Source organism: Coenobita brevimanus, chromosome 74, assembly GCF_032717465.1.
Source record: "Coenobita brevimanus isolate Jiangsu-jjx chromosome 74, ASM3271746v2, whole genome shotgun sequence".
Taxonomy (NCBI): domain Eukaryota; kingdom Metazoa; phylum Arthropoda; class Malacostraca; order Decapoda; family Coenobitidae; genus Coenobita; species Coenobita brevimanus.
In genome coordinates this window covers 13,969,554-14,041,642 of record NC_137027.1, presented here as the reverse complement: position 1 = coordinate 14,041,642, position 72,089 = coordinate 13,969,554, and the positions used below count along the sequence as shown (strand labels likewise).

The 72,089-nt window shown below is 42.1% G+C and overlaps 1 protein-coding gene across 1 annotated transcript; it reads right to left on the bottom strand.

Moving 5' to 3' along the window:
• Window positions 1-13,586: 13,586 nt before the first annotated feature.
• LOC145407778 (neural cell adhesion molecule 2-like) lies at window positions 13,587-63,008 on the bottom strand. The gene is made up of 8 exons (XM_080278646.1): window positions 62,918-63,008; window positions 42,086-42,261; window positions 23,414-23,527; window positions 22,176-22,284; window positions 21,347-21,501; window positions 19,609-19,738; window positions 17,314-17,444; window positions 13,587-13,654 (listed from the first exon to the last, which is right to left on the bottom strand). Exons 1-8 carry the CDS (start codon window positions 62,988-62,990, stop codon window positions 13,616-13,618), a joined length of 927 nt encoding a protein of 308 aa, XP_080134772.1. The 5' UTR covers window positions 62,991-63,008; the 3' UTR covers window positions 13,587-13,615.
• Between the last annotated feature and the right edge of the window lie 9,081 nt (window positions 63,009-72,089).

The window sequence follows — 72,089 nt, the reverse complement described above, 5'->3', positions numbered from 1 at the left end:
ATTCCTGTGCCTATTTTTGCCTTCATAAGCTGCACGGTGGACCATGGCACTATATCTTTCAAACTCATCGGCTGATTTCAAAAGACGCGGACAACCCTTGAAATAATCCCTTCATGTTATTATAGATCTCAGTGGCCAGCATCCGATCTAAGAGGCGTTGGCACAGAAAAGGTGAAAATAGTGGCCTTCCAGTCTCTTTCTATAGGGTCTCTAGCAGAAAGTACAGTTCAGGACAGAAAATTCTCCAACTGCATCTTCACAGTTACATCTTCATTACATCTCCCTCACCATTACATTCCCTTCACTACATCTTCACCATTTCATTCCCTTCACTGCATCTCCTTCGCCATTACATTCCCTTCACTACATTTCGTTCATCATTACATTCCCTTCACTACATCGTCACCATTACATTCCGTTCATTACATCTCCTTCACCATTACATTCACTTCACTTCATCTCCTTCACCATTACATTCACTTCACAACATCTCCTTGTCTATTAGTCACTTCACTACATCTCCTTCACCATTATATTCCCTTCTACATCTTCACCATTACATGCCCTTCACTTCATCTCGTTCAGAATTATGTCATGCTCATCCCTTTCATTCTTGACGTTTCATTTCAGAGAGCATCATCATTGGACAGTGAATTATGCCAAGCCTCTCTCTCAGTTTGCCAGGAAAGGAACGTGAGAAGTACAAGAGGCAAACTAAGCCAACAATTTAGGGTTAGAATTTCAAAGCATGTCTTAGGGTTCCGAACTAATGCCGTGATATTCCATGCATCGTTAATTCCTTCATCACGAGAGACAAGAACGAAATAGAAATGGCTGGATCTCATTGGTTTTTTACACAATTTCCAGGGAGCACAAAGAAAAAAAAAAAATCTCTCTCCACTACCTGTCTCACACACACACACTTCATCATGCACAGCATTCACATTTCATATTTCGTGTAGTTAAATCAAGGATGGGACAAGTACTTTTACACACACACACACACACACACACACACACACACACACACACACACACACACACACACACACACACACACACACACACACACACACACACACACACACACACAGTCAGTCAACCAAGCAATATTCCCAGCTTACCTCTCGAGGAGTTATATTACGTTCATATATACAGGTTCAACACAAGGAGTAAAATAATATTGTGTCAGAGATTTGGAGTCCCATTACGTTTTGAGCGAGCCAGGTTAAGGTGAGGAGAGAGGGGGAACATGAGAAGGGGGAGGAGGAGGAGGAGAAGTAGGAGGAAGAGGAGGAGGAGGGAGAGGTATAAAGAAGGATGGAGAGGGAAGAGGAGGAGGAGGGGGATGTGGAAAGGAGAACGGAAATATCAGGGAGATTATGAAGAGAAGAAATGTAAAGGTTAAAACAAGGGTAGGGCAAGGAGGAGGAGAGGGATGAGATGAAGATGATAGAGATTAAAAGGAGGCAAAATATGAGTTTGGAGAGAAAAGCAGGAGGAGGGGAATTTTGCGAAGAAGACGAGGAAGAAGTGACTGATATGAAGAGTGAGATGAAAGACAGAATGAATGAGGAAGAAGAAAGAAGAGACAGTGTGAGAGAGGGGAAAGAAAAGCAAATTTTTGTGATGAAGGAAAATGAAGATAGTATAGAAGAATGAGGAGGGGGATTTTGGAAGAGGCGAGGAATGGATAAAGGCAAGAGAGAGGGAAAGGGGAAGGAGAAGATGTAGAAGGCGGTCTGAAAAATAAATAGGGCGGAAAGGGGAAAAGGTGAGGAAGGGGTAAAGACAAGATAGAGGGATAGGGGAAGAAGAGCAAGTTGTGGAGAGTGGCAGTATAAAAATTTGGCGAAGGAATGAGTGGAATGGGAGACGGATCTTTAGGAGAATTCCCCCAATGAATTTGTGGTCATCTTTTAAGTTTTATTTCCATCCCCTGACGAATTCTCTTCCGCTCAGGACTGGCCCATCGAACTGGAGGTGTAATATATAACCTTAGCATACCCATTTATTCTTTTCTAAGTTAAATAAAATCACCAGAAAAATGCACATGTAAGCTAAAAATACATCACCCGAGATCAAGTTGAGATAGACAGAGAAAAAAGACGGGCAAAATGGATTGATGAAATAGTACCGTGCATCAAGCAAAGAGATTATAAAAAAGGGACCCATTTTTTACTCTCAAGGCCAATCATTTATACGAAAAATAAAGGTATATATAAATTCGAAGCCAAAAACATCACCGAGAGAGCGTTAAGTAGTGAGGTAGGCTGGGAACCATATTAGAGTGTTGCATTAAGTATGAGACCAGTTGGCCGGAGGGAGAGTTTCATTTCGAGGTTATGTTATCCTCATCTCAAAGTCAAATATGCAGTGCAGAGAGTTTTTAGAAAGTGGGAATTAGTTGTGGGTTTGAGAGAGAGAGAGAGAGAGAGAGAGAGAGAATATCTTACCATTATGTATGTTATTTACGGCACCGTCGGAATAAATAATAGACTGCGCATATTTCTAAATCTGTTGCATTTTCCTCATATTTCGCAAACGTGATGAGTTACTATGGTTTGCGCGTGCGCGCGCGAGCGAACACACACACACACACACACACACACACACACACACACACAAACCATGCATACAAAAATACTCATACCTAAATAATATAGAATCCGACGAAAATGCTTTGAAGATATATTTTTAATTACTGTTCGATAGGCACTTTTTGTGTGTGTGTGTGTGTGTGTGTGTGTGTGTGCCTTTGATTCATTTTGCAGTATCTATAAATATTCCGGCTGAATGATTGATGGATCTGTAAGCTTTTTTTATTTTTTATTTTTTTACTTTTCACTGAGTTTTGAAGGTCATAGTATATTTTTCTATAATTTTGGCGGGTTTAATGGATGTGTATATTTTAATAATGTTTGTTCTTGCAGTAATGTCTCTCCTCAAAGTACGTGTTGTATTTTCAGTACTTACTAATGTATTTTTTTCACTCAGTTTCTTTTTTCTTTTTTTTTCTTTATTAGAGCAGAATATCAATGATTTTTGTTTCATTATCAGTTTTTTACTTTTTTTTTTTTAAGAACAATATCTAGCAAACATGTATTTTTTTTTTCTACACTGGGCACTTCAAATTTCTACATATGTTCCTGTCTATGCTATTACACGTGATGCTGTTTATGGTGAAATTTGTTTATGTTGGGTAGTGTGTGTGTGTGTGTGTGTGTGTGTGTGTGTGTGTTAAAGTTGCACCTCCCCAGCCTGTCCCCTGATGTCACGTTATTAGATTATCCCTCGCTCCTGCTACACACACACACACACACACACACACACACACACACACACACACACACACACACACACACACACACACACACACACACACACACACACACATATCAGGTAGTGTTCTAAGCAGCTGTGCAGATAACGTAACTCCTCTTTCTTGGCGATTTATTTTGCATATCGCACCTCAAAATCCTTCCATATGCTAATGAAACAAACGATGTCGTTATTACAGTGATATAAATAACATTCAAAATAATTTCAAGGTGTAATACGCAAATTAAGTCGCAAAGGAGGAGGTGTTACGAGGCCTCCTACGTCGTCAAACCCCTTATTCTCGTAGGGCAAGGAGGCTCCCTATTACCTCTTCCTTAGCGATTTAGATTTCGATACTGCTGGTTGATATCTTTTTTTATGTTATTTTTGGAGAATATGACGATAAGTAAAATAAATCGCTTAGGAAGAGGTGTTTGGGAGCCTCCATACCCTATGAGAACACTGGCCCTGAGTCCAGCCTTGTATTTTCTGTTTTCTTTTTTTTTTTAATGCTTCAGTCTGCTCTCTTTTTCTCTCTCAAAAATGATTATGGCAAATATTCTTAGCTTGACTTGGAAATCTGGAACAAATCACGTATAATCACTACGGATTTTCTTTTTCTCATCCAGCGTTATGTATGCTAACGGTATAATCACAGCCATTGTTTAGAAACCTGATATTAACCTAATTATAGCAGTCATCTTTTATCCTGTTTCGGAATACTATGAGAAATTGCGAAATATCTTTGAATTTTTACCTGTGGGGGAGAAAGGGATGGAACAGTAATTTTTTTTTTTATATATATATAACAAGCGATGTAATAAGATAGGATCAGAGAGAGAGAGAGAGAGAGAGAGAGAGAGAGTTAAAATAAGTACAGCATGTAATTATCTGGAATACACAAGGGCTGATAAATGTTTAATGTCTTAATACTACTGGGTCGTAACTCTAAGTCATGGCCGTTGCGGTAAAAAAGTATTCATAACAACTTGCCCCTCTCATGGCTGGATCGACTCTAGTATTTTATTCTAAGTAACGGCAGGGGACTGTATTCAGCTGGGAGTGAGCATAAGGACCTGAGAGTGTTAATACGAGAGAGAATATCCCTCTGACGGTCGATAAAACTGTAGTATTTTATTCCAGTTAACGCCAATGACTATTAATCTCAGTAAGTCATAGGACCCTGGAAGAGTTGTTGCTGTTCTGATCCCATTCTGAACCGAATGTGAACCCCTCCTGTCGTTGGCCAGAGAGGGAACTGAGGGACGTTTGTAGAACCATGCCACGTTTGTAGAACCATGTCACGTTTGTAGAGCCATGATATTTTTGTATATCCATGACGTTTGTAGAGCCACGACATCTTTGTAGAACCATGTCACGTTTTGTAGGGACGTAACATGCTTTAGAATCATGCCACGTTTTTAAAATCATGTCATGTTTGTAGATGCATACCCGGTTATATCTGTGCTGCCGTGAGAAGGTGTCCCTGGCCAGCACCTGCCCGAGAGTGCTAACATGCTTTATAAATATTTCATCCTATTCTGTGCGTGACTGTAAGGCGTTGTCAGACCAAAGCTGAGGTATCACGCGATAATCATTTTTAAGAGCCATCCTTCGCAATTTGCTTAATTTTAGTGAACAGCGGCACGCTACCTAAATTGGTCTCCTGGTAAAATTTAAGTGTTAGAGATTGTCACTGGGTGGGGGAGTAGATGCAACACCCGTTTATTACAGTGATGTTTTTTTGTTACCGATATTAATTGTGTTGGTACCAGATTGTGTTGATAATATTATTCAGCTTAAGACAGAATTCAGACGAGTGAGGTTAACGCTAGTCTTTACTAACCCCTTCACTACAAGGGATCATATTTAAGAATAATTTCATAAGAAGTGTGTTTGACTATACCCTTTCTTGATAAGGAAAGTTGGGGCTCCAGCTTAATGAGCTCTCAAAACTCAGTTTGTAGCAATTTTCCCTTACTGACTTTTTCAGTGTTTCAGTTGTTAGCATATTCCAACACTCATTTCCCTTTAACTGTCCACACCAAACTATATGTATCTTTCAATATCTAATATTCACCTAAAATTTTCTTTGCACCGAGCCACGAAGTCCTCAGTGAAGGGGAGAACATACCCTCACCTTTTGGTCCCCATGTTAGTGACGACCACTCGACAGGCCATTGATCAATCCTTGACATCCCTTCCATCGTCATCATCATCATCATCATCTCACCTCTTTTTCCCACTTGGAGGTGAGGCGAGGTAGGGTCTGGAATGCATGACAAAGGAAAAACTTCAGAGGGAGGAATAATGAACAGCGTGCTCAGTGGAATAGGCCACACATTCTTTCATTCACCATTCCGACTCTTGAGATCCTTATTCCACGTTACAGAAAACCGTCAATACATTGGCCGTTCATTTTACCTATCAGGTAAAGTCAGTCCGATCACTGTCAGGTTAAACAAAGGATGACAATCTCTAGTCATATACAGCCCTGTACAAGATTCAGCCAACCAGCTTGATCCCTTGTCAGTTTCCAGCCCCCCTGCATACCTCGCTGTCTTGCACTCATTCACCTTTCTGTCAGTTCTGGGATATTCGTGTCCTTCCTCCAACTTCCTATATGCGAAAACCACCTCTCCTCCTCTGAACCTCACCTTCTCGTCCTCACTGACACTCTAATGATGCCACTGACAACAAGCCCTATTCTGTGTATTATTATCTTTACACTCATTTCAAAGCCAGGGCTTTTGTGTGTGCTTGAATATAATCAGGGACAAATGTTCGCCTCATATTTCACGTCTTCTGCTTCTCGCCTTTCTCTGCTAGCTTATATTCCTTGGCTGAGAGAGACTCGGCTTGATTCCCTGCCCTTAGTTTATTCACCTCCTCTACCTCTCGCTTTCCTTTGCTGGCTAACATTCCCAAGCTGATAGAGGCCTGGTATGTTTCATTGCCCTTAGTTATGTTCGTTAATATGGTGCGTCAGGCAGGAAAGTGATCCACATGCTAAGTCTAAAGTATGTGCAGTGGAGTAGTACACAGAGTAAACTTAATCCCAAATGTACCTGCAGTCATTACTTTCATTATACCGCCATGAAACCGTCAAAACCAAATGAAATCATGCAAATTTATCTACCTCTATCTGACTATCTATCTATCTATCTATTTTATTTTTAGTCAGACGCCTCAGTCTGGAAAGGGGGACATCTCTTGAACCACTTACCGGTAGAATACGATCATTTAGTGTAGTTACCTGCCCCACACGCACGCGCTCCAACACCAGGCTTCCAAACGGGTCCTAGAAAGAAGTCCTTAGTCTCACTTAATCCAAGCACGTCCTCTTTTCCTCCCCTGCACATTTCTTACCTTGATATACTCACTTCTCCCTACGTTCCTTCCGCTCCTTCCTTCCCCAGTCTTTCTCTCTCCTTCTATAATCCCTCTTCCCTCTCTTCCTCAAACCCATATGCTGTTTTTCTCCTATCCACGTCTATCCTTGCCTTTCCCCTTCTTTCATATTCTTCCTCCTATTTTTCTACCGCCTCATTCCCCTCCTCCCATCCCATTATTCCTTCCCCCTCCTCCTTCTCCCGTACCTTTTCCCTCCCTATATCTCCTTCCCAACACTTTCTTTCCTCCCCATCCCTCTCCTTCCTTCCCGTTGTCCTTGACCACGACCTTCCTTTACTTTTCTCCCCACCCATCCCCATCCTTCCTCCCCATTCTCATCAGCCCTTTCTCTTTTCCCTCTCCTCACTCCCTCCTTTCCTCTCTCTTTTTCCCATATTCACTCCCCTTTTCTCCCACTCCTCCTCCCTCTCTCCTTCGTCTCCCTCCTCTCTTCTCTTACCTTCTCCTGTGCCTGGGAACACCTGTGCTTGTTTGCCTAAGAGCCCTGTAATACCACCCCCTTGCCCCCTCATGCTCTTCCCCTTGCTGGTATGGGTATGGGTGTGGGTGTGAGTGTGGGTGTGGGTCTGGGAGTGATGCCAGTGTGGGTGTGGGTGTGGGTGTGAAGATGAATGATGAGTTTGGGTTTGTGAGTGAACGTGGATGCGGATATGTGTGTGGGTGTGGGTGTGGGTGTGAAGTTGAATGATGCGTTTGGGTTTATGAGTGAACGTGGGTGCGGATGTGGGTGTGGGTGTAGTTAGAAGAGCAGGAGGGGAGATGCTGAGTAGCTGTGGGTGTATGTGTGGGTGTGGGAAAGGAGGATTGAGTGTAAGTGTGGGAGTGGAAGCTGGGAAAATTTAGACATATCATGGAATGGGTGTATGTGTGAGTTTGGGTGTAGGTGAGGAAGTGGGGAAGCAGGTCAGGAATTAGGGGAGTGTAGGTGAGTGTAGCAGGTATGGGGAGGGATCTTGGCGGGGAATGGGAGGGGGTGAGGTATGGAGGGAGCGAGAGGGAGTAAGCGTGTGTTTGTTTAAGGCTAAAGGGGCCGTGGTGCGTGAAGGTGGTGCAGGTGTGTGTGTGTGTGTGTGTGTGTGTGTGTGTGTGAGAGAGAGAGAGAGAGAGAGTGAGAGAGAGAGAGAGAGATTAACTTCAACCCTCGACATAAAAAAAAAATCTTAGGCCTATATATGAGCTCTTTTCGTTTGCCTAAGTATGGTGCCTTGATTAAACATTCTTTGATTCAAAATAACAACTCCTTCTTCACAAAGTCACATTACAGATAGAGACATAAATATATTTAGCAGAGGAGAATAAAAAAAAAAAAAGCAGACACGACAAGATGGGAATTAAAACACACCATCTTTTGATATACATGCGAGCTTCTCCCCACAAAGAGAGAAATCTTCGCATTACATTTATTGAACAATGTAATCCACCTATGACAATGATACGCTACTGTGTGGGGGCCCTAGAGGAGGACGACTGTACAATAAAAAAGTGAATTAGTTCGTGCTGTATTCGCGATGGTAAAGGAGATCTTGTAGTACCTCTTCCTTAGTTGTTACTGTTTTGCGTATACACACTGACTTTGTATGTTACAGTATTTGTATCTCAGTACCGGAATTCGTTGCGTTTTTTCCTTAGCATGTACGAGTACAATATTTTATGGCCTATGCATATATATATATTGTTTTGTATATCTGGGAAATTTTGTAGCAACTGCCGTGTATGCTTTGGAAACGTCGTAAAAATTCTTTCGAAGCATTTTTTTTTGAACATGTTCAAATTCTTATTGTCTTGCATACTTACTAAACTTTGCAACACTCCTTTCTAGGCAATCTTATTGGATTATTTTTCATCACACACCGTCATAATATCCTGAATTGTTTTACGCCCTTTGTATAATGACAGTGTTTGTATCTTCAGCATACATCAAGAGAAATTGATTCCAGGATGGGTCATGGATCAAGTTGATTATATGAAATTCTTTCAAACAGGCTTTATTGATTTTTTACAAGACCCACGTACATGCCATAAAAAAAATACGATAATACCTTCGCACCAGTCGTGACTGAGAGCCCTAACATATCTTTAGTATGGACGGCTGGTATTAGCGCCGCAGTGGTGACATGTGGAGGTATGTGGACTCAGGGAACAACTAAGGAAGAGATGCTAGGAGCCTGCTAAGCCTCCGAGTATGCTGTTATTGCTGTTGTGGCTCCAGGCCCATCTAAACGTGAACCCGGTGGACTGAAGGATAAAAATTGCCCTCATCACCCAGTCAACCATCCTCCTCTTGGGAGTGGAGGGAGGGAGGTGAGAGACGTTTGTACAGCCAGGCAATGAATCCTCTCGGTTACATCGGTGCCACCACGTGAAGGCGTCCCTAACAAGCACCTCCATCGTGTATACAACCCCACATATACATTGAAATCGCCTATTTTATGTATTTTTAAGTCTCATATGTAAGTGGGTGATGTGAATGTGTAATCCATTATGTACAAAAATACAAGCTAGAACATCTTGATATCAACACACGATCAACATACTTATTTCTTTTTTTATTTATTTTTTCTCCCCGGTCTATTGAGCAACGTTTAAAACATTCAGTAACACAAATACTCAAAACTCAGGGCCGCATTCTAGGTGGCACAAGAGGCTCGTAACATCTCTTCCTTAGTGATTTATTTTGCACATAACTCTTTAACATTCTCCTGTGTCATTAATCTTGCTTTAACATGGACAGAGTGTGCATCAGTAACACACAGGAGGACATTAAAGTCTTACATGCGGAAAAAATCGCACAGGGAGATGTGTTAGGGAGCTTCAAAGCCACTCAGAATAGGGCCCTAACTCCTATGTCTTTTTTCACCCATCCATGACCAGTAATCGAAACTCCAGCCCCTTCAGACAGAGGATGTTTTTTAAGTTTGCTATCTCCAGACGATTTTACTCAGCTCACGAGAGGGTTTTCGAACTAGAGGGCTTAGATTCGGCCATTAATCCCCAGAACACGAGGTCTTTCCTACGCTGAATAAAATCGCGTGTCTTTTTCATTTTTATTTTTAATCTTTCCTTCCATTTTTATTTCTAGCATCTCCTGACGATTTTACTCGACTTAGATATTTTCGAACAGGAGAGGACAGATTTAGCTTTCATTAATCCCATAAACGTTTTTTTTTTAACTGAATAAAATTGTCCTGCCAGTAATTAAACATAACGTCATCTGACTGAAGGGATGAAGGATCGTATATTAGGTGCCATAAAGGACGTCGTGGCATCTTTTTCTCAGCGATTTATTTTACTTATTGCACCTTACCTTTTTTTTTTTCCTGTTATTTTATATTTCTAGTAAAAACATAGATTCCTCCATAACGTAGTAGTAAAAGTTGAAGTAGCAGATGCAACCCTAGGCTCATCTGAATGTCCACCCTGTGTACTGCAGGCTGAAGTTGCCCTCCTCCAGCAGTCTATCATCCTCCTTTCGTGGGATAGGGAGGGAGCTGAAGGACGTTTATATAACCTGGTAGCTTCACTGCCAAGTTACACTAGTATCACCACGTGAAGGCACCCCACTCCAGCTACGTAAAAGAGTATAATAAGATGTAACAAGCAAAATAAATCACTATGGAAAAGACGCTACGGCATCTCTTAAACAAATAGAAATACAGTCCCATATCTTTTATCTCTCACTCATTATTCTCATTCGGCATCGCTAAAGACCTGACTTCGGAGACTGGCAGAAGGAATCCCCATTAGTGAGCTCCTTTGATTATCCCTTAGGAGATGTAGGCTGAAGGTATACAGAATTCTACAATATAAAAAACAATATAAATCCTTCTCCCCATACCACGTATATTCCTCCATCCCTCTCAGCCACCTTGATTTTTATATATTCTTTCAAGAGTCATATTTTCAGTGTCCCCTCAAGAGATACAGGTTGAAGATATATAGAAGTCTATATTATAAAAATCATATAAATCCTCTTTCTCCCTAGCACAGTATATTCCTCCATCCTCCTCAACAAGTTCGATTTTTACATATATTTCAAGAGTTTTTCAGTGTCCCCTCAAGGTATAGAGCGAAAAAGAATTCTGTAATATAAAAATCATATCAATTCACTTTCTCCCTAGCACTGTATAGTCCTCCTTCCTTCACATTCAATTCGCACCTCTTCTCAGTTAACAGTCAGTTTACCTCTCCTCCTCCTCCTCCTCTTCCTCCATCTCCTCCTCCTCTTCCCCCTCCTCCTCCTCCTCCCCACCACCTCTTCCTCCACCTCCTCCGTCTCACAGTCGGTAGGTGATCAAGTGAGCCCCACAACTAAGTCAATTACCGAGGTGCTCCATCTGCTGACCGTCCATAATACCAGACCCAAACACACCACTGTCCCTGGTATAACTTACATTAACACCACCTCCATAAGCCGATTACACTGCCATCCCATCTCGTCTGGAGTATTGCCCACCTGTACGGGATATCAATCTTGTATATAGCTCTCTCATGGTCGGGGGAAGTCTAGTTTTCACATTTTACTCCAGAAGCTTTGAGACGAGAGTGAGTTGTAAGAGCCTGGGTTTGTCCATGTCTGTATCAGCTTCATAATCTGACTCCACTGACATCCAATCTTCCCTATATTATTGCCCACCTGTAAGGGATGTCACTCCTCTGTCAGCCTTCTCATGATCGGGACAGCTCTTGAATTCCTTTCCCTCTAACCATCGATGATATTATTCAGCTGATAGGGAATTATAGAAGCCTGAGTGTGTTAATAATTGTACCCCAAACCCTTTCATGACCGGGGCAACTCTCGTATTGAATTCCAGCTGACACCAGACAATTTTTTTTTTTCAGCTGAGAGTAAGCCGTAGTAGCTTGAAAGTGTGTGTGTGTGTGTGTGTGTGTGTGTGTGTGTGTGTGTGTGTGTGTGTGTGTGTGTGTGTGTGTGTGTGTGTGTGTTGTAGTTCCATTGGGTCATCCATCACTTTATCAATCACTTTATCCTCGTCGTAAAGTTCCATCCCATACCCAAGTAATCACTTAAATAAATTGCAGTGCTCTTAATCTCAGCTTCTTCCAGTAAAACCCATTTCCAGTCGACTACCCTTCACTAGGATTGCCCATTGATCTTCGTCCTAACATTCAAAGTCAAATCTATGCAGCAACTGAATATATCACAGAACTACTTTTTCTCAGCCTCCTCCAGTGATCTCAATTTCCTTTCCATCCGCCATATCATCATTTTTTCATCGCTGTCCTAATGTCCTTATTGATCTTTCTTTACCTTGTTCGTTTACCAGCTGCATCTGGCTCCTTCTTGCTCACTTAACCCTCAAGTCAGTCAGCCGTGGAATCTCTCTCTCTCTCTCTCTCTCTCTCTCTCTCTCTCTCTCTCTCTCTCACCTCAGCCACCAGATAATTTACACACCCTCTCACACTGACTCACTTGGTCCTCTGGCCTTTCCCGTCAACTACCCATTTATTCACTCTGGCATTCATTTTCACACATTTACTCATTTACATCATCCATTCCGTCACAGGATCCTTCAATTACACCCTCACCTCTCCATTCACTTACCGACCATTTCTCTCAATCACCACCTCATTCACTGCCCCAAATCACCAGTCTATCCATTCACTCTCTCACTCACGCTTCAGTTAACAGGAACCTTTCACCATCCGAATACCCACGAAATTATCTTCCCTGCTCAGTGTCCCAGTCACCCTTCCATTCACACCTCCCAAATCACCACTCACCCTCCATTTACAAGGAATCTGATCTTATAAAACATCAAATCCTTACACCATTCGAATCATCCCTAAACTTACTTATAATCACCACCCCATTCACACATCCAAATCACCAGGGTATTTATTTTCTCGTCCACTCATCTTCCACTTACCAGAAGTCTGACTATTGAATAAGCATTAAATCCGAATTACCATCAAAACTCTGCGCCAATCACCACTCCATTCATTACCCCCAAATCACCAGTCGATCCATTCGCAACTCCCAACTTTCAATTTCCAGAAACCTAATAATTGAAAAAGGTAATTAATTTGACTGTCCAGATAACCATTAAATTCACTCTTGTGCTCACTCTCGCCATCACCACTTCATTCACTGCCCTAAATCACCAGCCCATCCATTCTCTCGCTCACTCACCCTCCAGTTAGCAGGCAGTGACCATCTCCCGGGCACCCACCACCTCCCTTCCCATCACACTTGAGACGCCATGAATATTCTAACAGTGGTAGAGGCTGGGTGGGTTTGGACTTCGTGTCGGGAGGAGCTGGAGGAGGAGGAGGGAGACAAGGAGAACCAGGAGAGGAGAGGAGAGGAGAGGAGAGGAAAGGAAACATATAGGAACTGTTAGGAGTAAAAGTTCGTCCACACTCTCCTCCTAGCATTGTGTTCTGCCTTCCATATTTCTCATTCCTCCCCAAACGTCAGAGAGTAGCCATCCTTCAGATACTTGTTGTGTGCTTCATATTGCAATCACATAATACTTCATGCAGCAAGTTACATGACCACCGCCAGCATAGTTGTATCGGCTAACTTTTGATTGTGATTGCACATGTCCCTCTCGTATTTTTGCTATCGGGAGGAGGAGGAGGAAAACCAACAGACGGGGAGAGGGCAGAAGAGAGAAACAAGTCTCTCCATGGTCTCTGTCGGGAGGCGAAGAGGAGAGAGGAGCGAGGAGAAGAGAGAAAGTGTGAGAGGGGTACAGGTTCCTCTCAGTTTCTCTGTCTGGAGACGGAGGAAGGGAATAGAGAGGAGAGGAGAGGAGAGAAGGGAGAGAGAGAGAGAGGAGCATGCCCCCTTCATAGCCTCTCTGTCGGGAGCGCCGCCCCTTTAATGATGGAAGTTGGTGCCGTGTCCTTCCCGCTTTTAAGTCACGGCCGGTCCAAGGTCTCGCCCTATGCCAGCCTGGGGAAGAGAGAGAATAGTGTGGCATTTAGTATAATCAGTTTGGTATGATGATGATGATGATGATGATGATGATGATGATGATGATGATGATGATGATGATGATGATGAAGGAGGAGGAGGAGGAGAAGGATGGTAGTTGTTATTATTATTATTATTATTATTATTATTATTATTATTATTATCATTATTATTATTATTATTATAACGCAACGTTCAGCAAAAAAGCATACGATTGGTAATCAATTTTATTGCCATGTAAGGTTCGCAAGATTAAAAACTCATGCAAACTAATAAAAAAAAAACTTGTCTGAGGTTTGCAAAAAAAAAAAAAAGTAAACAAACAGAAGGGCGAAAAGAATTGCACTGTTATCCTTTGACCAAAATTGCCAGCTGTGAGAATCCAGGCTGAAGGACACAAACTAATGGTAATGAAGGAGAGTTGATGCGGACCATGAACTCCTAATGTGCAGTTAATCTCGCTAGTCAAGAAGAAGTGTAAAAAGATGGAGGAGACAGAGGAATGGCGGAGAAGGAGGAGGAGAGAAAGCAAAAGTAGAAGAAGGAGAAAACTGAAACCAGGTGGAGGGGAATGAGAAAAGGGTCAGTCAACTACTAATGTGCAGTTAATCTCACAATTCAGGAAAAATATGAAGAAGAAGTGGAAGACGAGGGAGGAAAAGGAGAAAAAGATGGAGAAGGATGCTGAAAGGAAGGAAGGAGGAGGAGAAGGAGAAGAATGAAAAAAAAAAAAAAACGAGGTCACTGAGCTAAGGAACAGCTAATCTCGAGACTTAAAAAGATCAAGGCGCATAAGAAGATGGAAACGAAGAAAAAGAAAGAGGAATAGAAGAAAGGCTATGAACTCTTAATGAATTCCGGAGGAGGGAAGGAGGAGGAAGAGGAGAGGAGGAGGAAGAAGGAGGAGGAGAGGAGGAGGAAGAAGGAGAAGTAAAGGAGGAGGAAGAAGGAGCAGGAGAGGAGGAAGAAGGATAAAAATGATGATGATGATGATGATGTTCCGTGGTGACGATGGTTATGGTGACTGATCGTGGTTGTGATTGTGATGATGATGGTAATAATATGAAAGCGATACTGACAGTGATAATGGTGATAGCAATAGGAGTGATGAAAAGATATCAGATTACACGCAGAGGGAATAACAGCATCGGAAATCGGTACGTGAAAGACAATAAAAATCGGGAAATGCTTAGCGCGAACCTCCCTTTTACAATTTTCATGACAAAAGCTTAAGCCATTCACGAAAGTGCTCTTACGAATTTTTCATTAACCTGTTCAGTTATGTAGGACGATTCTATTCAACTTAGGAGAGACTTTTCGAATTAGAAGGGTTAGATACAGCCTTCATTAGCTTCATCAGTAACCGATCTTTCCTAAACTGAGCATTATAATTTGCAGGTAAGAATGAAACGAGAATTACGTCCCCGGGGTGAAAGAGTTAATACTGAGTGCGAGAAGATGCAGGCAAGCCCCAAATTTAAGACGGTCAGCAATTTCAAAGCACCTCAGAATACAGTAAATGGTTGGGCTGCATTCCATTTCATGAAGAGGAATCAGCAAAGAGGTGGAAAGGTCATTTTTCTGTAGTTATTCCATCAAGCGTTTCAGTAATGATGTAAAAAATTTAGGGTTTATCTTTACCCCAATCTCAAGGTCAATAAAAGGAGTCAGCCCTTTTAGTACAACGGGGCATATCCTCCTTTCGTCTTGTTATTTCTAGGCAAGTTCCTCCTGAGTCCGATGACGCATTTTTTATATCATTCTTGCCATACTGAAGGTCGAAACATTGGAAACTCTGACTAGATTAAGGTGTGATTCAACGCCTTCGAGGCCGAACTCCAATAAAGTCGTCTTGTGCCAGAAAGAATGTAAAATAAAAATGTAATAGCATGGAGACAGATGAGGATGTCGCTTTAACTACCTTCGATGGAATGCATATTAAATGAAGTGAAGTGATCATAACAGGACACACAGGATCTAAAAGCAATACTCTTATCATTTGACGTGATCGCCCCGCCAAACCTGACTTCTCTATCCTCCCACTCACCTTAGCGCCGGGCACCTCCACACGCTGACGAGAGGACATTAGGCAAATGAGAATGCTGTGTTTACTTTTTTATAACCGAGGTCCCTCATATTTTCCACGAGTAATTTCCTTCTCGTTGGATGATCGTCTGGCGCAAAGTACAGCTTCGGACATAAGTACTGACTCATCTAATAACGATAACTAACTAAAGAGCGAACAGTAACTTTCGAAATTCGTTGTTGCTATCCTTATAGCCCAACAGGCTTTTCAGAACACATCGTTAGAGTTTTATATTTGATCGACTGAAGCGAGGAGTGATGTAAGTGTCGCATCTGTTGAAACTCGTAAATCTATTCCTTTCTTGATGTCTTAATAGTAATCAGTGTGCTGATGGTTATGTCTGCGAGCTGAGCAAGGAGCCTGAGGGGTTCAGTTGTTTGTGAGCGACTGACATGGCCATTCCAATAGGTACACTGTTGATTTTCTTCTTGATATTACGTCACCCATCCTTTTAAGTGAAATAAACTGGGATGAAAAAATAAGTAAATAAATAAGTACATAAATAAATAAATAAAGATTTCAGTAACTAAAGAAAATTGTGTCTAATCCTGTTACAACGAGAAATGTACCTTACAAAAATTATCCGAGGAGGTGGCAAGAATAAAATTTAAAAACATTTCATCATTCTACATAAGTTACTGGGGATCGTTTTCTGCCCCTACACTACGAGAGACCTCACCTCACCCCCCAAAAAATTACCTAGCAGCACTACTAGTTATAAAAATAGTAATAATAATAAAAACAGGTCACCAGAGACAATGGGTAAATCTATAAAGTAATGTACGTACAGCCAGCTGGAAGCCATTAGTGAAGGCAATTTGCAAGGGGTGAGAGGAAGGCAGTTAGAGGTGGCCCGTCGAGAGAGGCGATATTGGAGGGGTAGGTGGGTAGGTGGGGATAGTGGGTGAGGTTGGTAGGTGGGTAGGTGGGGTAGTGGGTAAGGCTGGTGGGTGGGTAGGTGGGGTATTGGATGAGGCTGGTAGGTGGGTAAGTTGGTTGGACGTTAGGTGGGAGAGTGAAAGGGATGGATGATGGAATGGTAGTCTGTGTCAGTGGGTAGGTGGAGTGGTAAAATTGGAGGTTTAGTGGAGGTGGTTATCAGAGGGTGTGTGAGCAGAGTGGTAGGTGATGGAGTAGCCGTGGGTGTGTGTAGGTAGGTGAGAGAGTGATGAGAGATGGATGACTAGATGAGAATGATGATCGGAGGGATGGGAGAATGATGATTGGAAGAATAATGGGTGGTTGGACGGATGAATGAGTGATAGTAGCAATGGTCGATCTTACTAGTGCAGAAGGAGGTGCTGGAGCGAGAGTGAGAGGCCCTCAGACAAGCGGCAGCATCGTTAGCAGGAGACACGAGGAGATGGATGCTGGGTGGATGGATGCTGAGTAGATGGATGCTGGGTAGATGGATACTGGGTGGGTGGATGCTGGGTAGATGGATGCTGGGTGGATGTATGGCTCAAGGAAAAAAATAGGTGGATGGAGGGATGAATGATGGATAGATGGGTAAATGTATGATGGATTAATGAATAATAAAGGTCCAACTCACCGATGTAGACGGGGGTGCTGGTGCGAGTGTGAGGGGCCCCCAGAGCAGCAGTAGTAGCATCGTCAGCAGCAGAGGCGAGGTACTGCTGACGGAGGGCGCCCCAGAGTGGATGGCTTGGGGGGTCTCGCCGCCTGTGGAGAAAAAGAACGAAACATTATTGCCTTTGCTAAATAGAAACGTCCAAGAAAAGCAAGAATGAGCTGCTCGAACAATTTACGAGCAGTAGGTGCTATATTCTCTAGGTTATTGGAGATCGATTCTATAAGGCACTTTACCACGAGACTTATTCAGGTCTATAACTAAAATCTTCGGGGGGTAAAATTAAACCTTTTCGCATTAACTTGGCCTAAAATTGCCATCCCTCCACCTAGAAGGCTGAGTTTTAACAAAAGATTACAATACGATGCTAGTCACAAGGAAGTGCTGTGGAAAGGATGTACAGACACAGTATTGTTTTCTGACACTGGGCTACATACAGTAAGCTGCAAAAGGAGGAAATCCTGAGCCAACTTAAAAGGAATGAACTTTAGTATCCTAGAAAAGACGTCATTGTACTGAACAGAACTCTTTGCCTGTTAGTTGTCTCAGCTGAACTATTTCTTCTGGAGTTAAATTATATACCAATTTTCTACCGTCGCACTGAAAGAGCTAAAGTAAATTAAAATATCAGCTTCAGTTTCACGTTACTGAGAATTACTCGACACACCGAACATTAGGGGAAAAAATACCATTCATGTTAAATTTCATAGAGTCTTTGGGTAGCTGTGTTTTTATATTTATTTCCGTGTTATTATTAATATTATTATTATTATTATTATTATAATTATTATTAGTGGTATTATTCATTGATTTTTATCTTCACTGATTTTGAAGATATACTAACCAATTACTGTACTGATCAAATTCAAATTAGTTGTTTGATAAAATGTAAAGCAAGTGCGGATATATTTGCTGATAACGCTCATCCATATGAATTTATTAATGTTAGGGAAGACCTCTCGGTTAATGACAGCTAATACAGTAATTTAAATTCGGAAAGGCTCTCCTAATATAATATGTCTCGGAACATAGAAAAAAAATGGAATACGTCATCGCAATGAAATAATTAAATCCGATTGAATTATACAGGTTGGCCCAGCAAAATATCACTGAGTTTTTGATGCAGTTTCGAGACACTGTAAAGAAAACTACTGATCACACATACAGGGAGAGGAAGTATTGCACTGTCTGTCAAAAAAGTGAGCGTGGAGTGTGCAGAATATCACTAAACGGATCATTATCTTTGTTTTCATCTCCTCAACTCAATTTCTGACATTCATCCTACATTTTTCGATAAGCGAGGGCACGGAGATCTCGTAACTCCGATAACCTTCGATATAAATTTATTCTGTATTGCAGAACCTAATGAGGATGACACCTGACACACGACACACACCTGACACTCACATACACTTGAAATACACTTGAAACACACACGACATACTCTTGACACACACCTGACACACTTGACACACACCTGACATACACTTGACACACACCTGACACTTAACACACCTGACACTTGACACACACCTGACATAAACTTGACACAACTGACACACTTGACACAAATCCGAAACACTTGGCACACCTGACACATTTGACACACACCTGACATTTCCCTGCCAGAGATTATTAATATTTAGTATGCATTAGAGAAGAGATACAGGGATATGGCCTCCCGTGACAAACACCACAAAAAATGATTCTGGATAAGATGATAATGAAGGAAATGACATTATTCGTTGATAGTGCTACCTCTGCTGCTTATTATGGTAGTTGATAACGATGCCTGATTATGATACTAATAACAAAAATTGATGATAAGGATCGTTAATGTTGTTGATGATGATAATTATGACACGAAAGAAATGGCTTCGTCCAATTAAGCAGTGAATTGAAATGCTACAGCTAATTATGACTGGGTGATTGATGATTATACTAATTCGGTAGTAAAAGATGAGTAGGATAATGAGGACTGATGCTGCAGAATAAAATGCACTTAATAGCATTGCCAGAAGTTAACGAAAATGATTTTTAATTATGCTTTCATTGATGAATATGCTAGTGATAATTGATGATGATGATGATGATGATGATGATGATGATAATGATGATGATGATAATGATGACGATGATGATGATAATGATGATGTGATGATATATGATGGTGTAGACGATGGCGATAAATCCAAAGAAAGAAACCAAGGAGCGTAGAATATCACAATGAGAAATGCAAAATAAGAAGAAGCTTACCCTTGAGGACGTGTATGTTGATGTTGGATGTCTTAGCGTTGGAGGGTGCACAGGTGTAATTTCCCGAGTCCTGCGGGCCCACATCTCGCAGGAATAGAACACTCAGGCCACCGTTGTTCTCCACCTGTACCTATGGGAGGGAGTTGACATACCTGGTTTTAAGTTTTAGAAATTTTTACATCAGTTACCTAGCTTTTTGTACCTTTAACATCTTTTCTCTTATTTTTATACACCTGTTGGCGTTTGTTTTCTGTCTGTACTTCACACACACACACACACACACACACACACACACACACACACACACACACACACACACACACACACACACACACACACACACACACACACACACACACACACACACACACAAACAATCATTACAAAAATCGAACTTTCACATGCACCGTTCACCTTACATCTATCTCTTCCTCATTCGTACATAACCAGCATGGAGAGGAGTTAATATTTCTCAGTTTCACTCTTCCCCAGTAGGATGCGATCAGGTCCCACAATAAACCTGACAAAGACTCCCACCCTAAGCACCACATCAACACCGCATCACACTTCTAGGAAAAAAAGAATGCCCACAACAACTTTTCATTTTCTGCCGAGCGATTAATCTGTGATGCTGGGAACTGCGAAGCGCGTTACCAAAGTTCTGTCAATAGTTATGTTTTGCTGATCCTCTCAGTGTGCAGCTTGTGCCAGAACATTGTGTACTTAGTGCCCAGACAACCGTGATGGCCTCTTTCATACATTTCTTACACGAGGTCCCTCCAAAGCTGAACTAATTCGTCTATATGTCCAATAATAGTGTAGTCTGGTGACTGGAAAAGCAAAACACAAGAGACGCCTCCAAAATAGAGAGATAAACGACTACTTATCCTAACAACTTCAATAAATGGGTCTCTCTTTTAGGATGTATGAAATCAACTGGAGGTAGGTGGAATAATTATCAAAGACGTCTGTGTAGGAAAGGGATAAATAGAGACTTCCTGACCCCTTTTTACAGGTGATAGATAATGAATGAAATTATCTGAACGTCGCAAAAATACATCAGAATAGACGTCACTGTATCGTACAGAAGCTGAAACAAGAAGACAAACGCAAACAAACACACAAAACACAACCCCCCCCCCTCCACACACACGAGCGCACATGAGCGTCCAGGATAACAAGAGCCTAGCTTAAATTCTAAGCACCACAACTAGGTAAACACACACACACACACACACACACACACACACACACACACACACACACACACACACACACACGGACGCACTGAACCCTTCCTTAACAAAAAAAAAAAATACCCATTTGTTAGCAGCTAGCCAACACACACGCACACCAACTTTTAAATCTGTGGGCGACTGGGGTTAAGCCTCTTACGTCCCAGTTAATACGCATTGCCTGGACATTTCCTATTTTTCTTTTTTTGTTGCTCTCTCTCTCTCTCTCTCTCTCTCTCTCTCTCTCTCTTCAGTTAAATAAGCAAGAAAAACAATGCTTCCTCGCTATAAAGGTTCTACAAGGACCACCCAGCCACCCAACCACACATTCTTCTTGCCCCCCTGATGGAGTGTAATTATCTGGCACTCGTGGTACCAGAAAGCTTTGTTAGGTGGCTGCGTATTATTTCTAACATCACCTCTACACCCAACCTCTCAGCCAAACTAGCATCCTTAACCACTCAACCACAACTAAGCACAGACCCACAGGAACCATGACTTACCCCCCTGGTGGAGTGGTAGTTAATCATTTGGTCGTCGTGGTACCAAAAGACGTAGTTAGGTGGCTGTGTGTTGTCCCTCAGTACACACACCAGCCGCAGCGACGACCCCACCGTCATGTACTTCTCAGGACCCCCTAGGATCTCAGACGTCGCCTCTGTTGGGTGGCGGTAGGCTTGGTTAGGGTAGGGCAGGGGTCAGGTAAGGGTAGGCATTAAGTCAGGGTAGGTTAGGTTAGATTTAGAGAGAGAGTTTGGGTTAGGTGATGGTTAGCTTCGTTAGGTATGGTTTAAAGAGAGATGGGGTGGGTGATAGTAGACTTAGCTAGGTTACGTCAGGTCTAGGGACAGAGAGAGAGAGAGACTGGCGTGGGTGTTAATCATGTTAGGATGATGCGGGAGAGAACGAGAAGGAAAAATAACGGAAATTACATAAAGTTATCTAAGTTATCTGAAGCTGGGTTAGGTTAGTCAAGAGAGGATGGGATGAGTGAGAGATCTAGTTAAGTTACATTAAGGTGCGTTGGAACATAAGGTGCTTTAGAACACAGGAAAAATAGGTAGCCAATTATCTGCATTTCTCCACCAAATAGCTGATTCATTAACGTCAATCCATCTCTGATTCATTAATACGTCTCACACTGACACACTTCACACTCAACAATTCACACACTCATCACACTACCACACCTCATGCTGCCACAATGCACGCGCGCGCGTACACACACACACACACACACACACACACACACACACACACACACACACACACACACACACACACACACACACACACACCAAGCTAAACCAAGAAAGACACGTAAGAACTCACCTAGGACTCTGAGCGTTGCAAAGAGACTGACTGGCGGGTGTGACGGCACTTGACACTCGTAGACACCATCATCTCTGACCTGCACGTACCTGATATGCAATTGCCAGTCCTGTGGGAGGGGGGGAGAAAAAGGGCCATATGATGTTAGAACCACCACGACACCATACCCACAAAAGGATACACCCTTCTCCCCTGGCATGCTATGGGGATAAAAATAAGATAGTACGAGTAAGTGTAAGATTCTGGAGATGTGAGAGATATGTCCATGTGAGATCTTATTAAAGTAAGGTCGGAGAACAGTAAGGGGAAAGGGGAAAAGATGAGAAAAAAAGAAAGTGAAAATGGAAGAAAGCTAGGGATCGTATGTGAAACTGCATAAAATACAAGGAACTGGGGGATGAGAATCATTATCATTACCAACATGAACAACATCATTTCAGCCATAATTTCCTCCTAGAAGTTAAGGTGCGGCGAAGATAGATCCAGAAAGGAAGAAAGAAAAAGAGTAGGAGTGGGAGATCTAGCAAGCCTTATATCTACACATCGAAAAATACAGTCTATGTTGACCCCGTATTCAGAACACGGAAGAATGGAATTATTTATGTAATTTACAGTATGTATTTTAAGGTATAACATTACGGTATATATTACAGCGCGGAGCTTAAATGGCGTGTTATGTGCCAGTCTGTATGCTAATTCATTTGTTTCCCTGCCCACCAATTATGCTAACCTAAAATGCAAAAAACACCAACAATGGGATAATTCCAATCAGCCTGTGCACAAAAATCATGATTATTATGGCTGGCTACGTCGGTAATCATGTGTACTGAGCAGTCACATATTTTTTTTTTCCTACCTGGTCTTGATTTTACCACATCGAAGGTAATGCTTCCTATGTTTGTTTATGCGTAAGGTTATATTTTTCATTTTTTTCCTTTGTAGTTAATATTAGCTCCAGACACATTTACTGATAATGACTCGGGTACTTTACTTACTTACCGTACCTATATACTTCCTTACTTATTTACTTACAACTTACTTTGTGCTACCCATTGCTGTACCTTCTTACTTAGATACATTTTGCTGGTACTCACGGCGTTACGTATTTCTTTACTTCCTTACTTAGATCTTACTGATAATCATCGTGTTACCTCCTTACATCTTACATCCTTACATTTTTACTCACTCCTTACCTACTTACATATTTAATTACTTATAAATTCCCAACTGATACTCACTCCAGTACTTACATTCTCCTGCTTGACATAACGGACCTGAAACCTCTCATCACTACTGTACGCTTGTGATCCGACGGTCAGCAGGTGGTAGTCACGCCGTCTGATCCACGATACCTGAAGGAAGAGAGAAAGAGAGGTTGGATCAGTTAGTAACAGAGGTTGGATCAATCAGTATTAAAGGTAGAATTCGTTAGTAGCGGAGGTAGAGCATTCATTTACAAAGGCAGGACTGGTTGGGAAAACTTAAGAGTGATAAAAAGGGGATTAAGCAGTAGCAAAGGTAGGATTAGTCAGTAACATAAGGTTAGTTAGTAATAATGATGGAATTAGTCAATAGCAAAGGTTGGATCAGTCAACAGCGAAGGTAGTGATCAGTTAACAACAGCTGTAGGATTAAACAATAGTAGGAACTGGAGAAATATTAGAAACAGTAGTAAAAGAATTCGTGCTGTCTGATCCGCAGTATCTGATGGCAAATAAGTAGGGAGGATCAATTAATTTTAAAGACAAAGAAGAAACCGCAGGGACAGGAGGAACAGGGGGATTAGGAACAGTAAAAACAGTAGAAAAAGTAGTCACGCCGTCTATTTCACGATACCTCAAAGCAGAATTGTAGGGAAGATCAGTAAGAAATATTCCATCAGAGTGAACCTTGCAGAGCGACATTTCTAAGTTGCATAAAATCTCTTGCCACTAGCAAGAATAAAATAAAACCTGGCCTTTGGCTGAGAAGATAAAAAATTTCTTGTACGTTATCTTGTAAATATGGACGCAGTTTGCATTATTATTACACAGGACACCACATGCATTCTGTACTTTGAACACAAATGTTAATAACAGATATCAGAAAGCATCCTAAGCTCCTTTATTCTTGCCCTTCCCTCATTTTTCTTCTCCTCTATATGCTCCACAACCTCCTATATACCTCCTTCTTCTTCCTCCCCCCCTCTCTTCCTCCGCGTCCTCCTCCCTTTCCATCCCGTCTCCTTTTCCATTTCCAACTACCCTCCCTGTCCTCACTTTCTTTTCCTCCTCTTCCTTCCTATCTCCCTATTTCTCCTCCTTCCTCAAACTCCCTCCTCCCCGTCTTCCTAGTTTCCCTCCTCCTCCTTCCTCCTCCTCTCCGAGTCCATTAAGTAACACAAAAACTCAATTACAAGTTACATGAGCGTAGTTGTCTGTCTGTCGCTAAGTTGAAGGAGACCAGATGAATAATGAATAAGGTGTAATCCATTTGACTGGCCTAGTATTTATCTACGTTGAATAAATTCGTTAGCAGTTAATGAGAATTGTTAATATGATCCAATTTCTACCCTTTCACATACCCCCCCTCCTCTCCCCTCACCTACCCCCACACTCTTCACCTACCCCCACCCTCGCCTACACCCTCATCCCTCGCCTACCCCTCCTCACCCTTCACCCATATCCCCCCTGCTCCCTGTTCCATAATTTATAGGCATGACACCAGACGGGGAATCTGGAGATGTGTGAGATCGCCATTAAGTTAGATAAACTGTCTAGCGGGGAGAGCAATAATGTTTAACTCCTTTAATGTACTGTGAATGCAATTTTTGCCACACTCGTATGCAGATTTTCTTTTCCAACTTTATATTAACTTTTCCTGCTTGGGTTAGATATGTTCTTCAGTGAATTCTTCGGCACTGAGGGACTCTACTAGCCTGAATAAAACGTTCAAGCAGCAACAAGAAAAACATCCTTGGGCTAAATGAGTTAAGAACCTTATGCTTATAGACTTAAAGGGTGTCTTCAGAGTGAGTAGTTGCTGTCGTATAAATCACTTCCCTGCCTTTTCCCTGAGACTGGGTAGGTCTAAACTTAATATAATCTACGGGTGATAGCATGTATTCTAATGATTTGTGAAGCGATTTCGTACTGAAGGGGATACTAGAGGCTTTTTTTCCATCGAGATTGTAAGATGTTTCACCACAGAGAGGTTAGTACCCTGGTATTTGCAAATATAACATTCGGACGCTAGTCAAATTAAAATATATGAGTCTCCAGCTGTAACTTAAGGATTTGTTTCCGCTGTTAGATATACCGTGCTTCCTGCCTCTTTTTCATCAAGTTTGGAAATTTTATACCAGTTTACCTCGACGTGTCCATCTTGGTTTCCTATTTTCCCCCTAGAATCCTCTAAGTAACTCCGACACCCGACATGGAATTTCATGATTTCCTACGCGATACTTAACCACCAACGAGCTCTCTATCTCAGCCCAAGCCGTCGCAGTGCCTCATGAGACGCCCTTGCAAGCAACGTCGTAAACCAGCCCTGATATGTGTCGTAACCTCCTGGTGTATGAAAGGCAGGAGGTAGGGTACGACGCCTCCCTCGTGTCCTTTAGCATATGGAGCAACACCCACACGCGAATGAAGATAAAGCTGAGATGATCTATAAATCCGGTATGCTGAACGAGGATTTTGCATCAGAGTATAGTAAGGGGTGTGGTGGACAGAGGCTCAGCTATGGACACGGACAGTAAGAAGGAAGAAAGTGCTTTTTCCTTTAATATTCCGGCACATAAGCTTGAAAATAAAGCTGAGATGCTCGATAGGGTTTTGCATGAACGTACTGCAGGGGCGTGATGGAAGGGAGGATAAACTATGCAGGGAATGGTGCTATGGTATTTATTTCCCTTAATATAAACTAGAGCAACACCCACACATGCCTGAAGATAAAGCTGACATGTCCATTAGGGTTTAACGTAAAAGTATGGCTGGGGTGTGGATAGATAGAGACGAGCTAAACGGACAGGGCAAATTACAGTACTGTATATGTGCAATTAGCAGGTCAGAATGTGCTGCCCCCTCATGCCCTTTTGCATATAGAACAACACACACACACACACACACACACACACACACACACACACACACACACACACACACACACACACACACACACACACACACACACACACACACACACACACACACACACACACACACACACACACACACACAACGGCGAGAGAAAGTTAGTAAGGTTTACGTAAAAGTATAATAGGGGTACGATTGTAATGAACGACATGATATATATAAACAGGATGGGGTACACGTTCCCTGATGTCCTCTCCTTAGCTTGCAGATCAACACACATATAACAGCATGCCTGGAGACGAGGCGTGGGCGTCCCTTGGGATCATTAATATATGTATACAAGTGAAAGGGAGTGAAGACAGGAGTTCAGTAAGATGCTGCACGAAATGATGGAAATAAAATGAACGGACAGGAAGCAATAATGAATGTTCAGTTGATGACATAAACGCTGATGTGCCTTATAACGACAGACAACGAAAGTGTGAGCAGAATATGTTGAAATTTAGTGATCTTCTTCGGAACCCAACAATCTTTTTTTAATACAGTGTAAGAGTTTCATAATTGTTCGGGTAGTAATTGAAGCGATATTCTTGTCAACAACTATACATGAATTAATAATGAACGGATCCAACAATAAATGCTTGGAAATAGAATCGGTATTGACTTTCCTTCCTTGTAATGTTTTCTTTTATGCAAACAAGAAAGAACTCAAAACATAGCAGCAGCCAACAAAACGAGTCCCTTGCAATAAATGTTAATCAGTGAAAAATTCAAGATCCGTTCATTTCGAGGCGGCTGGACACGATATTTAGCTGGAGGTCATAGGCAGTGAGAATATCAGGCTGAGAAAAGAAGACTGTCAACAATGAATATATCAGAAAATTCACATCTATATATAAGAAAATTTTGCATACAAGTTCAGTAAGGCTTTCCATTTACCTTGTTACTGCTCAGTATGTTCCAGAGAGAGAGAGAGAGAGAGAGAGAGAGAGGAATGAGCACTTTTCAAACGTTCAGTACGGTCGAATCCGAAATTATGGACGCATGACCTACTGTACTCGATTCTAAACTTGTGGGCGATATGTCGCACACGACGCACTTTCCTGATAGGTCTACCGTGCGACAGCTTTGGACGAAGATAGACAGGTACGGCAACCTAACGATAATACAGGACGGTACACATTTGTCAAGAGCACTAAGATAAGGTGATACAGTAGAGTTTGGTGAGGTTTTAATATTACAGAGTTCGTAGTGGCTGTCAGGATCAAGAGATGGAGTTGAAAAGAACAGGAACTGTTTTTCTCAGTCTGTTTATCTTTCTGTCCATCTCCAGTCTTTCAAAACGCAGCGTGTCCAGGTATGTGGAAATGATCGGATCTAAAGTATTGCTTTTCGTTCAGATTTAACTCGAAGGAAACACTGCGCACGTTTCTTAGCTTCAGTTATTTTTGTTGTTCATGAAGAAGTACGAATGACTGAATAAGAACTATACAATTAGAGGGAGATCCTTGAAGGCACTGGGAATTAAATCTACAGCCAATATCCCAGACCTCAAGTGGGTGCTTCTTGCGCTAAAGAATGTACTGGTAATAATCCCCTGATCATCCCTGGCCCAGTACCTCAGCAGAAACTAATCCCATTTTACTGATACGAGGGAGGAAGAGAAGGTGGAAAAAGGTGAAAGAGCGAAGGATACAGAAAAGAGGAAAGAAGACAGATAAACTAACAGTGATAAACGTATGGGAAAAAGTATGATGCCGTTGGCTGCGAAGTTTGGACGTAAAGAATATATATATATATATATATATATATATATATATATATATATATATATATATATATATATATATATATATATATATATATAATCTATCTATCTATCTATCTATCTATCTATATATATATAGTGTATATGCAGAGAGAGAGAGAGAGAGAGAGAGAAAGGACTAGAAGAGAGGGAGGAAGCGGCAATATCAAAGGACTTAATGAAGCTGAGGAGAGGATGAGGAAGAAGAGACATGAGAGGAAGGAGAAGTGAGGAGAGAGGGAGGGAAGGGAGAGGGAGAGGGAAAAAGAAGCAAGTGGAGGAGAGGCTAGAGGAGGGGAGTGAAGAGGGGGAGGTATGCACACCAAAGAGGACGAGGTAAGGGGAACTAATGGACGTGTAAAGGGAAGCAGAGGACACAAAGGGGAAGGAAGACAATGGAAGAGAGACAGAATGGAGACAGGGTAGCGAGGGAGGAGGGAAAGAGGGTAACCAGAGGGAAAACAGAGTAAGGGGAGACAAAGAGAGGGAAATCATGGGAGATACAGAGAGAAGTCAGAAACTGAGAGGGAAAACACGGAAGGGAGACAGGAGGGGTAGATCGATATAAAGGAGACATAGAAAAATGGAATGGATGAGAGACAAAGTAGACTCAGGAAACAGAGGGGAGAGGGAGAAAGGAGAGACAGGGAGGTAAAAAGAGTGGAAACAGAGAAAGGAAGCAGAGGAGGGACAAATGAAGACAAAGAGGAAGGAGAGAGAGAGAGAGAGAATGAGGACACAGAAAAAGGATACAATTGAGTTACAAAGCAGAATGAATATGCAGAAAAGATGCAGTGAAAGAGGAGACAGGATAAAGAAAACATAGGATAGGAAGTAAATAATGATGGAAACAAAGAAAGGAAGTAGGATAAAGCGGAAGGAAACAAAACAATATAATGAGACGGACGAGATACTGAAAAACGGGAGACAGAGACATGGGAGAAGTAGAATGAAGAGATAGAAGATGCAGAGAAATGGGAGACAGAGGGAGAGGAGAAAGACAGTGGAGAGTCAAACAGAACATCAAGCAGGGTGAGAGGACCTAAAGGAGAATATAGATGGACCACTGAGGCTGGCTAAAATATATTATGCCTCTCTCTCAGCCAGACTTCACTCATGAGCACGCAATTAGAGCCAAACAAAGCAATCTGGGGACATCAAAGAAGTACCCTCGACTCAGGAACAAATAAAAAACAATAACAAAAATCAAAGAGGAGAGAGAAAATAATGGAGGAGTCAAGAAGCACAAAAAATGAAAATAAAAAAGTGGGAGACAAAAGCTTCAAAGCCAAACCGCGAGGAAAAATACGACTGAATATTTAAGTTTCCACTGATGAATACCTTCTCTTGGTAGGGAAAAAAAATAATCTTGTCATTAAGCTTAGTGCAAAGGATTCCCAAACTAAGTAATACACACACACACACACACACACACACACACACACACACACACACAAACAGAATACCATATCCCACCAACAAGACTAACATAAATAAAATCGTTTAGGCTGGCTAGAACAGAATACTAGAATTGTGCAGACCACGAGAGCGAGAGAGAGAGAGAGAGAGAGAGAGAGAGAGAGAGAGAGAGAGAGAGAACACAAAAAAGAGCGCACCGCCTTTTATATTCAGATAAAAAAAATAAAGGCGGCATTTTTTATACCCCAGGAATTCCTATGATAATAAAAACGAAGTAAAATGAATCTAAACACGAAAAATAAAACGATAGAAAACTTCACATCTTACCAACCAAGAGGATATAAAAAGGAAGGCAAAATAAAAACCATAAAATCTATCAGACACGACCAAAGAAGACTATTATTCCGATATTTTACTTTTCACATTACAGTTTATCATTCTGGTGTATTTTATTTTTGCCTCTAGTATCGTCAATGCATCACTTACATACAACAGGATACTGAATGAAGTTGTAGAATAAATCGCTTAGGAAAAGGCGTTACGCAGCTCCCTATGTCACCTACAACACGTCTTTGTCTCACGAGTCTACAGGAAAGCCCATAAGTTCGATCAGAGGGTAGAGAGTGAAAAAAAAAAAAAAAAGATTAAGTATCTCTCTCTCTCTCTCTCTCTCTCTCTCTCTCTCTCTTCGTTACTCATATCGATTTAATGACGTGTGTGTGTGTGTGTGTGTGTGTGTGTGTGTGTGTGTGTGTGTGTGTGTGTGTGTGTGTGTGTGTAACCAAAGAGGAAAGCACCCAAACATTTCCCCATAATTCGCACTGCTAACAAACATAAGGATACTGAGGAATACTGCCCAGAATAAATCGCTAAGAGTGAGGTGTAATGAAATCCCCAATGTCCCAGTCTCACGAATCTGGGAAAGTACCAAAAGTCCGATCAAAGGACAGGGAGAGGAGTGAATGAGAGTGTGTCTGTGAGCCCGTGTTTCTTTCCGCCCGATAGCACATACCGAGGCGGATGCAGTAGGGTCTTGAAAACTGCCGGCGGGATGGGGGTAGAGCAGGATAGGATTGGAGAAGTTGCTGGAAATGCTGAAGCTGTTAAGATATTTGTGTTGCTAAATCCAGAGCCACAAATCCACTAAACAAGCTGTCAAAAGTGGCTGATTCTTTTCAACAAGGGGACACGTTCGGGGGTAGGGTAGGATAGGATTGGGAGAGTTGTTGGAAATACTGAAGTTGTTAAAAATTTGTGTTGCTAAATCCAGAGCCACAAATACCGCTATAGTTGCTCTCAAAAGAGTTTGATCCTTTTTGACACGTGGACGAGTGGAGTGTGAGGGATGCACTGGACAGAGCTTGAATTCTTTATTTTCTCAACGTTCTGCGTAGCCCGAAGCGTGAGAGGAAGTAGAGTTTAAGCTCCATCCTGTTTACCTCATCCATCTTGCTCTCAAAAACCGCTAGAATGGCGCTAAGTACAAATATATCCAGAAAATCACTAGAACAGGGCCAATAATCACTGGAAATACGGGTAAAACTTACAAAATTATCGACTATAGCTAGATTTCTTGGCGCTGATCGCTGAGAATTATCGTTAAATGGAGGTTAGAATCTCTAGATCTAGTAGAAAAAACGCAATACTCGCCACACTACAAAATATTAATATCCCTCTTAAGCATGAGTAACTTTATTCGCATCCAGATCTGTGTCAGCTTCGTCGATAAACAGAAAAAAAGCCACCGGGACTGTATACTCATTTTTCTCTAACACTGTCTAAAACTGCCATTTCTTCTTTCATAATGTTGTAACAAGAGATTAACAGTATAATATGGTGCGAGTCACGAAGAAGTGTTATGACAGAGCTGTAAATTGTCCTTTTCTCCCACTGAGCAACGTGAAATAAACTGCAAAAGGACGAAAATCCAGACCAAGTTAGGGCGAAAGAATATAACAAATTTTAGGTTTCCTGAGATATAAGTGCGGCGCTGTCGTTTTAATTTTGTCATTGCCACCTTCCAAAAATTTTTATTTACCGCAGTCCAAGGCAGGAAAAGCGAGACCTTGAAAACTCCGTCGATGAGGAGGGGGAAGAGGAGGGAAGGGGGAAGAGGAAGGGGAAGGGAGGGTAGGAGGGTGGAGTTCATATCGGCGTCTGGGAAACTTGTGGGAAATATTCGAGTCGTCTGAAATGTCCCTCATGAGTTTGGGTAAATCTCTTGTCATTCAGGGCCATGTTATAAAACCTGAGTGAGCAAACCTGTAAGGGAGGAGTCATGAGAACCTGGGAGTGTTAATACGGCCATCAATAACCCTCTCATGGTCGAGGCAACTCTAGTATTTAATTCCAACTAACGTCAGACGACTTTATTGAACCGAGGGTGAATCATAGGTTAAGGAAGCTTTCCTGACACCTTTTCGTAGGCAATTTAATTTGCTTATTACACCTTGCTATCCTCTTCTGTGATGTTAAAATCATTCTAATATCACGATACACATCGTAAATAACATACAAAATAGTACTAACCAGCAGCATCCGAAAAATAAATCGCTATGGAAGAGGTGCTAGGGAGCCTCCTTATGGGATGAGAAGACGTCCTCCCATTTTGCCACCTTTCGATAGTTATATGCAGCGTAGATCTGTACTTCCTTCACTCAAAACTGGATGGAGAATTTCGTCCTCTTGGTGTCAATTTCCCTTAGGACAGTTGCAGGAAAAGATGATAATATAACTTTGCGAAGCGTCCATAGCACGTTTCGTGACAGCACCGTATCTTAGTGCTAAACTTTACAGCTCAGCATTCAAGATGGAAAGAAACCAATTTTATGCCTAGTTAAAGTCAACGGAAACAGCAAGACCTTGAAAGTTTCTCTGACGGGATGTACGAGGAGGAGGAGGAGGAGGAGGAGGAAGAGGGAGGAGGAGGTTCATATTGGCGTCTGCTGGAAGTTGTCGGAAATACTGAGTTGATAGAAAATGCCCCTCTTGAACTGGGGTTAACTTTTCATTCAAGGTTGTATTTTGAGTGACCCCTGAGATCTCGTAACACCCCTTCATTAGCGATAGCGATTTGGTCTGTACATCACACCTCAGTATCCTCTTGTACGCTGTTGAGAAAGCTGTATTCATATTACAAAGGCTTAAATAAAACACAGGAGTAGTTTAAGGCGTAGACTAAAACATAAATCGTCAAGAAGAACGTGCATTGGTTTGCTTCCTAGTGTACGGCCTTGAGAGCTGATGGCGGGAAACAAGGAGAAGCAGGAGGAGGAGGAGGAGGAGGAAGAGGAGGAGGAAGTAGAAGAAAAAAAGAAAGGAGGAAGAGGAGGAGGAAGTAGAAGAAAAAAAGAAAGGAGGAAGAGGAGGAGGAAGTAGAAGAAAAAAAGAAAGGAGGAAGAGGAAAAAGGAAAGAAGAGACAGAAGTTGAAGAGGACGACAGGAACAGTCAAAGGGCCACATCATTAACCCCTCTAACTCGATGATCAATTTTTCTTAGCTTATCGTGACCAGACGTAATGCGGTGTTTTGACATTCTCTCTCTCTCTCTCTCTCTCTCTCTCTCTCTCTCTCTCTCTCTCTCTCTCCTCATTTCATTCCTCTATCATCCCCTTCTCTAATCATCCTTTCTCCTCTGTTCCCTTGTACGCTTTGATTTTCTCACCCTCCTCATTCTGTTATCGCGTTCTCTGTCTCTGTCTCTGTCTTTGTCTCTCTCTCTCTCTCTCTCTCTCTCTCTCTCTCTCTCTCTCTCTCTCTTTCTCTTTCTGCATCTATTTATCTATCTCTGATTTTCTCTCCCTCCTTATATACTGTTTTCCTCACTTCTTGTCTCGCCTCTGTCTTTCTCCCTCCTATGTTGACACTCTTCCCCTTGGCTCTTCATCATGCGAGTTTCATTTCAGCTCCTGCTTTGCTAGGTTCTCTCTCTCTCTCTCTCTCTCTCTCTCTCTCTCTCTCTCTCCCTCTCTTATTGCTTGCCTCCCTCTGCATTTGCGTAATTTTCTCCTTCCCTCTTCTCCTTTCTCGCTTTAAGGTCTCCCATTCAGTGTTCCCCTTTCCCCTGTACTCGCTCTCTTTCCAGCCTTGTCACTCTCTCTCTCTCTCTCTCTCTCTCTCTCTCTCATTGCGTGTGTGTGTGTGTGTGTGTGTGTGTGTGTGTGTGTGTGTGTGTGTAAGGAGACAAGAGACGGAAGCGGTAACAAGTGGAAGATGAGAAAATCAGAGCGTATAAGGATGTAAGGGAGATACAGTGATGAAAGGAGAAGTAGACGAAGACAGAATGAAAAGATGGAGAGAGAATCTAAGACATTTCAGAAAGAGAGAGAGAGAGAGAGAGAGAGAGAGAGAAATGTGTGGGAAAACAATGGCTGGCTGGGAATGAAAAGGGAAAACTTGTAATGAAATGTCACTCACATTGCCATACTTCTGAACGTACACGAGAAGGCGACCAATTTTAGCACACACACACACACACTTCTCTGGAATTTTTGAACTATTTCCTAATTTGCCTTACGGTGTTTCAAACTACACAATTAATTCCGTAGTGTGTGTTTACTTTTAAATTCGAACACAAAAATACGCTTTTTAAACATCCAGACTCTCTCTCTCTCTCTCTCTCTCTCTCTCTCTCTCTTTCTGTCCACGCACGAGATTGTATATTACCCATCAAAACTTTAGTTTTTTATTCCCTATCTCCTAATCTGATCCTTCCCTTATTTTTACACTTAATTTTCTTTTATTATCTTCGTCATACGTTCCCCTCCCCGTCAATTTGATCCCTGTTTATCTTCTTTATTTTTGCCTTCGTATTCTGTTTCCTATCTGCGTTTCGGCCTTACCTTTTGTCTCTTTTCCTTATTTTTTTTTTCTCTATCTCTGTGTTCTGCTTCCTCTCCTCTTTTCTGCAATATTTTCTCTCATCCCATTTTCTTTTGTGTTCTCCTCCTTTATGTCCCAGTGTTCTCTTTCCTTCATATTTTTTTATTCATTCTCTTTGTTTTCCTTTTCATGTCCTTATTCCCCATCTTCCTACAATGTCATCCTGGCCGTCTTGTCTATTTCCTTCCTACCTATTTTCCTTCTTTCTTCAATTTTCCTGCTTATCCAAAAAGTCTCTTATTCTTACCCTGCCTTACTGTCCTTTCACCTCTCGTTTCCTTCCTTTCCCTACTGCCTTTCTCTTCTCCCTGTCTTTCCTCTGACCCGAGAATTCTTTCATTCTTACCCTGCATTCTTATCCTCCTCCCACCTCTTTCCCTCCCCCTCCCTTTTCACCTCTCATACTCTTTTCTCTCGCCTCTCCTCACTCTTCCGTCCCCCCTCCATTCTCTCCTCCCTCTCTTTCCTCCTCATCCAGGATTCCTCCACATATCCCCTCCATCCTGCCCTCCCACGACAGGTCTATCACAGGTACAAAAAGGGCAGGTGAAGGAGTCTATTTCTCCCCTGATGAAACGCCTTCAGATAGAGATGGAGCCATTATTTTGTGTGAGCGTAGGACAAATGGCACTTACATTTTGGTTTTAATTATTATTATTATTATTATTATTATTATCATTATCATTATTATTATTATTATTATTATTATTATTACCCTGAAGCAGAAATAGGAAAACACAAACTCAGGAGAAACTGTGGCCATCATCATCATCATCATCATCATCATCATCATCATCATCACTAATACAAACGATGAGGCTGCTATCCAGAAAAACGATTACGGAAAATACAAAATCCAACAGCGTTGTTATGCAGTGAAATGGACCATACATCGGTTCGCTCATCGTCCCGCCCTAATGCAGCCAATCACGGCACAAAATATGACCGGCCATTTTTCTTTCCATTGTCGCGTTGCATCACATACACTGGAACTGGAATATTTTGGAAGACTGATGCTCTGTGGGGAAATAATGATGGATTAGTTTTGCTTATGTATTTGCTTAGTTGTAATTTCCTTCTGCCTTTATTTTTTGCAGTTAACCATTTATTTTCAATTTCGGTCTATGGTCAAGGGTTTTGGTTAGGTCAGTTTGGGTAAGGTTTGAGGCTGCTCTTTTGTTAATGGTACTAGATCCTGCCAAACCCATTTTGAATAATAGATAACAGATAATGATGATGATGATGATGATGATGATGATGATGATGATGATGATGATCCATTACCATACATGCGTATCAGAAAGAGAACGAGGCGTGAGAAACTCTGTACCTGGCTATTGTTGGCTAATCACTGTTAATTTTGACCTTAATCAGTGCGTGGGATTTACGAGGCGGAGTCACGCAGCGCCTGAGTATTGAAGTCACATCGAGAAATCAACTAGAAAATAACCTTACTTGTATATTCAAACAATTTGGCATGTAGCGACGATCTTTAATATATGCTATCAATCTATCTATGCCTATCTAACTATATCTTTAGATAGATACTGCTAAAAAATGGTATTACACCAAAAGTCAGATCTGGTGTAAAAAGTAATATGGGTGCCAGCAACTCAGGTCCTCCAATATCTTACTCTGGTTTTAAGAGGTAAGAGAATGTAAGCTTGGAACGTGCCCGCAGCCTGAGCCGATATATTTGTTTTGTTGATGCTGATATTCTCGGTCAGGATCAGTGATAGGCCGGGACCCTTCTCTGTCTGTTTTTGGCATCGTGATACTCGGCAATAGCGACCTCTGTTTGTCTGGACGCTTCTCTCTCTCTCTCTCTCTCTCTCTCTCTCTCACACACACACACACACACACACACACACACACACACACATTCACTACGATAACGTTCCATACCCTCGTACCTGTATTTAATTTCTTCCCTAACGAAAATATTCTGTCCAGCTTAAAGGTCACCTCTCTCAATCAAATGTTTCCTAATACATTCGTCTGAACCCCACAGTGTCATGACGTCTTTCAGCATTTATTCTTGTTACCTGCCACTAGTTATTTACCTTCCAGCTTACGGGGATGACCTCTGAAATTATTATAAACAGTCTCCATTAGCCTCTGAAGGTATATGACGGCTGTTTATAAATTTATGCTAGCTTCCCCCCAACGTTATTATTCGGCACAGGACTAAACTTTCAATAGAACAGTTATAAACACTATCAGCCATTCCAGTTTATTTCCTTTTTTTTCGAGGAGGAAGGAACCAAAGGCTACAGCCCGCACTACAGTACTGTTCTATCCACGAAAAATACAAAACATCAGAGAGCCAAATTCAAGACCCGTTCATTTTGAGAAGCCAGGACGTTGCATTTATGATAGGACTTATTCATTCTTGCTTTCATCCGACGAGAGCTCATCAGTATTGAAAGGGCCAGTGCAAAACTCTCTATTAGCCCTCATTTCCCACCACCCAGCGATTTTTATTCCCCCTATATATTTGCGTGTGGCCTCTGGTAGTGAATCGGTTAATTAATTGCCTCTAACAAAACACAGGCTATTTTTTCCCTTACATTTTACCGCTATAGTAAATCTTCATTGGTCACGGTGGTAGAATGTGTTTATTAGGGCAACATTTTGTGGTTTCGTGGATTTAGTGTTTAATGTTTCCCGATCTGTGATTATTTCCCTGCCTGATATACTACTTAACTGACTATATCTCTGTGTACATGACTATTTCCTTGCCTCGATCTGCATTTACACACACACACACACACACACACACACACACACACACACACACACACACACACACACCAACTGCAAGTAGTATACGCTTAATAGCAAGCGTGTACAGTATTTGTAGTGTAAACCTTCATACACACTAACAATTCGAGTCTCTCTTTGAATTTCTCCCACGCTCTCTTGGACGGACGCGCACCGCAGGCCAAGAACCATTGTTTAAACCCTTTATCGTCAATGTTGTATTTTTAAGATTACTTTTGCTACCATGAGACAATTTTACTAATCTTCAGAGAGACTTTGCTCACTGGGAAGGTCACACTGAGGCTTCATTCATCTTTTACTAGAAGGCGTGTCCTCTAGGTTAAATAAATTGAATAAGTATAAAGAATAAAACTAAAGATTGTCACCGGATTCAAGGAGTTAACAGAGCAGGTCCTCACATACACATTTCATTCAAGTTATCGTCGGAAAATTTTGCTCGGTTAAGCTAATCTCCTGTCCACTAAAAGGTTAACTGGTTATTTCCCTGCGTACCTGCCCATTTCCCGGCGTATCTGCTTGCCTATCTATCTTACTGCCTACCCGTCCATTTCCTTGCTTACCCGCCCATTTCCACGCGTACCTGCATATTTCCCGGTCTATCTGCTCACCTGTCAATCTGTCTGTCTACTTATACGCCTGATTACCTGCCCGTTTTCCTACTTACCTGCTCACTTCTGTGCCTACGAGCCCATTTTCCTGCCAGTGTGTCTGACTCACTCTCTGCCTACCCACCCATTTTCCTGCCAATGTGCCCGCCTCACTGTCTGCCTGCCTTCCCATTTCCAAGCTCACCTGCCCATTTCCCTGCCTATCTGTCTCCCTGTCCTAATACTTGAATTCCTGCCTGCCTCACTACCTGCCTGCTTGCCTGTCTGCCTGCCTCTCTCTGATTAGATTTTGCCCGTGGAACAAAGTTATGTGTACCGGTGCGTCGCTCGGCCAGATGCCCGTCATTATTTTCAACTCTCACGAGGGAACGAATGCTGGGGTAGTTACACACACACACACACACACACACACACACACACACACACACACAACACACACACACGAAACAGATGTACCATATACTCGTATATATACACATGCTCCCTCCCCCCCACACACAAGCATACAAATAAACTCAAATACACACGCATATAAAATACACCCATTCACACATAAACGCATTCACACACGCACATGCATATGTACACATATGCACACGCATGCACCTACACAGAAAAGATACATACAGATGCACAGAGAGAAAGAGAACAAATACACCCACGCATACCAGAATGAGGAAAAGATAATTACTGTACATAGTTACACAGCCTACACACACACGAGAGAGAGAGAGAGAGAGAGAGAGAGAGAGAGAGAGAGAGAGAGAGAGAAAGAGAAAGAGAGAGAGAGAGAGAGAGAGAGATGTCAGCGCTGGCATGATAGTAATATTTGTAGGTACATACCAACTTTCACTTTTCCTCCCTATACGAAAAAAATCCTATGCACTTCCAGCCTCAGTAAATCTAGATCTACGTATAAAAAACAAAATCTGGAACTTGCCTTTAGAAGTAAGTTTATTTATATTTTCAGACAAAAATACTATTATCTAATCCATCCTGCCTTAACCCTCTGATATCTGTGACGTTGTGTTTCGTTAATGTTGCCTTCAGACAATTTCATTTCGCCTAGAATTTATTTATTTATTTATTTTTTATTTTTTTAGCAGGAGTCGGAAGTAGCCTTTACAATCCTTAAATTAAATGGTCTGGAGGTATCAAGAATTTACTGAAATAAAAGGACAAACTTGATTCATGGGTTTTGAAACAACTATCACATCTAATAATTTTCTGTAAATCTGTGTACTCAATCTCAGCTAAATAAAATCACAGAACATTAGCTGAAAGATAATACTAATCTCGACTTTGAGAGGATTGCTATTAACAGCATTTACACTTTCATGCTGTTAAACTCGCTCGTAATTAAATAAAACTGTTAATGTTACGTGAAAATAAAGTAGTAAAGAGAATGCGATAATAATAAGGTTAAAACTGTTATAATCACCTTCAGTACCATCATTACTATCACTGTTATCTTCACTCTCTTAAATCATCACATGTCCATTTACCACAGCCACCTTCATCATTCTAATTACACTCATCAAAACCACTATCACAAATTTCACTACTGTAATAAACCCTTTTCACCAGCCTCATTAAAAGTGCTATGAACCACTTCCTCATTACCTTCGCTATCTTAATTAAAATCATTATTACCACTCCACTCACAACAACCACTGCCTCGAGTGCCATTACTCTCATTTAACTGTTTAGCATCATAATCTCCTGCATCATTAGCACTCTGTTTCCTTTTACTCTCACATAAAAAAAAAATCGTCGGGGGTTACATGGAAGAAAATACTTGAGTTGTTCCGGCCGTGAAAGGGTTGATGGTGACAGTATTAACACTCTCGGACTCCTAAGACTCACTCTCAGCTGAATAAGATCGTTTGAGGTTAGTTCCAATAACTTACTAGAGTTCTGCCGTCCGTGAAAGGCTTATTACTTCCATCATCATTGTCCTTCCTATCTTAATTAAAATCATCACCACCTCTCTCACCACAAGCATCACCACCATCATCATTACAGACTTTCATCCTTCATTTCCTCCTCCCGCTAAATCAGTGTCATCACCACTCTACTCTCTTTATTATTTTTATTAGTTTTTATATCTCCATTATCACAAAGCCCATAAATTTGTCTCTGTTATGCTCATTTTAAACATTATTACCGTCTACGTCATCATTCTTACTATCTTAAAATAATCACCACGCCATCTGTCACCACCACCACCACCACAATTACAAGCATTAGCACTGATTTTTTTTTTCAGCAACATTATTATCATCAAAACTCATTATCCTTACGATCTTAATTAAAAATGATTACCACTCCACCCACCATCACTGCCACCACGACCAACAACATCGCAGACATCACCATGACTCATACTTTATTAATTACTATTTGCATTATCGTTATTAAAACTAATAACACTCTCAATCTTAATTTATCACCAATCCACCCACGACCACCACAAACACCACTACCACCACCATCACCAATACCACCACCACCAATACCACCACCACAACCACCACACTACCGTCACCACAACAACCACAACATTACAAACATCATCATCATCATTACTCTTATTAAGGCCTATATCATTAACTGTTTTACCAACCTCCGTTTTCCTCACAATAGTAATGAAAGCCATCACCAATCCACTCACCACCACTACCACAACCACCACAATCACCACTACCACAACGAGAGTTTTCCCCTTCCTCGTTACTTCCCATCATCAGGGAAGGTGGTGGTGTGACGATAAGAGCAGTGAAGGTTGGAGGGGGTGGGGAATGAGGGAGATGGTGGGGGGACTGAGCAGGGGTCGGAGTGGGGAGAGAGGGGATTTAAGGGTCGGTGGAGGAAGGAGGGAGGGAACAGGGCAGTTTTCCTTCACAACAATGTAGTTATGCCTGGGTTATAGCAAATAATTTAGTCCCTCCCGTATGCTTGCGTGGGTGTCCCGAGGACAGGACTAAAACGAGATTAAAAACTCACAGGATAAGCGTCAGGTATATACAGTATACTGTGTATATATATATATATATATATATATATATACACACAAACACACACACTATAATTTGAAATTTATCTTATTCTGTGTCCCTGCGTTCCATTTCACCTCTTGCGCTTCTCACTCTGCTGAAATAATTTTTCTAAGCTAACGAGAACTGAAATGTTTTTCTGCCTAAAAATTATTTTCTCTGGATGTCTCAGGGAGGAAGTGACGGACATGCCCCTAGTGCCAGGTATACACAGTGGAGTATCAGGCGAACTTCTCTCTAGATTACACCTGCCTACTGCAGAACTGCTCATTTCTATCAATGCACTCCACCTTCCCTAGGGTTGTCCTCAAAATGACTTTAAAGGTTTCGTAACACCTTTTTCTTCGCGATGTATTCAGCCCATTACACGTCAGTATTATTTCACATGTTGCTGATACAAACTACGTCGATAAAGAGATACGAAAAACAAAATAAGAGACTTTTAAGGTGCAGTATACAAAATTAATCGCTAAGGAAGAAGTGCTTTGAAGCCTGTGCCACTTAAAATGCCACCCCTTATCATATTTCGCTTTCCTGTCCTTCCACTTGATTCCATGTGTGAGACAGCGAAGGAGAAAAAGAGGTAGCGAAAGAGAGAACAAACAAAGAAAATAAAACAAACAGACGACTGGTGGCTCATTCTGTTCCCCCGTTGCACATTTTTGCGGCGATGTTAAAGTGGAGAGACCTGGAGAACAAGAGAGGACAAAATACACAAACACAGGTGTACATTGTTCTCTCGTGTTTGTGCAATTTATGAGCGGGCTTAATATGCGTACCACAAGGGTTGAAAACACTGCCCCACATACACTTACAGTACACACACACACACACACACACACACACACACACACACACACACAAGTCGTCCTCATAGTGTTGACCCTATCATTCTACGAGTTTGTGTGTGATGCACTGGAGTACCAAATAAAATTTTGTGTTGTCAAAAAAAGAAAAAAAATCATTGTAGTTTAAGCGATGTAGGCGATGCAGGATCTAAAGAAGGACGCCTTCTCGTGATGGCATCGATATAACAGATCCGGCTCCGCTGTTTGCTATATACAGATGTCCCTCAGCTTCCCTTCAGTCCCCCGAAAGGAAGTTAGTGCACAGCATGAGAAGCGCAATTTCACCCTCCAATCCAAAGGGTTCACGTTTCATATAAGCCTACAGTAGGATCGCAGCAACAATTAGGCGATTCAGTGAAATATCGAATATATTCCTCTGCAGATGGAAGGGATAAAACATATAACACTTCACCGTAGCTTAGTTCTCTTACCGTGTTTTCGACGACATTGTGTGCGATGCAGTGGAGTACCGCCGTGGCGCCGACCTGCGAGCGTATTTCCGTGTTGTTCTGCTGTGTGAATACGGTGTCCGGGGCGGGGTACACCGTCAGGTCCTCTGCCGGCCCTACCAGCGTCGTGGTGAGCGGGGGCAGGAAGCTGGGGAACACTGTAGGGGAAGAAGAGAGGACGTGAGATTCGGGTGAAGAAACTACGGTAAAGGAGATGGAGGAAGGAAAATATACACAGTACAAGCAATAGGTGAAGGAAAATAAAAGAAAGTAAGAAAAAGCGAGAGGATAGAACAGAAAGAAATATAAAAAAGAAGAATGAGCAAGAAACGCACGGGAAAAGTAATAAATGTGGGATTGAAGATAAAAGAAAATGCAAGAAAGGTGATAAAGGAGGTGAAGAGACGTAATGAGGAGTGTCAGGACCTTAATGAGATGACGAGGAGATGAGGGGGTAAAAGTGAACTACTGTATTGATTATAGGAAGGTGAGAGAGAGAGAGAGAGAGAGAGAGTCATTGTTGTTGCTGTTGTTGTTGACAGTATCATCTCTACAGTTACTTCTTAGTCTTTCACGGTCGAGTAATTATGGCATTTTATTCACAGCAGCGCAGTGCGATTTATTTGACTAGTCATGGGAGTCCAAAAGTACCCCTATTCTTGTACTAAATATTCACACGAAGACACTGGTATCTCCAACACAAGACAAACACACTAACATTTCTACACATAAAGAGAATAACCTTGATATCAGCCCCATAACCTGACCCAGTGAATCTATATATACATACGGAGAGTCAGATATGTAAAAAAAAAAAAAAAAAAAAAAAAAAAAAGCAGATGAGGGTCGAGTACCTTAAGTTAAAGCTCCGTGTACCATGTCTTGTCACAGTCAGCGACAAAAGTTTGCTCAGTATTTCACCCCTTTTACTTATCACTTACCGTACCTCCCCTTACTAATGTTCTTAATCTGCGACAGACATAGTATACAGCAAACCTCTGTCCGCTGATGATTCTCTTTGATAGAATGCGTCAGGGAGAAAAGAGACGGAAAAAACATTGTGCGTAAAGAAGTGGATCAGCAAGCAGGCGAACATTTGTCCCTGACTGTAGGTGTACCCAAGGTGAACCAGTGTGCGTCCTCTTCAGAAGGCTGCGACACAAACACTGCTGAACTTCCTAGAAAGTTTTTATGCTAAAGCGATTACTTAACATCATTTAATAAACATTCAGGGTACAGCAGCGCGCAAGAAAGTTTAAAATTCTATCTTACTGTATTTAAAGATGGCAGTTGCTACATTTTTCCCAATGAAACTCCCAGAGAAGTTGGCCGCAGAATTTGTTAAGTATTCAGTCCCGCGTCCTGGAACGTCAAACTGCCCGTTAAAAAGGACTTATGACCGTTCTTCCAGACAGCATTTTTTTCAGTCACAATGCAGTTAGATACACATAAACACACCGTAACTACGAAGTTCTATATAGCCCTAACTACGAGAGGCCTCAGAATACTAAACTGCAAATTTTAGTTATGCATGAATATACTGTATACTAACCACGAAGCTCAGTACACCTTTCACCACGAAGGACCTCTACAATACAGTTAGCAACACACCCTAGCTACAAAATTTCAACAAACCTCCACAGTGGGTTGCACTAAAATCACCCTGACTGCAGTAATTATTTACCCTAAGTACGAGAGGCCTCGAAAAACGCATAAACACTCCATAACTACAAAATTATAAGCATCTTTCACTACAACGGCCTTTAAAAAGTTAGTAGTACACGAACACACTTTAGGTACAAAGCTTCGTTTACATTTCATTATACTGAGCCTTTAAAGTAGCTATTTTAGTAACACAATAACACACCCGAACTACAAAGCTCTATCTAAACACAGTTAAACAAAGTTGTCCCAATCCTGTGAAAGTTGGCAACAAAATAAAATGTAAAAAAAAAAAAAGGGGGAGGAGGAGGGACGGCTATACGTAACTATGACTCAATCTTATATTCAGTTATTGGCGAAGTTGATGCACTCCTAGCAAGCCACGGAATCCACTAGACTCCATTACGTCGAAGATATGATTACGCCCACACGGTAAAACTCAATGGCTTCTATTTCTGGTATTTGGTTGGATGTCGACCTCCAGAAACGTCGTATGTCTCTAGTTCTTCCCGTAATTAGTGCGCGGCTAAGATTGCTGAGGAACGAAGAAAGGATAGCGAAGAGTTCCCCCTTGTCTCTTATTCTTCCTCCATTAAGCAGTCTTATTATGAAAGATAATTACAAGAGGGACAAGGTAAGGGAAACGCAGTATCAATGTTTCTTGTCCTTCTTACAAAAACAAGACATGCTTAAGAGGGGATAATTGCAGGAATGACGTGAACAGGAGACAAGAAGATCTTCCCATATCTTTCCAGTTTCCTGCACTAACAAATTTTGTATATTAAAGAAAGGTGCTGAAACGACAATGAAAGGGTGACACAGAATCTACCGATGCCCCTTACTCTACTTTGAAAAGCAAATTGGGTACTCATTTTACTCTAACTTGGCCTAAAAATGCAAAGTTTCCACAGGTTCCTTAGTCTGCCTGAAAAAGAAAATTCAAAAGTCTTTCTTGTTCGTTGTTGACCTAAAGAGACCACCTCTCCATCTTAAATGTTGAATTTAACAAAAGATTAACACGAGAAAATTATACCAGTCACGAGGAGTTATGGAAAGAATATAGAGTCGTCGTAATGCCTTTCTGCCATTGAGCTGCGTAAAAATAGCTGCAAAAGGACGCAAATCTGGACCAAGTTAAGAGGAAAAAAGTATAGTCACGAAATGGGAAAATGATCGAAAGTTACGATGCTAGTCTCAGTCCCGGTACGTTCCAATGCAAAAAACGGACCTCCACTGAATTCCGCACGAGCCAAAATACTTCTGTCCCTCTGAGCTCTACGGTAAGGCATTAAAGTTACGGATTTCGCTTCGAGGGTGGAAATAAAAGACAAAAAATAAAAGTGGGAGCGTTCGAGAGAGAGGACAGTGGGTCGGAATAACAGACCAGTTGTAGATATGTGTTTGTGGGTCCTGACATGTTGAGGTGGACGCAGAAAGGAAAGGTTGGAAGATTGTGAGGGAGAGGAAATGGGATGCTGAGAGAGAGAGAGAGAGAGAGAGAGAGAGAGAGAGAGAGAGAGAGAGAGAGAGAGAGAGAGAGAGAGAGAGAGAGAGTCCACAAAGACAAAAGTGATTTGGTAAAGTCATAATATTGATACATATACTGTCAAATTACGGAACTTTTAGAAGATGATTTCAGATAGACAGACAAAGAGACAGACAGACAGGCAGATAGATAGACAGTCAGAACCACGAAGACCTGATTACGATACCTTTTTGGTGTTTCAAACTTTATATTGTTAGGAAGACTTACTCTCTAATTACAGAAGTTTAAGAACAGCAGACCAAAGCAGACTTCTCTCTCCCCATCCTCTTCTCTAGCTCCCTAGGGTACTATCGTTACAGGAAATTAGGGTGAAAGAACATGGACAAGGAAAGAAAGTAGTATATTAAAATGAAAAGTTACTAAAATTATTAATACTGGTGGAGTTAATGTAGACCAGATCAAACCCTTCCTACTTCTAAAATTCTCTCCTAATCTGAACAGACAAAAACTTAGACCACACACAAAAAAAAAACATAATATAAAAAATTTAATTGGATCTAAATGAATAATATTAATTGGCTTCTGTTTACCAGTCCAGTCACTCTATATGTTTTCTTGGCCATTTCCTCGGGTAAGAAGGCTCCTTATTTATTTTTTAAATTAGTTTGTTAATATTCTTTTGTGCGACATTTGCGCAGAGTATGGCAATGGTGAATGGATTTATATAACGCAGAATAGTACAGCAACGTGTAATGAGCAAAATAAATCGCTTAGGAAAAGGTGTTAGGGACCAAAGAGAATACCGGCCCTTCCCCCACTTTAATATTCGCTCCCTGCTCGCCTCACCACAGGCTATTAATCACACACACTTAATAACAACTTAAGCAATTTATTCCCGTGACCTAATTACTCGCTCTTAAAATATAATGAGGGGAAGGAAGAGGTGAAGGGAGGATGCATTCGCGGTAGAAGAGTGGCCAGAACAGGTCCAAAGTCGTTAAAGCTGTCCTCAGATGTTGGAAAGACGAGTATCATCATTATCATCATCATCATCATCATCATCATCACCATGCTCCTCTTCCTCCTCCTCTCTTCTTCATCGTTATCGTTTTTGTCTTCATGGTCCTAGCCATCATCATCATCATCATCATCATCATCATCATCATCACCTTTCCTGGTCCCTAAAAGACTGCTGAGAAAAGGATATAAATGCCTCACGTTCCAGTTCAGCGAAATCACAAAGTATAGTTCTTTCACCTTAACCTGGCTCAAATTTTCGTCCTTATGTTATTTCACTTAGCTCATTGGCAGAATAAGACAATACTAGGACTCTGCATCTTTTCCATTGCATTTCCTCTTGAACAGCATGACATTCTAGCGTAAATCAGCTGCTACAACTCAGCATTCAAGATGGAGATGGGGAAATTTTAGGCCAAGTTAAAATAAAAGGAGTATAAATAGGTATCGACTCGTAGCAGTTCCTTTTAAGATAATGGAGGAGGGAGGACGAAGGGTCTCAGAATGCCGGTCCCCTGTAATGAGGTTTTAAGTGGCTGGAAGTGGCATGAAGTGGCATCTGCCTCCACCTCGGCTTTAAGAGGTATGGAAGGAAGAAAGGAAGGGCTTGGTGGGGAGGAAAGGTGGTGAGAGAGAGAGAGAGAGAGAGAGAGAGAGAGAGAGAGAGAGAGAGGAGGGGAAAGGGGAGGAATAAGGGAGGTAATAAAGATGACAGAGAAGGGGAGGATTATGGAAGAAGAGGAAGCTAGTGATGGGAGGATGGATGGACGGAGAGAGAGAGAGAGAGAGAGAGAGAGGAGAGGAGGAGAGGAGGAGAGGAGGAGGAGCAAGGGTAGTAGTGATGGTGATGAAATTTGATAATAGGAATGAGAAAGAAAAGAAGAAAGGGGGAGGGGAGAAAGGAGACGGAAAGAGAAAGACAGACGGGAAGAGAAGGGGCGCTGGCGTGAGAGATGGGGGTGGTGGTGATGATGAAGAAAAGAAAGCAAAAGAACATAAAGAAAAGAGAATGTCTGCAGTAGGTCTGTTAGTTAATACTTGGCAACACCTACCAAGGAATAATAAGAAGAATACTGGAACTAGAAATCGCCCAGAGAGCGCATAACTCCGCCAGTGCCACAAAGAATCCGGATCCGGATCCCCCCTCAAAAAAATTTAATCAATTCTTTCTTGATCCATGGCTCACCTTTCCACAAAATTCCATTGAAATTCATTGAGAACTTTTGGAGATACTGTGCAGGGTACTGCGGATGCGAATCTGGATTGCCCCCCCCCCCGCAAAAAAAAAAAAATCTTTTTGGCCCATGGCCCACCCTTCCACAAAATTTCATCAAAATCCGTTCATAACTATCTGAGTAAAGTTGCTGACAGACAGACAAACCAACACACAAACAAACCAACGCCGGCTGAAACATAACCTCCATGGCGCAGGTAATAATACAAGAATCATGTGAAAATTTATCTCCCCAATCCACCAAGACCTTTAGCCAAAACTGTCCGGAAAAAAAAAAATGAATTACATTAGGAAGAAAGGGAGACACCGAAAGATAAAGATGAGAGATAGAGAGAATTAGCTGGAAGGGACAGGAGGAGGGATAGAATTGAAGTGGAGATCTGTAAAAGCAGGAGAAGTTAAAAGTTGGACGAGTTCGAATGATGAAGATAGCTGGGAAAAAGAAAAAAAGAGGGATGAAGACTGGGGTTGGAAGAGGTATGATGAAAGTGAGAGAAGAGAGGGAGAGACAGGAGAGTGGAGATGGGGTGAGGGGACCAGGAGATGAAGTGAAGACAAGGGTGACGTAAGTGATGCTGAAAGTTGAGAGATAAGTAAGCGAGCTGAAGAAGAGAGAAAAAGGAGGAGGAGTAGATGAGAAAGTAAGGAAAGAGGAGACAGCGAGAGTATGAGGAGATGGGACTGGAGGAACGGGTGATGAAGCAAAAAGGATAGATTCGGTAAAGATGAAAGTTAGGATATAAGACAGAAAGAGAGGATGATAACGAAGGTGGGAAACTGGAGTGAATATGAAGATAATGGAAAAAGAAGGAAGAGACAACAAGACAAACAAGTGGAGGTGGGGAGAGAGGGGTGGAAGATAAAGCGAAGAGGGACAAAAGGTACAAAGGAAGGAAGACTGGGACAAAAAGAAATCAGAGTAGGGAGGATGAGGGAAGGTGAGTGCAAGCGGAAAAGAGATGGATGAAACACAGAAAGCAGGGGAGGGAAGTAGGTGATGCCGTATAAGAGATGAAGACAGATGATAGTAGATGAGGTGGAGAATATATAGAAGTAAGAGCGATTGATAAGAAGAGGAGGGAGGAGGGGAGAAGGTAGGGGAGAGAATAATGTGAGAAGCAAGAGAGAGGAAGATAGATGAGATGATAATGGATTAGTTAAGGGGAGGGGAAGAAGCAGGAATAAGTGAGGGAAGATAAGGAAGGAGGGATGGAGGAGAAGCATGAGATTGAGATGCAAAGGGAAACGTAGGTGAAGGTGATGGATGAGAAGGGAGGAAAGAAGGGAAGGTAAGAGGTGAAAGATAAGGAAAGAAAGGAGGAGAGGGCGGAACAGATACGATCAGAACGGGAAAGAATACACGGACAATAATGGTGTAGATGGGGGAGATGTGTGTTAAGGGAAGAGATTTAAGGGATGGGAGGAAATGGAACGCATAAATAGCAGGCGTGGGAAAGATTAGCAGGTGGCAGTGACTGTCTATAGGGAAGGTAGAAAGAAAAGGTGAGACAGAAATGCTTATGGGACAAAGGAAGGTAAAGCTGGAGAGGATGAAGATGGAAATGAACGTGAAGATGGGAAGAAAATTTGAAATATAGGAGCTATCTGGGGGAAAAGAAGGTGTGGAAGATGTAGATGGGAATAGATGTGAAGGTGTGAAAAGGTAAGATAGAAGATGTGATTATGGGACACAGGAAGGTGAAGGTAGATGAGATGGAGATGTGCCTTTTCCGGCCAAACTATAATCACTTCTTCCTATGACGGTTCTCAGTCATTATTTCAACTTTGGTATAATTCCAGTCACCGGGTTTTCCATAATCTTGCAGAAGGAGAGAAAGACATACAAACCGAGTCAAAAGCATACCACCCCAGCGCTCGGCGTGCTGGTGTAATAGGCACCCATTAGTAAGAAGGAATAAACTAAATAATAAATAAATAAATAAATAAATAATACAATGCGGGGTATATGGACGCCCAGAAAAATTGAGGGGTTAAGGAGATGTAAGATTGGGAACGAAGATGAGGGAAACTGGAGAGAGGAAAGGAGGAAGGTGAAGGGGACGACTATTAGAGGAGTAGGAGAGGCTAAGGAGATGAGCCATCAATTTGGAAGAATATAGTGAAAAAATGAAAACATAAGAAGAAATAATAATCACACAGGCATAACTTATGGCAGAAGATGAGGAATGAAAATCGAAGAGAAATCAAATCCTAAAAGAATGACGACTAAAAATTGGAAAACAAAGATGATGGAAATAAAAAAAATTTTGGAGGTAAGAGGGACTGAAGGAGGTGTAAAATTATGTACGAAGTGGAGAGAAATTGGTGGAAGGAATGGAGGAAGGTGAAGGGGACGACCATCAGAGGAGAAAGAGAGAGAGAGGCTAAGGAGGCATCAGCCCACTCTCCTCACTGCTCAGACCTCGCGACCTAATTACTTAACCCAACTTTCCCAGGCTCCTTCTCCTCCGACCACTACTACTACTCTCTCCTCTTTCGTCTTACCTCTCTCTCTCTCTCTCTCTCTCTCATCTTCTCCTTCTCCTCCTCCTTTTCCATCTTCCCACTTTCCTCTCCTTTGCCTTCTCTTCCCTCTCCCATCTCCTCTCACCTCCTGTTCCTCCCTTTTCCACCTCTCTCCTCCTCCCGTTCCTCTTTTTTTCATCTCTTTCCACTTCCCTTCCCTCTTCTTCTTGCCGTCCTCCTCCTCTTCCTGCATCTGGAGCTTCACAGAGCCTCGGGGGATGGCGGAGGGGGGAGGGGGATGGGGTAGGGAGGGGGGAGGGGGAGAGGGAAGGGAGTGGCCGAGTCTTTTGTTGGCAGTTCTGGTTTTCCGTCAAGCTGGAAGAGTTTTTATGATTTTCGTCAACTGCCCGAGATTATTTTTTTCCTCGCGAGTTTTTGAGTGTGTGTGTGTGTGTGTGTGTGTGTGTGTGTGTGTGTGTGTGTGTGTGTGTGTGTGTGTGTGTGTTTGTGTGTGTGTACCTCCCTATCCCCCAAAAGTAGGATGGTGGACTGCAGGAGTATAGCACCTTCAGCCTGCAGTTCACCGGGTTCATGTTCATATGAGCCGGGGGGAAAAACGACAACAATGTGTGACTTTACAGACTGAAAATTCTAATCCCGACGTTGGCTTACCATCTTCTTATTTTATTCATGGATTAATTTCCTTAGATCAGACTACAAGCCTTCCATGTCCCACACACACACAATGGGTCAAACAAGGAGGCTGAACTTGAAGGTGTGTGTGTGTGTGTGTGTGTGTGTGTGTGTGTGTGTGTGAGAGAGAGAGAGAGAGAGAGAGAGAGAGAGAGAGAGAGAGGGTGGAATCGTATCAAGTAAAGTACCTCAGGGCTCAATACTGGGCCAATAATCTATACAAGTGGCTCAGATGCAGCAAACGAGACGGAAATTGGTAATGCAGACACAACCGAAAATAAAATAACTGCGAGAATGATGGATAAAGTTTCAAAATCATTTATACAAAATCTGGAAGATTAGGATTTCTCTGCAACTGGAATTTACCTTTGCAACATATTAATTTGAAGAATCCTTATAAACTCCAGGTATGCGAAAGGTAATTAAAATGTAAAGGTGATGCATGTTCAGGTAAATAAGTTTTGCTGTTATTTTAGGCTGCGTAAACAATAATCTCGTTCACATAACAAAAATATTCGCCATTTCGTAAAAAGTTTTTCCTATGTGGTTTGGAGAATGAGGAAGAACTATTTATTGTGTTAACTTTATCTCTTACTTCTGCAGAGCATCATTTTCTAATATTACCAAGGATAAACCACCCTGATAAGACCGCAAAGTTGGTATAGACTGTGTAGCAATTTAACTTTCTCTCTCTCTCTCTCTCTCTCTCTCTCTCTCTCTCTCTCTCTCTCTACCACTTCACCCACTCCACTATCCCCCCCACCATTCTCTCCAACACTACCATACTTATTGCGCCGTAAGTTGAGCGGGTCAAGGCGGAGGCTAATTGAAAGTTGAGTTTATAGAGGGTATTCATTGCCGGCTACACTCGGACGTGGGTGCCGCTCTTAACAGTCTTTTATTGCAGCCTGTTTAATGGCAATTCCTGTTTCTGTTATCGCGCCTGGCTCGCATTACGATCAAGGGCTCCGTTCTCCATCGCTTACAGGAGATTTCGTTAACACCCGTCTCCTCCTCTTCTCCTCTTCCTTCGTCATTTATTTTGCTTATTACCTGTTAGTACTACCTATTACTATTATTCTTTAATGGCGATACTTCTTCGTGATATCGCCCCCGACTCGCAATACGATAATAGGCTCCGTTCTCCACTGATTACTGGTTTTGTAAGCGCCCTCATCACTTCCTCTTTGGTGGTTTGTTTTGCGTATTATCTATTAGTTGCCGTCTATCACTATTGCTATCTATTACTATTACTATTATCCTCTTGTATGATGCTAGTGTAAATTATATTGGCATTTGAACGATATTAACAGAGAATATATTACTGTATTTCATTTGTTCCATATTAATATTCACAGGCATGTTATTAATGCAGATATAATCGGTTTAAAGTTTTTGGATGACATGGAAGAGAATATTGTATTTAACCCAAAACACACACACACACACACACACACACACACACACACACACACACACACACACACACACACACACACACTATCCTTTTGTATGCTGATGTAGATTATGTCGGTACTAACTTCTTAACCCTGAGAGCGCACTTTGTACTTTAGAGGAATCTCTTTGAATAATGAACTCAGAAACACCTTCCATTAACCCCTTCAGCCTGACGACGTACCTCGAATTTAATTTTATCTACCACCAGAGACCCCTCGGAGTGAAGGAATTAAGTAGATATAAATAACACTTCAAACTGTAACATGCAAAATACAACGCTATGAAAAAACTGCTATCCAACCTGCCATACTATCGAGAATACGAGATTAACAAGTCGTAGGCCCTTGTCAGTGCTATATATATAACCCCTTAATTCTGCTAATATATCCCAATGACCACTGTTATCATTAGACACCTGATATACCTCGCGCTTTTCACTGCAGGCGGTGTAATAATAATCGCGGGCCTCGTCATCCTCTCATTACCCTGGCTGGTGCAAGCCGGACGTAATTTTGGGATTGTCATTAATGATACGTTTACCGAGAGGGAGAAAGGAATCAGACCACATTTACTTTAGTCGTTCATTAACCACTTTGCTCCTTCATCCTGGTGACTTTTTATTTTACGGAGAGGGAGAAGGGACTCAGACCACATTTACTTTAGTCGTTCGTTAACCACTTCACTTCTTTATCTTGGTGATTTGTTTTTACACTACGGAGAGGTAGAAAGGAATCATACCACATTTACTTTATTAGTTCGTTAACCAATTTACTCCTTTATCTTGATGACTTGTTTTTACTTTACGGAGAGGGAGAAGGGAATCAGAACTCATTTACTGTATTCAGATTTGTTCATGAACCACTTTACTTCCTGTATTTTTGGCAACTTTTTTTTTTTTTACTTCCTTCTTGATTTGACGATTTTATCCTACTTTTAGGCAGACTTTTCGACTGGGAAGGATTAGATATAGAAATCAGTAATCTTTTCATTATTAGTGTGTTCTACGTTAGCAAAATCGTTTGGTAGGAACAAAAATATGATAAATATTAGGTCTTGGGGGGTGATGGAACTGGAATCATCATCAGTCATTATTATTATTATTTTTATCATCCAGGCCTCTTTTCCAACTTAAAGATCGGGTGAGGTAGGGTTTACAGCGCAAGGAAAAACCTGACGGAAGGTGAACTAGCAAAAACCTGCTCATTTAAACGAGCCACACACTCGTTAACCTACCATTCAAGCCCTTGGTATTCTGACTTCAAATCACAGGCGAAGACATCCACTCTTATGCAGTTCATATTAACCATCAGATAGAGTCAATTCCAGTACAGAACAAAAAATAGAACGCTGAAATCACACCATTCATTTCTAACAAATATCGAATCCAAAAGAGAACTTGGAGCATGAAAAAAGCATTATGTCATCAGATTTATTATTTTCAGATATCAAAGAGAAACGCCAAGGTGAGAGGGGTCAGAATCAGACACTGGAATAAATGCCTTTGATGCAGTGTAAAAACTAGAGAGCATGAGTGAATGGATGAGAGGAACTAGGGCGTGAAGTGAGAGTGAGCGAGGGAGAGAAAGAGGAAGAGAAGGGTAAGTTTTGGAGATGTGAGAACAGGGGAGGTCAGGAAGGAGGTGGGAGGAAGGTGATGATGGAGAGGAAGAAAAAAAGGACATGAAGGGAGGGAGTGGATGGATAGAAGAAGGAGAATGAGGAGGGAGGGCAAATGATGAGAGGGAGGTGAGAATGGAGAAGGCCAAGGAGGAAATGAGAGGAGAGAATAGAAAAAAAGAGGTGGAGGAGGATGAAGAGAGTGAAATGACAGGAGGGGGAAGGGAAAGGATTTGGGAGTGGGAGGGGGTTGAGTAAGGGAGAGGGGTGAGAATGGGAGAGACTAAAGAAGAAGTGAAAGGAAGGGAAGGCGGAAGGGGAAAATAAAAGAGAAAGAGGAAGTTAAGGAGATGTCATGGAAGAAAAAGAGAGTGGGAGGAAGCGAGAGTGGAAGTGAGAGACGCTGGGTTTGGAGGGGCAGAAGAGATTAGAAGAGGGTGAAGGAGGGGAGGAGGAGGTGCAGGAGGAGGGGAATTTCAAGGGGAGGTAAGGAAAAACGCAGCAGAGGAAGTGGGAGGAGGAGGAGGAGAAGAAGAAGGGGAGGAAAAGGGATGGCGACAAGGAAGGAGTTCAAGGAGGAAAGAAAAAAGAGGGAGTGAGTGTGAGAGAACGAGGGTGTAGGTGAAGAGAGTTGGGGTCAGGGATATGGAAAGTGGACGAAGGGAGAGTAGGGGTGCAGGGAGAAGGAAGGAAAAGAGGGAGGAGGGAGAGGGGAAAGGGATATAAGAGTCTATAAAGTGGAGGGGGATTGTAGAGGAGGTTAAGGAATAAAAAAAAAAAAAAAGTTGGGTGGAGAGAAGGGGAAAGGGAAACGTAGGGGGGATTGGAGTGGGAGGAGAAAAACGAATGAAGATGAGAAGGAAGAGACGGTGAGGAGAGTAAAGTAAGAAGGAAGAGAGGAAGAAAGGAAGGATGGGAGGGTGGGAGGAAAGAAAACGACACGATGGCTAGGTCGATTTGGAACTGGCCTCACGTTTGGAGGTTGGTTTGTAATGGGTTTGAGCTCCATAGATTGAGTATTAACAACCCATCTCCTGTCCTTCAAAATCAGACAGCCTAAGCTTCGTATACCACTACTTTTTATAGTTGGTTTGGTCTCATGTGACAGAGCTGAGCCACTCGTAAAACTTGCATACCAAGTCATGTTATAGAGGAATGAGTCTCCTTGGTTACAAGTCGAATCAACACTAATCTGACTACACCTTGTAATCAACTGGGCTGGCAGGTGTTAAGGATCATCGTCAGGGTAAAATAAATACACGATACTACTATTTCCTGTTTCACCGTCTATGCCATGTCTGTTCAAGTCTGCCCCAAACCCACAGTGACTTACCATTCAAGAGAGAGGGAGAGAGAGAGAGAGAGAGAGAGAGAGGGGGGGGGAGCAAGAACAAGAGCAGGAGAAAAAAGTTGGTGAGGGTGAAGGATTACTGAGGAGGGGGAACAAGGGAAGCACGACATACCGAGAGTGAGTGAGAGAGAGAGAGAGAGAGAGAGAGAGAGACGGGAATTTTTGAAAGAGGGGGTAAGATAGAGACCAAACGGATTTTATTTTCACAGGAGAGGGAAGGATCATAACCTAGAACAGACGGGAGGTTGTGAGGTGAAGAAAGTGTTATTATTGCTCTGTGGTCTCATCCTCATCCGAAATGTTAACCCGGTCGACTGCAGACTTAGTTTTTCTTTCTGAGTCCACCATCCTCATTTTGGAGGTAGAGGGATGGAATTGAGGGGCGCTTTTGTGTAACAGGGTAGTGAAGCCACCACGTTATATCGGTGCCACCACGTGAAGGCGTCCCTCTCCACACCAGAGACAAAAGAAGTAAATAGAGTCGAGATGGGAGGAAGTAAAAGATGTAGAAGGAAGTCAAGATGTAAAGCGGAAGTAGGAGACGCAGAAGGAAGTCAAAATGTGAAACAAGGGATAAAAGGCGAAGACCAAAAGTGTGAAAGGAGAAGATACTGAAAATGAGTAAATGGAGAAAGACAAAGATGTTAAGAGAGGAAGACAAAGATGAAAAGGACGTGAGAAAGGATGAAATCACTGATGCAAGAGAGAGAGAAAAGAGAGAAATAAAGCAGTTAAATGAATGGAAGAGGGTAAACGAAGTAGGGGAGGAGAGGACGGAGGAAGACAGGTGTTAGAAGAGGAAATATATAATGTAAAAGAGCGATGAAAATGGAGATAGTAAAGGATGTCAGAGGAATTAGTCAAAGATGCAAAATGTAGAAGTTGGAGATTTAATAACAAGAAGTGGAAGATGCACAAGGTAGAAATCAAAGCTACTGTACAACAGAAGGGAAAGGGGACGGGGGTGAAGAATTGCGTGAGAGGCGAAGGAGTGACTGAGGAATAGGTGAGGGGAAAGGCGAGAGAGGGTAGAGAGGTGATGAAAGAGAGATAGGAAGTAGAGAGGAGAGAGGGGAGAGGACCGATGGGATCTGGTGAAGAGAGTAGAGGGAAAAAAAAAAAAAAAAGGGAGTCAGAAAAGAGAGAGAGAGAGAGAGGAGGAGAGGGGATGGATAAAAGCACAGAGAAGGAGAGGCAGAGGATGAACGAGATACAGAAAGATTTATGTTTGGGACAGAAACTAAGGAATGAGCCTTGGGGTGAAGCAATGGATTAAAGGAGGAAAGGATTACTGAGGGAGTAAAGGAACAGGGAAGTAGTAAGAAGGAAGGAGTCAGGGAAAAAGAGTAGAGGATGAAGAGTGTGAAGGAGGCTGGGACAACGAGAGGAGAATTGGGAGTGAAAGAGAGAGGAATGTGGAAAGAGGGCAAAAGAGGAAAATGAAGAGCGGAGATGACTTAGGAGAGATCAGATAAAGTGAATAAAGGGAGGAGGAAAAGGGGTGAGAGAAGGGGAGGGGAGGGATGATAGGAGAAGGAAAAATAACACGTGTCAACATGGGCTGCACCTCAACACTTCCACAAAATCTTTTTAAATTCGATAAAAAGTGCTCGAGATATATCATGGCTAAAACTACGGTATTTTCACAGTAGTTCCGGTGGTGGAATATCTCAAGCTTTTATCAGACACATTTATCAGACGGGTTGAAGGGCAGCCCATGACGAAAAGTGCTATATTTTCTTCCAGAACAACAGGTTCATGGATAAAGTAGTAGAACAAAGCCAATTTCAACTTTGCCCTATAACCCTGACCTTTGACCCCTTGTTCTTGAAAACGACAGGTTACCTCTTTAAAGATCCTCAAACACTCACACAAAATTTGGCTAAAATAGGATAAAAGCTGTTCGAGATATCTCCGGTAGGAAGTATTCTCATGTAGTGCGACTGTGAGAATAGTTCCGGAGAAGGGAAAGGGATGAGGGCAGGGAGGGGAGAAGGAAGAGGGGAGGGAGGGGATAAAGAGGATTAGAGTCCTGGGAGAGGGGGGAAAGAGGCTGGGGAAGGGGAGGGATGAATCATAGATATTTGAGGGGAGCAACCAGGATGTGTGTGTGTGTGTGTGTGTGTGTGTGTGTGTGTGAGATAGAGAGAGAGAGAGAGAGAGAGAGAGAGAGAGAGAGAGAGAGAGAGAGAGAGAGAGAGAGGCTAAAGTTTGAGAGAGGGGAAAAAAGTGCTTTGTAAGTTTGTGAAAGAGAATGGGGGAGTTGGTATTGTGTGGGAAGAAGGAAGAGGTTCAGGGAGAAAAAGGGAAGTTGGAGTGGAAGAGGAAGAAGTTCAGTGAAGGGGAGAGAGAGAGAGAGAGAGAGAGAGAGAGAGAGAGGTTAAACTCTTGTGGTTACGTTTTCTCTGTTGTATTTCACCTAACGCCAAACTATTATTATAATTATTTTTTAGATTCAGAAGCCTGGGTGTGTTAAAAGCGACACCTGTCACCCATTTCATTGGGGGACCACTCTAGTGTTCTATTCTACTCAAAGCAAAGCGATTTTATTCAGCTGAGAGTAAGGTTAAAAGAACCTGAGAAAATTACATCCGAGTACACAGAAAGTACAAATAAATGAGGGCCTATTTGCCTGTAAGATATCTAAAAAAATTATAAAGAGGTCTATGCAACCTGTGAGGGAAAACAACAGAACTACGCAAGGGTGTGGTTGAAAATAAAAAGAGTTGCAGAGGAAGAGAAAGGCAGCAAAAGAGAGGAGGGAAATGTCAGAGTAAGGAAGGAGGAAATTTAACTGGGATTGTGTAAGGGTTTGGTTGGAAATAAATGAGTTGCAAACGAAGAGGAAAGAATGCAGTAAATAGAGGAGGTTGACAATAAAAGAGGGGCCATGAGCAGGAATGAAAACTGAACTGGATGCACCGCTGGCTGTGAAGAAAGATTAGTGAGAAAAAAGTTGAGGAGTGAGAAGAGATCAGAAAATTAAAAGCAGAAGAAGCTAAAGGGGATATTATGCTGAAGAGGGTCCTAGTTTGGTGGAACCTTATATATTTTAACAGTAAGACAAAGTTTCCGTATACAAACATTCTAAATTAAGGTGAAGTAGTTAATGGGAGGATTGTGAAAGTACAGTGTGTGTGTGTGTGTGTGTGTGTGTGTGTGTGTGTGTGTGTGTGTGTGTGTGTGTGTGTGTGTGTGTGTGTGTGTGTGTGCGTGTGTGTGCGCGCGCGCGCGCCTAGGCGTGCATGTAAAAGGAAGGGACGGAGGGAAAATGTTTGGCGCATACGAGTGATGGTGGAGGGAGCTGAAAGGAAATAGTGTGTTTTAATGGGTTGCTGAGAACAGGAGGGAGGAAGTGAGCAAATTGGGTGAAAGAGGAAAAAGGAAGGTAAAAACGATGCAGTTGGGGAAGCATAGTAATTAAAGGTTATTTCTTGGGTGTAGAAGAATGGCCATGGTGAGAGATAGGGTTTGGCTGATGATGGTGATGATGATGATGATGTGTGATGCGGAGGTGCAGAAGATGTAATATGTAGAAAAGCTTATGGGAAGGGAAGAGGATATGGCAAAAGTGAGGTGAGAGGGGATGCCAGGGTCGGGAAAGGGGGTGAAAGATGTGGAGAATGGAAAATGGGAGATTAAATGTGGAGTACAGAGTGAAAGAAGGCGTTAGGGATCGAGAGAGGGGCAAATGAATGAAACATGAGTGAGGGAGGGGAAATGTTAGGAATGGGCGTGAGAGGAGTGAGAGAGGGGAAAAAAGAGGAGGGTGAGGACAAAAGTAAGGAGAGGATACGAAATGAGAGAAGTGAGAAAGGGGAAAAGAAAGGGGGTGAGTGAGGGAGGGAGGGGTATGACAAGGGTTGGGATAGAGAGAGAGAGAGAGAGAGAGAGAGGAATGAGAAAGGTTGATTACAAGGGCAGAAGAAGCAATTCGAGGGAAAGGAACTTGAGCAGGGGAAAGAGGAGTTGGGGAATGAAAGTTAAGGAATGAAGGGAGAAAGGAGAGGCGGCGAGAGAGGAGAGGCAAGAAGAGGAACTGGAGAGGAAGGTGGTGTTGTCAGATAGGATTTCCGAGGGTGAGATTGAGTGAGGTGGTGAAAGATAAAGTGGAATGTATAAATCAGGGAGGAGGAGGAGGAGGAGGAGGAGGAGGAGGAAGAGGAGGAGGTGGAGTGGGAGGAGGAAAAGGAGGAGATGGAAGAAAAGGAGGAGGAGGAAGAGAGGAAAGGGAGAAGGCAGGGTGAGGAGGAGAAATGGAAGATAGGCAAGGGAAGACATAAATGTAAAAGACTGGGAGTTGAACTTAAAATGAAGGCAGAGTGATGTAACTGTAAAAGATGGGACACAGGGGAGGGCAAGGGACTGTGGGAGGTGTGGTGTAACTCGAGGTGCAGGGAAGGGTGGGAACAATAGGCGAGTATACAAGACGGTGTAAAGGGACTGAAACTGAGGTCAAAAGGAAGTAAGATACGAAGAAGTAAACGTAAAAAAATGGGACAACGAAAAGAAGGCGTGGTGTAGCGAGGGACACAAAGAGACGTGAATGTAAAGAACGGGACAACAGATGGAGGTGAAGTGAAGGGAAGGAAGACAGGCAGGTGGGCCCGGCAAAACGTGAATATAAATGATAGGACAGCAGGAGGGAAGGCAAGGGACAGGAGGAGAGATGCAGTGCGGGAGAGGAAGAGAGAGAGGGAGGGAGGGAAGAGAAAGCAAATGTAAATGGTGGATCGACAGAAACAAGAATCAGAAGGGGAGACGGGATGCAGCTTAGGGGAAATGGAAGGGTGGGAGACAGGGAGATGTAAATGTAAAGGATGAGGCAAAAGTTGGGAAAGCAATGACGAAGAGAGGCGATGGAGTACAGGGGAAGGACAACAGCAGGGAGGGAGGCAGAGAGATACAACAGTTTGGGAAAAAGATGCAATGAAGAGGATAGATGGGTAGATGGGGTCTAGGGGATGGTGAGAGGCACGGAAGGCAGAGAAGCAGGCAGGGCGAGAGGCAGAAAAGCAGGCAGGGAGAGCGGCAGGGAGACGTAAAAGGTGGGACGACAGACGGGAAGGCAAGGGGACCGTGGGAGGAAAATTTACGTGGGCAGCGAGGGGTCCAAGAGGTGGAGATGTGTAGAGGCTGGAATTGGGACGGGACGAACCATTACGCTGTATTCGTTGTTCACTCCTTCACTATGTCACTATTTTTTTTGTTAAGCTACTTCTGAACGCTTTTATTCAACTTAAGATGAAACTCTGAAAGGAGGAATTAAAAACTACCTCTATCAATATGTTCAGTACAGTGATGATATATATATTTTTTTAATTCTTGCCTTCGTCAGCCACATTTTTAATACTTAGGAAGACTTTTCTGCGTTGAAGCGCTTAGTTTTATTTCTATTTGATTTTTTTTTTTCCTGTTTTAAGCATCAGACAATGCGCTCTTGATTTAATTAGCCTTCTTGTTATGAGACCATTGTATGAGAGCTTGTTATGAGAGCTTTTTGTACATAACCCAGAATTATATTACAATGCTTGGTTTTACCTCTAATTCATACCGAACCTCAGTAAATACCACAAACCTAAACTCATATTAAATGCAAGTATTAGAGATGCATACATACTTCCAAAAGGCATTACGCGGAACAGTGCATGCTCAGCGTAATCATGATGGGATTAAATTCTCTTCCGCCTTTATTGATGTTGCAAAATTATACGGACAATTAATTATTAAAACCTTGAAACATAGTGTGTATAGTAGTGCTTATCAGAATTTTAAAAAAGCATTAAAAGTATAGAGGTCAAAGGAAAAGCATGCAACTATAGAGTATGAAAATGCGAACGTGTGAAGTGCAAAGTTCGAATGCAAAAGTGTGTATATTTTATTGGTGTCACTTGAACACGACACAGCCCCGACAGAATATTGCAGGTGTCACTCGGGTCCAGAGATCAAGCTGGCAGTGTCGGATATTGCAGGGCTGGTGGTTCCTGGGTGCCGGAGGAAGAGAAGGAAGAAGGAGAAAAAGGAGAAGGCGAGGAGGAGTATGAAGAATAAGGGGATGCAAAAGGAGAAGGATAGGGAGAAGGAAGTGAGGAAGAGTATGAAGGAGAGGCAAAAGAAGATGAAGAATAGGAGGCAGAACGAGGGGAACAAAAGGAGGGACATAAAGAAATGGAAGAGGACGTAAAGAAATACAGGAGGGACATGAACGTGAAGAGATAAAAGAAAAAGGAGGAGGCTAGAGATGAAGGGAAAAAAAGGTGAAAAAAGGAGTGACGCGGAGTATGGTGGATGATGAGGGACAAAATGGAGACAGTTCCAAGATGAATAATGAAAAGAAGGAAGAGGACATACCGACGAAGAAGAGGAAGAAAACACATGGATTTGAAGAAGACGGAGAAAGAATACTTAAAGAAGACGAGGAGGAAGACAGAATGGATAAACGTAAGAAGGAACAAACAAGAGGACAAATTAGACGAACGTGATGCGGAAGAAGAAAGGGGATGAGGAAAACAGGAGAAGAGAGAAAACATGAGAGTGGAAAAACAGAACCATCAGGAAGAAGAAGGAGGAAGAGGATGATCAGGAGGACGAAATGGACGTGAATACGAACAAGACGGAAAATCGAAAGACACTGAAGGAAGAGAAGGCCCAGGAAGAAGAATGAGAAAGAGGAAGATGAGGAGGAACAACTGACGTGAATAAGAATAAGAGCAAGGCAAAGGCACTGAGTTTTCTCTTTTAAATAAGTATGTGGAGTTCCCCTGTTTTTCCTGCTTAAGATTCTGCCAAGGGACCCAGAGCGAAGGCAGTCTGGGGAACTTTGTAGGACGTCTCTTTTCTCTTTTTCTTATTCGTTCACTCGCTCGCGTGCACACATATACGCGCACGCACAAAGACTCACATACATAAACACACAGACACACATGCATGCGCCAGAGTACACACAGACACAGATGCACACACATATAAAAGCATGCAGATAGATAGATAGAGAGATAAATTAGATATAACTACAGATAAATGTGTATATTCATATACACATAGACAGAGAGGGAGATACAGACAGACAGACAGACAGGTAATGGATAAACATACATAATAATAATATATGTAACGTTCAAAACAAATAGCTAAGGAGAAGATACTAGAAGGCCTCCCTAGCCTGCCAATAAACCACCATCATGGTTCTGTCTACTCTTCTTGGTTGCGTGTGGTGGTGGTGGTGGATCAGGTGTTTGGTGGTGTTGGAGGATCAGATGTATGGTGGTGGTGGTGGTGGTGGGTCAGGTGTGTGGTGGTGATAGAGGATCAGGTGTATGGTGGTGGTGGTGGTGGTGAAGGATCAGGTGTATGGTGGTGGTGGTGGTGGTGGTGATGGATCAGGTGTGTGGTGGTGGAGGATCCTGTGTGTGGTAGCGAATCAGTTGTATGGCGGTGGTGATGGATCAGATGTGTGGTCTGGTACCCTTGTTACAGCATTTTAACTGATCGTAATACAACCCTGGACAAGCCCCTGAATACAAGAGTGAACAAAACACTAAACAAATGACTGACGTGTAGCTTGATTCCGACCATTAACTTATACAGTGGAGGGATTAGAAGAATAGCGTTGCCATTTCACCGAGGGCGTTAGAATAGCACTTACACGGGTCCTCCAAAAAATGCGTTTCAGGAAGTTAATACCTTTACGTACATACTGAAAATTGTGTTGTTGTCCCAGCAGATAAACGATACTTTTACTGCACTACTTGACCTTAAGCACAACGTTTCACAGAGTGTTGGGGTTTGTACTTAATGGTAAAGGGTGAATAGTAAAAAGTCTGAACTCACCTGGTAAGGCGGCTCCCCTGGCTTGACGACACAGCAGCAGCAGGGGCAGCAGAAGCAGCAGGTGTAGCAGCATAGTGATGGGCACACCTCTAGGCTACCTCAGACGCAGGGGGTAAGATGGGGCAAGGGAGGTCACGTGGTCAGGTCATCCTCCCTGGGGGTCATCGTGGGGACATCATCCTGGAAAAAGAAGATTAGTGTTGATCATGAGTGCAAGATTTATAAACACAGGAGAGATGTGAAAGGAGAAAACTGCTGATTATGAATGCCAAATTTATATGCAAAAAAAAAAAAAGTTAAAATTGGTGCTGAAATTTGGTGCTGAAAATTGCTGCGAAATTTATATACACAAGAGATGTGAAAAGATTACTGCTGAGTATAAAATTTATGTAGCCTACACAGAGAGATTGTGTCTGCGCCTGTAAAAAGACGAGTTATGTTTGGTGATTATTTGTGGAAAATTTATAGACACAAGAAAGGTTGTGTTGGTGCCTGGAGAGAGAGAGAGAGAGAGAGAGAGAGAGAGAGAGAGAGAGAGAGAGAGAGAGAGAGAGAGAGAGAGAGCTATGTACGGTGGAAGAGAGAGACGAAGGAACAGGAGGAGGGGGAAGGAAGAAGGAGAGAAGAAACTGATTGTTGCCTCGGCCGTCCTGTTTTACAGTGGTTACAACGCCCCAGTGGGAGCAACAGTCTTGTACAGGTTTGCTCCCCAAGGTGTGACTGGAGGTTATACGACATGAAATACCACCAAGGAAGGTAGGCTGGTACTTTACTCTTAAATATACTGAGTTACTGTACCCTAACCAAAGCCCCATACACCTCGAAGGGGGTAATATGAGACCGAGCGTTGTTGGTCATCAGATTAGTAATTGTTGTGTAAGCTGCACTCCCAGGCTCATAATCGTGAACCAAATGAACTGCGAGCCGAAGCTGTACTTTTTCTGCGGTCCACCATCCTTCTTTCGAGGAATAGGAAGGGGTTAGAGCGATGTTTGTATAACCAGGCAGCTCCACCGCCCTATTATATCGGTGCCATCACATGAAAGTGTCATTTTCCAGCACCGACCATTAGATCAGAATCCGGAATCACAAACTTTATCAACAATTTCTCCTCTTAACTCCGATTACTTTCTGTAGTAAGAACACGATACATATGAAGGTTGTGCAGTCTTCTGGCCTCGTTCATCCGGCAAAAGTAATCGTGGCCACGACAGGGAACTGACAGTAAGTTTGGGATACCGTGCCCAGAATACCAGAGAGAACAAACTGCGAGTGGAAAAAGTTTGATCTTGACTTTCATCGATGCAGCAAACGGATTAAGAAATTAGCTTGTCATATCACACATGTTTTTACTAAAAGATTACTGGAATGTCAGTGAAATTAGCTTCTTCTTTTCAATGACGTACTTTTTTTTTTTTTTGGGGGGGGGAAATCTTGCTATCGCCAACGCATTTAATTTACCTCATGACAGACTTTTCGAACCAGAGGGGTGAGATATAGCTTCGTGCTTGTGTACACACACACACACACACACACACACACACACACACACACACACACACACACACACACACACACACACACACACACACACACACACACACACACACACACACACACACACCACTGTTAGTGAGAATTTTTAGCATGAATAAAATTGTTTACTGGTTGCTTGAGTAAAAAAAAAAAAAAAAGTCATCGCAGTACAGGAATTAATCCCCACATTTGAGCTTCTAGGAAGTCACGAGTGTATAGTGGAGCCTTAGTCCTTGAACTACAGTACAATGACATAAGTTTTGTTTAAGCCTGTTATTTCCACACGTTTATATATATACCGGTATATATATATATATATATATATATATATATATATATATATATATATATATATATATATATATATATATATATATATATATATATATATATATATAAGATTTGTAGGAGACACCGCACGCAGGGCAAAGGTTGGACTTTATCTCCTGTAAGCCTTTCAGGTCCGTGATATCCTTTTTAGTCTTTATCTCTCACTACAGTACTTTCACCTTAAGTTCCCCAGTGTTATCATTTTGTAGCGTATTTCATGTACTTCAGTAACTGAATAGACAATGTTATGGCTCTGTATCCTCTCCATAGCTCTTCGTCGTAATTAGAATCAGAATTTAAGATTAATCTATTCATATAACTCAGTTCTGAAGGCAGAGAAGGTAGGCCAAGTTAGATTTAAAAGAATATAGCACATATTTTATTTAGGTAGGGAAAGACTCCTCCTGCAAGAGAGTATAACCTTGTATAATGCAAGGATATACCATTTTCTATTCTGTGCAAGATTCAGGCTTTATAAAATAGAAAGAGGCGTGGGAAAATTTCATACAAGAATCTCACTTCAACCAATAACCTGCCGGGCTACCTTTTCCAATCAAATAAAGTCAGAGTAACCTTGTACAGAATATTACACAGGGTCGCCATTTTCCATCCTCAGGCTTTATCAAACAGTGAGAGGCGTGAAAAAATATCATACAAGAATCACACTTCAAACAATAGCCTGTCAGAGTAACCTTGCATATCAAATAAAAAACCTCCGGATATTTTCAGTACCATATCGGGGGAGGGAGCCGTCTGACCTGGTGCAACAAAAAAGGTCAACGCCATCCGCTACCGATATCCTCGCCTGCAAACTTCGCTCTTTATTGACTTCACGAGCGGCATAACCTTTTACGACGGGGAGAGGCGCGTGCGTGTATGTTCGTGTGTGTGTTCATTACCTCACAGATCCATATCCTTGGCTTTGAGATCATTTGTTTGTTTACTGTCTATCTATCTATCTGTCTCTCTGTCCGTCCAACTATCTCTCTGTCCCTCTGTCTGCTTGTCTACAGTCAGACGCCCTTAATCCCGTAAGGGGTGGCCACAAACGAGTCACTAAGTCACCCTGTCCTCCGCCGTAAATCTGCACTTTCTTCGCCTCACACACCCTTCGCATATACTCGAATACCTTCCCGTCCCATTCCTCCATCCCACCCTCAGTATCCCCCTTCCCTCCCTCCCCCACTTCACTCTCCTAGTTAGTCTCTCGTGCTCCAGTCTCTCCACATCGTCTTTGAATCCACATGAAAATTTAAGGAAGAAGTAGAAGCTGAAGGTTTAGACTGGATTCTCATTCAGGTGGCTAATGCGCTTTCGTTATGGACCGCTCCTATCTTGGAATCTGTGTCAGGGTGTAATGATATCTTCCTCTTTAATCAATAAATGGATGGGTGCCAAGGGGATGTTTAACATTTCCGCGGCGATGAACAGGGAACGCGTCCGTCACCCGTGTGTGTGTGTGTGTGTGTGTGTGTGTGTGTGGGTGGGTGTGGGTGTACCTCACAGACGCACACTGGCTTCCGAGGTCATTAATTCCTTCACATAATCACAGAATTGAAATACACTTAAAATGTATCAGAAATAGGAATGTTCGAGCTAGTTGGAAGGGTTCGGGATCCTCCTTCTTTCCTTTAAACCCCCAAAGTGTAAATGAATTAATGATCACAACAGCACGCTCATGAATCTGCCAAGGGTGCACATGTATGTCGAGTCCGGTGGAAAATATTGCACGCAAAAATGGATGGCGTGAATGCAATCAAGCACCCCCTGCAATCGCTGTCAATACTGGCTCTATTTCCTCAGTCTGAGTACACACACACACACACACACACACACACACACACACACACACACACACACACACACACACACACACACACACACACACACACACACACACACATCTACCCATCCACACCCACATCAACCACCCACTCACTCACAGCCACCCCGACATCCACTCCCCCATCACACCCACATCCACCCACCCACTCACACCCACTCACACCCACATGCACCCACCGCCAACTTCACACACGGTGCACCCTTGTCAACCTGTCTCTTATCGTAACGACCCAAGTTCAATACATTGCTCGGTGCTTCGGAAATCTCCTCTTATTGAACTTAAGTCATAAATATCCACATGCCGAGGGAGGCCCAGCTCAGACACACGCTTCCCTTTGATCACCCTTCATATTTCCTTCTCTTCCCCGGCTATTTCTCGCCCTGAAGTTCCCGAATGCAGAGTGTGATGGTGGCGAGGGATGGGGTTCGGAGCATTGTCGTTTCGAAGCTAGGACTCGTTTTACTGATCGGAATAAAATGAGAATGCTTGGCTCGTAATGGTGTTGCTCCCGTAACCTTTAGCCTGAAGAGAGCGAGACGTCACTCCCAGGGTCGTATTTTAAGTTAGTGGATAATACGTAACACCTCCTCCTTAGCGATTTAGTCTTAACCTTTAGCACACTGAGGGCGAGAAGTCACTCTGTGGATTGTAATTTAAGTGAGTATTACGTAAAGGCTCTCTCGTAGCGGTTTATTCTTAACGTTTATGGGGCAGGGATGGGGAAGATCTCTGTGAAAGACGCATTACTTCAGGGATTTTGGATTTTCGTTGCACCTCTTGCTTAGCCATTTATTCTACACATTACACTTTAGTATCCTCTCGTGTGTTATCGATGCAAACTCTGTCGATATTGAAACGATATAAGAGACACCCAAGAAAATGCACAGGGATAATATATTAAATAAATCGTTCAGGAATGAGTGCTGCGAAGCCTCCTAATGCACACTGAATACGCACCTTAGGCTGAACAGAAGTGCCTCACAAAACTTCTCATAAAATAAACAACATCCGCGGGTTTCTTGGCTTAGTGTTCATGTTGCTTACGAGCATCATATATTACCTCGTGTGCATTAATATTACTTAGGTGCATTTCTCTCTCTCTCTCTCTCTCTCTCTCTCTCTCTCTCTCTCTCTCTCTCTCTCTCTCTCTCTCTCTCTCTCTTCACACCCATGCATCAGCTTACTATGCATCTGATAACGTACTATATTCAGTATTTTCCTTACCTCTTTAGCTTAACTATCCTCTAGGTTTACTATATGATTTTTTACGTAATCTAAAGAAAAGTCAGCAAATTACAAATATTAATAGCAGAAAAATAAACAGTTATGAATTCATTAAAAAAATCATTCCAATAAAACACTGAAAAATAAAGTTGATGATGCCAATAACGTCAAAGAAAAAAAATAATCACATAATAATCATTTTATTATTATAACTAGAATAATACACATGATATATAACTCAATGCAGTAAGTCATTCACAGTCCACATAAATCACTCACAAGCCAGCATCTCCAGGCAGGGGTGCGAGAGAAAGAGGATGTGAGAGAGAGATTGTAATAGAACGAAGGTATGAGAGAGCGGAGGCTACAGAGAGAGTGTGAGACAGAGGTGAAAGAAACAGTGTGTGTGACAGCGTGACAGAGACAGGAAGTGAGAGGGAGGCTGTGACAGAGAGATTATGAGAAACAGTGTGTGTGACAGAGAGTGACACAGACAGGAAATTAGAGAGGATGTGGTAGACAGCTGTGACACAATGACTGTGGGTGAGAGCGCGTGAGACTGAGGCTGTGTGAGTAAACGGGAGAGAGAGAGAGAGAGAGAGAGAGAGAGAGAGAGAGAGAGAGAGGGAGATACGTCAGGGACACTATGAATGAGAAGATACGGTACATGCAAAATAGAGGTTGTGATAGATAAAGGGCGTGTGTGTGTGTGTGTGTGTGTGTGTGTGTGTGTGAGAGAGAGAGAGAGAGAGAGAGAGAGAGAGAGAGAGAGAGAGAGAGAGAGAGAACAACAAAGGTGTAAGTGTCTCAAGGGAGAGTATGTATGAGCTCTCTTTCTCTATGGGATCCGAGGCAATCCATAAAGAGAGCACCAGGGGTTGTTGTTGTTGAGAGAGAGAGAGAGAGAGAGAGAGAGAGAGAGAGAGATACACTGACCACAAAAACCTTACTATCCCAAGGGAGTGGTCCATCTTGAATATTAACAGGAATACCCTAGTCACAGGAGAGAGAGAGAGAGAGAGAGAGAGAGAGAGAGAGAGAGAGAGAGAGAGAGAGAGAGAGAGAAAGAATTTACGCAATTATCTGTTTTATAACGTACACTATATGCATTATTTTATATGTCTGCACGCTCCTGTATGCATGTATTTATATATGTATGTGTGTAGGTATGCATGTAGGTACTTTCGTTTGTGCATACATGTAGGTGTGCGTGTGTACAAAGCGCTTTTTATCTGCAATGGGAGAGGGACCGAAAGCCTGAGTATGTGAGCGAGAAAATCAGTGAACGTAATAATGCAGGGGTTTTATTCCGTGTATAAATGAATATCGGTAACAGAATATTTAGCGATATTCTTCTCTAAACACTCGTATCTCTTCCCTTTGTTCGTCATTCTTCTTAGTCTCCATTTTTTTTTTAAGAACTGTATTGTTTTCTTTCGAAGATTTATTACATACAACAATTTCTTTTAAAAAACAAAGACAAAAACAATCTCTCTCTCTCTCTCTCTCTCTCTCCCTCTCTCTCACTCACAGCCACCCACTCGGTTATCAAAAATTCCATTCAGCTTCGTGTGCCTTAACCCACTTCATTTTTCTTCGACGCGCCTCTGTGAAGTTGAAGGCAGCCCACCCTCTCTCTCGCCTCCATTTTTACCTCCATATATAAATACTTTTGTCCCCCCTGCCAAACACGAGCCGTAAATTGAGGCGCCAGGAACGAGACCGAGGGGGGAAGGCGATAAAAGGAGGAAGATGCTGAGAGAGAGAGAGAGAGAGAGAGAGAGAGAGAGAGAGATTAAATCCGTTCTGGGAGTTTTGAGAGCAGTATTCTCGCTGGTTTAGGAATTTCGTACCTAACTCTTCGTCCTCAGAGATTTATTTTGTCAGACGCACCTTAACGACTTCAGATTTTTCTTTCTTTTTCTTTTTTTTTTTCTTTGTTACACTGACGCTGTTAAATCTTCATGGTAAATTAAGGACGATATTCCCTTTGTTTGTATTTCTATGGATATTATCTGTCTTATTTTTTAGCTATTTTTGGTTGAGTGAAAAAGTGTAAAAATAGGAAATACTAATCATAAATCCTATTAATGCTGCTGACAGACGATTTTATTCAACAAATCAGAGACCTTGTAGCTGGAGGGGTTAATGGAGCTTGTTTTCAGACCTTTCAGTACCAGGCTTTTTGTAAACTGAAAGAAATAGATTGTAAATAACAATAATAATAAAAAATAGCTTCGTATTCAAGGGGTTACATGGGAGAAGATGTGAAAAGAAATGGGAAGAAATGCAATCCGGTTTGTGGGAGGGATATGAGCGATGGTTTCCTCCCAAGATTTTCACGTGAGACGAATTATGTTCCCCCCGAGATGATGAAAGGGCATCGTAAAGTTAGTCTGTAGAATTATGACTGACGGAGTGAAATTTAGAGGAAGGGATTCGTCCTTACTCAGGAGGTTCGTTTAAAGTTATATGCGTCTTAGGGTAGACAGACAGACAGATAGGTAGACATATAGACAGATAGAGAGATAGACAGCTGGACTGATAAACAGGTAGATGTTTCACTGGATGTAAACAATCAATAATTGTACTTTCACAGCAGCCATCGAACTATGATTGAAAGGAAAGGCTGAAGAACATCGGTAATTGTTTAGCCAGTACTATAACTAATACTAACAAAAAGTAAAACTGAAATTAGCAATGTATTTAAAAATGAAAAGTTGAGCCTAAAGCGAAGAAGTATGATTTGGAAAAAAAAAATAAATAAATAAAAGGTGTGAAGAATGTACTGTAAAAATTACAGACGAAAGAAGTCATGGAGTTAAAAGTAAAAAGTTAAAAATAAATAAATAAATAAAGGGGAAAGTAGTGAAGAAGTTATAGTAAAAAAATAAAGACGAAAGTAGTAATGGAATTCAGAGTAAAGAAACGGAAATAGAAATACAGACGAAAATCCAGCTTTACCCCAACCCCACGCCACCACCACAACGGCACATGTCTGACCGCCTCCTAACATTACGGTCCTCCCAGCCTGAGAGTAACTGTACTAACTTGTGCTAACTTTGGGGAAATCTGGTACTCTACGGCTACACCTAACGCATGTCTCCAATCTCGCTACAACAGATGAGTGGATTACGTAAGAGTACTTGTAGGGCGTCCGTAGAAGAGGTAGATTGTGTAAGAGTATGATTCTAAGAGTTTATAAGAGTATGATTCTTTGTGGCTTTGTAGATTTCCTAACACCTCTTTCCTAGCGATTCATTTTGCACACAGCACATTAATATCTCATATGTTATTGATGTAAAGTATTTCCATATTTAAATAACATAACGTAAAAGATAGTGATTAGGTGGATTATAAGAAATGAAAAATAAATCACACACACACACACACATACACACACACACACACACACACACACACACACACACACACACACACACACACACACACACACACACACACACACACACACACACACTTGCTTCGGCGCAACTCTTCCATATTATCCTGTAAACTTGCCTTGAGTAAAATGAATACCACGTTACTGACGAAAAAAAATTGACAGCTTGCGAGATGAGTAATGAAGATGTGGCCTACTATCCCTAATCACAATAATTTACGTTCTTCCTCTAAAACCATATTATAAACTCATATGATGATGATGACGACGACGATGACGATGATGATGATGGTCATGATGATGATGATGATGATAAGGAGGAGGACGAAAAGGGTTACGATAATGATGATGGTGTTGGTAATACTGATAGTGATGATACAGATGGCGGATTTACTGAATGACTGGCAGAATAACTGACTGTGTCCCTAACTACAAGCAGATTCAGTTACTCTCAACCGATTCTACTCACTCCAACCCTCCCTTACGTTTATGGACCCCACGATAAAGGAAAACAAATCAGTATTATCGAGGCCTTAGGAGGGAGAGGACCGTGGCAGAGAAAGAGGAAGTAGAGACGCAACAGAGAGAGGGAGAGAAGAACAATGGGACAGAAGAAAGGAGAAAAATGAGAAACAGAAATGATGACAAAAATCGTAGGACTGAGAGAGAGAGAGAGAGAGAGAGAGAGAGAGAGAGAGAGAGAGAGAGAGAGAGAGAGAGAGAGAGAGAGACGTGGCGTAAATGAAAGAGGGAGGGGAACTGTGAGATACAGAGGAAGAAAACAACCGTGAGGTATAAAGGGAGAAGAGATCAGTGGGATACAGAAGAGGAAG

Bases quoted from the DNA above. Each gene is read 5' to 3' on its own strand.
- LOC145407778 (XM_080278646.1), bottom strand. From the start codon at position 62,990: ATGCTGCTACACCTGCTGCTTCTGCTGCCCCTGCTGCTGCTGTGTCGT. The intron at 42,262-62,917 runs GTGAGTTCAGAC...CTTCCCCTACAG, and splicing joins CAGGGGAGCCGCCTTACCAG to TGTTCCCCAGCTTCCTGCCC. The intron at 23,528-42,085 runs GTAAGAGAACTA...CTCTTCCTTCAG, and splicing joins ACAATGTCGTCGAAAACACG to GTATCGTGGATCAGACGGCG.